Source organism: Thermobia domestica, chromosome 13 (genome assembly GCF_964235325.1).
Source record: "Thermobia domestica chromosome 13, izTheDome1.hap1.1, whole genome shotgun sequence".
NCBI lineage: Eukaryota > Metazoa > Arthropoda > Insecta > Zygentoma > Lepismatidae > Thermobia > Thermobia domestica.
In genome coordinates this window covers 27,725,839-27,797,927 of record NC_137466.1, presented here as the reverse complement: position 1 = coordinate 27,797,927, position 72,089 = coordinate 27,725,839, and positions in this window count along the sequence as shown.

Sequence of the window (72,089 nt, the reverse complement as noted above, 5' to 3'; positions counted from 1 at the left end):
CCCACCCCTGAATGCGTCCTTGTTTGTCAGTAACATTTCCTCATTTTGAAACCCTCAAAAACTTCGGATAGACTATATAAAGGAAAACGAGTTATTTTCGATAAAATATCACTTCAAGGAGACGCGACAGTTTTATTGCACATGGTGGTATCCAACGTTCACAAGGGCAAGAATTCCTTCCCTTTTATTCTTTTGCTATTGTGCTGTATCGAAAGGTCAGGTTTGTAACATATTACTCCTACGAACAAGCATGACTGGCAGATAGGAATACTGAACACAACTCCAGAGAAATGCATGCTGAACTTACGTCTTTACGCTTTGGTGATTTGCCCTCAAGGTCAATCGAGTGGTAATTCAGTTCCGTCTCTGTTCTTAAGCCATGTTCGTATTACTTCGAACAGTTTTGATAATGAAAAGCATGCCTCTTAATATAACAGACTTCTTTCGCGTAAGAAATCGAAACTCAGTTGGTCAGAGCAACTAGTCTGTAAGAATTAGGTTGTTAGTTAGTTAGGAGCCCAGTACGAGTAAGGGTTTTTATTACTATTGTTTTTATCTTTTTTATGTGAGGAAAAATCAAATTGTGACATCGCGATATCAAATGTATTTGGTTAGGTAGCTTTGTCTTAGCTAAACTTTAAACATCAGTAACCGTCGAAATTATTTCACTAACCGATCACTTACTGAACATTTCAAACACGTCAAACCAGTGGCATAACATGAAGGTTAACCTCTCCTCCGCAGTCCTTAGTTATGCGTCCGTACTTTCAAGGGCGGACTAAGGGCCGGGCGACTGCCCGGGGCGCCAGAGAAAGAGGGGCACCAAAACGAGCCTCAAAAAGTAAATTTTATAATGTGCTTTCTACTGACGTTTTTGGTTTATATTCTTGTAAAGTAGTGGCAATTATATGATCTTTTTCCATTTCACTATGGAAGAAGAGAGTTTCATAGTACTAAGAAGGCTGTATCGAAAAATTGAGAGATGGCATGTAGAATAAAGAGTGCCGGGAATTAAGTATTGTTTGTTTGTTTGCTTGAGTTTAGCGTTCCACGGTTATGCCTTAATGGGCAAGGGAGATGTGGATACTAATTATAGTGGAATCCGAACCACTTTTATCGTTCAACAGTAATCCACCGGGAATTGGACCCGGTACCACAGAAGGCAGGCGTGCTAGCCACTAGACCAGGGGGGGTGGAGTTGGTATTGTTTATAGCGGGCCATATTCTTTGTGAAGTTTTCCTAGGTAAGGATTTCTTTTTGAAAATGGGTTTAAAACAGGGGCGTCATTTAGGGAGGGCAGGGAGGGGCATTTGCCCCCCCCCTGAGTTTGAGATGTATATAGAGTTTATCATTAGAATAGTAGTAAATCAGTGAAAAACGCGAAATTTTACTTATATCAAGAGGTCTTGCCCCCCTCCAAAGCAAAATCTGAAATGACGCTCCTGGTTTAAACTATTAAAAACACTATGATAAAATGTAAAATATAGGCTACTACTAGGGGAAGGGCGCCAAAAAGTCACAGGAATAATAATAATAATAATAATAATGTTAATAATAATAATAATAATAATAATAATAATAATAATAATAATAATAATAATAATAATAATAATAATAATAATAATAAATATGAATGTCTTTGGAGAGCCGAAAGTATGTGACACGAATCATTATAGGTAGAGCTTTAAGATGAGTGGTCATAGGGGAGGAAAAACAGGATTTTTCTCTCTCTGACACTCTAACGTTAAGATTATGTGCTGAAGGTAAGAAGCATCATCATTCTACAATAGGTTGCTTTTACGTAGAATATCTGTTACTTGAGCTCTCTTCCTTCGGGCAACTTTGCTTATGTAGTAAATTCAAAACAATTTCAATTTAAGACAAATATTTATAGAGAAAATTAAACATTTAATAGGGAAATCTGTTATCAAAATATCCAAACATGTAGATAGAAGACTATGTAGTGAGGAATTCTGAAACTATAAAATTCTCCAAATTAGAATTAACATTTACTGGAAAACATTCGTTATGCATCAGTGAGCACAGGGGAAATAATTACGAATCTGTTTGCAAACAAAAATTAGAGACACTAATGCAAATGCGACGATATTTTCTCTTTTTTTTTTTTTTTGGTATCGTCATGAGTTTTACACATATGTTACAATTTGATTCTTTCCCAAATAAAAAATAAATAAAATAACCTTAGTGATAAAAATGACAACAGACCTTCACGGGATTCGAACCGTCTACCTTCGGTATACAAACTCGTTGCTTTATCTAACTGAGCTATTTGCTTTCTTACATAAGCTGAATCTGTTCTACAGTAAAGACGATTTTTCATTACGATTGGGCTAACAATTCGTCTTTTTCCATAGGTAATTTCCACTATTTGCACTATCTATACGTTAATACTTAGCATAGATTCATATATTTGGAGTTCGCTGATAATGCATATAATAAGACATACTAGAAATATTTCGTTAAAATTTTCGTTTGTAGATCTAATCCACGCTTCTCTCACTGACATAGATGTCGCTGCTTCGTGTTGAACTGCAGAATTCCCTCGCGTTCTTGAAAATTTCCCACTTTAGCAGAGTTGGTAATTCTCGAGATTTCTGTCGATTTAATGTTTTTTGCTTCTAATTTCTTTATTTTAAGCTAATATCTAACACAAATATTAAAAACGAGTTTGTTATTAACCTGTCCTGCTGGGGAAACCTTCCGAGATTTCGAACATATAAAGAAAACGGAGATATTTTCAAAAAACTTCAAAATAAAGAGACGCGTCATTTATTTTGCTCATGGTAGTACGTATGATAGACCAGAAAAGAGAGGATCAAAGTAATGAGTGTTGTACACCCATTTAGCTGGGTGACCAGCTGTCACTGCTGAGCAGTATATAAGTTTTGTATCCCATTAAGGAAGGTTTTTAGAAAATTCGATATGAAGGTGGAAAATCGGAATCGTAATTACTAGAGCAACCCACATTATGCTGTATTTTTTTTTAATTATGCTTTTTTTTTCAAATTACGCTTTATTACACTAGGCAACAAATTGAAACTTTTTTTCTGAAACTGGAATGAAAGTATCTGTTCTTTACTAATTTGAGGTCTGAATTCAATGGTGTATTTAGAAATTTTCTATCACGTCACATTTCTGAGTTACAGAATATGGTCAGTTTGCATATCCCATATAGGCTCACTATATACAGCGCATCATGTATTGGGATAGTAAAGTAATAAATCATTCTTTTCTGCACCAAGACTGCGAAGACACACTAGAGAAATTAGTTTTACGAGGCACTTACTTGTTACTGCTGGAAACAAACCCCTCATGATCCTTTATGTGATTTAGTGTCGGACTTCCTGCACAAAAACCAACAGTAGTCGCCCATCATTGAAGCATCCCACCTGCCTTGGTACCGGCGTTCTATTTGGGAAATTTCTTGGTGGAATCGCTCTCCGTGTTCGTCACTCACGTCACACAATTTTGGAGGGAAAAAGTGAGAATCAAGGAAATGTAGCTTCAATGACATGCGACAGCCTAGAACTTGATACGTTGCTATCAAATCATCGACCAACTGTACATAGTGAGGACTCCTTATTCCCCTAGGAAACCGTCACATAACGCAGCAAATGCATTTCATGCAGCGACTTCAAAATGGTTCATTTTATTTTAAAAACCTGGGTCATAAAATAATTTCCTTATCTGAATGCCAATAAATATCCCTGCTGCAACCTTTGCTTCACTTGAGTTGGGAAAGTTTTCCCCTAAGTACTTGAAAGTTACGCTCTCCTTGTCTAGAGCCTTCAAAAATGTGCTAATTAAACCAAGTTTAATGTGCAGTGGCGGAATTAAGATTTGGTTAGCATCAATCAGTGGAAAATGTTGTATATTTTGCTCACCAACTCTGTATTGCTCACGCTTAGGCCAAACCCTTTGAACATAGTGGTTTGCAGTGTCTCGGCTGTTCCACAAACACAAAAAAACTATACTTTGTGTATCCTCTTTGCAAACCCTGGAGGATGGCTACAACTTTTTAAGGTCACAACACACTTTCCACTTAAAAGAGTTGTATTTTATGGCAGACAGCAGTTCATCCATAGTTTGATACGACTCTTTCATGCCTACTGCATAGGCAATGGGTATGGACGGCCACTGATTGCCGTTATGCAGAAGCACTGCCTTTAAACTGAACTTAGAGGCATCAATAAACAGACGCCATTGCATTGGGTTATGTTCAATTCCACGTGTATGGAACAGTCCATTCACATTGGTACACACACACACATTTGATTCTCCATCCGATAGAACTGTGCGAATCCCTTCTCTCGATCCCTATACAGTGAAATAGACGTGCCTGGTGCTAAAAGATGCCACTGTTGTAGCCTACACTCAAATATCTGGGCCTCATTTTTTTTTGTCAAATTCAGGTCTCGCACTAAGTCATTAACTTCAGGTTGCTGAATGAAGTGAGGCAACTGGTCACTTTCAAATTCCCATTCTGATAAAAAAATCACTTTCTCTTTTGTTGCTACAATCTTCACTTGCAGTCACTGTGCTTGATGGTGCCGAGGGAATGATTGGCAAATCCGGCCCGTGCGGTACCGGTTTCATTGCTGATATCACGTCGGCATACAATAGAATGTTTATTTTTACTGGAATAACCGAAACACTAGTCAGACAAAAGTAACAATCAGTTGTGTGGTCCTTCGGTTCGCGCCAAATCATGGGCACTCCGAACTTCATTGCTCGATTCTTTCCTTTCATCCACTCAGTTAGTGTTGCCACACATGATACACTACACACATGAGATGCCCATGATTGATCTTAATTGCCAACGGGACAATCAAAGTATGCTTTGTACGCTGTCCGTATCAGTTGCGAAATTTGTTTCCTCTGTGATTTTGGTGTGAACTTACCACACACGTAACAGAAGCAGTTTGGATTTGTAACACAACTGAGTTTACGGTTCCGTGCTGAAGCCATTAAGTTCCAACTTGACTACATTTTTATGCAAACCACAGAAACAAAATATTATATTCACAACACGCTGTCCAATGCAACTACGTAAAGCGGATGAACTGCAGCAACTATACTTCCACCACGATAAGACAAATAACACAACAATCACGAGAACCTCCCACCCAGGGGCGTCATTTAGGGGGGGGGCAGGAGGGGGCAATTGCCCCCCCAAGAGTTTGAGGAATACATATACTTTAATAGATTGCCTACTAATATACTAGTACAAAACGTGAAAGTCTTATGTCGGTGGTGCTCTTGCCCCCCCCCCCCCCAAGCAAAGTCTGAAATGACGCTCCTGCTCCCACCGGTTTATTTATCATGGGTAAAGATCTAGCCGACTGATATACGCCACATGTTTTTCTATTTCTTTAGTTCAGCAGTGTTGCCAACAATATAAATAACTTTCTTCGGCCGCAACGTAGCACCAAAAGTGACGTCACGCGTAACTCGAAAATGGTACGTGCTGGAAAATTTTCCGTTACGAATTAGGATTAAGCGCATCGGAATTAGTAAAGAACACATATTGGCACCGCTGTTAAAAAATGGCTGTCACATAGTGTTATGGTTTATTGTTTTACATTATTACTGCATAACGTATAATATTTACTATACATTAAATATTCTAAATATCTTGATCTATTTATTAATATTTTACGCAACCAGTTTTTTTTTATATATTTAATGAACTTTCTACTTAATGCACTGTAAAGAGATATGCTTTACTCGAGTCACTTTCTTATTACTTGTGTGCGCTTTAGAGGTGTATATATACAGAAAAGGAAATTAAAAGATGCCACCAAAAAGTACAGAAAGTGCTCAAGTCCAAGAGGTACACATAACAATATAGTGTGAAGTTCTTCTATGCTATTCATTGTTGGCGGAAAGTTTTCTTCTTCTTTTCTGCACATCAAAGGATTACACCGAAAACTTTACAGGAATAAAAATAAGCTTTTCATTGTTGCATTATTATACTCTCAATGATTTTGCAATGTAAATATTGGTTTTAAGAAATATTAATACAGTATGTTAAACTTGCATTTAAACAGAATTTTCCAAGAATTGTGCTATATTTTAAATTATGCTTTATGCTTTATTTTCTAAAGTTATGCTTTATTATGCTACAAAATTTGTTTCTTCTGGATCCTTAGGCAACCACAACCATGTTCAAGGTACCAAACATGTGTTAATTGCTGTTATGCATTGCTGTTATGTTAAAACGGAAGAGGAAAGTAAACTATGCCCACAAGTGAAGGGTATATGCTAGTCAACGGATTTAAAAAGTTCGAATGGCGAAAGAAGCCTTTAAAATAAAGAAAAGTCTGTTTTGTGGGACCTTGAACAAAGAGTTGAGAAAAAGACTCGTAAAATGCTTCGTGTGGAGTGTTGTGCTGTATGGGGCGGAAACGTGGACATTGCGTAAGGGTGACGAAAATCGACTGGAAGCCTTCGAAATGTGGGTGTGGAGAAGAATGGAAAGAGTTAGTTGGGTCGAGCGGAAAACGAATGAGAGAGTGTTAGAAATGGTGGGTGAGAAAAGAACACTTTTAGATATTATTAGGAAGAGAAAGAGAAACTGGTTGGGACATTGCCTAAGAAGAGATTGTATCATGAGGGACGTCCTAGAGGGTATGGTGGCGGGAAAGAGAGGGAGGGGGCGAAGGAGACTACAATTAATGGATGATATTAAAACAGAAAGATCATACGCGAAAACGAAAAGGTTAGCGGAGGATCGTGGAGCATGGAATCTTCTCAGCTGCGGCAAGTGACCTGCCAATAAAGGCAGAATACCTATGATGATGATGATGATAAAGAGCCATATCTCGGGAACCGTAAATCATAGAGAGATAATATTTTACATTTTTTTTTGCGAGAAAGAGAAGAAGGTGCGAATAAAATGTTTACTTTTACATATAGGAACAATCACGGTTATCTTTCCTGCTCAATCTCTTCATTCTCTTTAAGTTCGTTCTGCAATGCAGTCGGAGCATTATCAACTTTTTTTAAACATAAAATTGCATGATACAACTCTACAAAAAATGTAAATTAGTTCTTTGGTAAAATTAGTAAAGCTGACGTAAAGCAAAGTATAAAGGAAGAAATTGATTACTCCTTCATTTACAACTACCGATATCAACCATAAGCAATAGATTGCTGCGGATGAAATGTATGCATCACATACATCATTTCCAAAGACCAAAAAAGAAAAACTAAATGAAAAGTACACTACACATTAATCAGCATAGCTGTTGCTTGCAATAACACAACCATTAATTGGGCTCCGAGGCGAAACAAGACCGTATTTGCGCCGCCCGATCATCAGTAAAAGTCTTCTTTCCTAAGACGTGATCGATATACCAGCAAAGGTAGTAATCAGTGAGAGAGAGACATCGGGAAAATACTATTTCTGAGGGAGGATTTCATACTACAACTTAAGAGACCTCACCATCTTTTGCGCGACAGAAGGGCGAGCATTATCGTGCAACGTAAGTACACCATGTCTGTTAATTATTACTCCATGCTCACGGACAAGTTTGTAGTGCATTTCATATACTTTAATACTATAATTATCTGTATTGATTGTTGGTTAAACATCCTCTCAGAAAGACATGAATGACTTCCACCATAGACACCAGACCAGCAACAACATCTTGTGTAAACCAACCTGGACGTTAATCGCAATCCGATCATTGCTTTGACGGTTTAGCAAGTCACAGAAAGTCTATTTTTCATCTGAAATGACCATCCGACAAAGGAAATCTTCGTCATACTCAGAGCACTGCACACCTACAGACGTCGATTCTTGTTTGTCAGTGCAAACTTACATAACAGTTTTTGAGCTTTCTGATTCGAGGGAGGCTCAGAATGACTGTATGCCTAACTTGTCTGGAATGTCACGAACACTTTTCCGAGGGTCAACTTCCATGGTGTCTGCGGTACGTCTGAATAATTTGTTTACTAAAAGACATAACTAACTGAAGCTCATCCGAATATAATGTTTGTCGGTGCCCACGGAGCTCACTTTGAAATGCTATGTCCCCAGATCGAAATTTTTCAAATCAATGGTGACAAATGCACTTACTGTGCTTCAGTGTGGGGATTATGGCCATTCGTGGATTTTGGGGTTTTGTCTATTAGTGTGGGTATTATGAGCTATGTGTACGTTTTGACATTTCTTGAGTGTGGGAGTTTTGGCTATGGAGGTTACGATTGTCCATGTATTTGGAGACTTTCTCCATTTCTATGCGGTTATAACCGATTGTGTGGATGTTTTGACATGTCTTGAATGTGGAGGCTTGGTTGTTCGTAGATTTAAGGTATTTGTAAATGTAATCGATTCGTTGTCTCTGTTCGGGTGGCATTTTCTACAATCGCCTGGTATCGGGTCGCTGTTCGGGTATCATTTATTTATATAACTGTTTTCCGGGGTCTGTCCTCCGTGGTCTTGCTAATGAGTATGTTCCGGATACCTGGACTTACCTGGGTAAGGTGTCGAAGGACATCTCCTAAAAGGGATTACAAAATTATCTCTAAATTGCCTGCCAGTCTTAATAATGAGATGGATATTAGGCACCGAGAGGTTCGGATGTCTCGTCTCGAAAACCTCACGGACGGTTTTTGTTGTGTCACGAAAACCTCACTTAGACCACAACGCACACAAACACTATTCATACACACAACAAAAACAGACTGGATTAAACAACACTATGCTTATTCATTAAAATACTATTTAAAGAAAAGAAAAATAACGGATTAGAATAATAATCAAAATACTCAACACTACATATGTATAATTATTTCCTTTAATAAAATCACACTTTACTTTCTCACTATACTTCAGCCCTTTGTCACTTTATATATTAGGATTGAAGATTAAGATAATGATTCCACTAGATATACTTTTCTCACACCACTAATGCACTTGAGGGATTAGCACTGGGGAAAAGTCGCCGGGATAATCCCACGAAGTAATATAGTTGCTGCTCCAAACAATCCTCAAATGTTCACGTTTATCCTCAGTAAAAATAGGTAGTCCCCAAAGTGGAATGATAATGTTGGAGGGCGCGTTTATAACTTTGACGCACAAGGTGTGCGAATCTGGGACTTACTGATTGGGGCTAGCCGTAAGAAAACGTCCTTCACCGCCTAATAGCTTGTGCCCCTTAATACAACATCATACTTGATTCCCGACGTGACGTGCATGGTTGCTGCCTCGAAACGTGGAGTAACACTCCTCGAACTTGAAGGTTCGAGATACGAGCTGCATTGATTGAAGAATCAATGTTGGAAGTTCATTCTCAAAAGCACTCAGGTTTAATCACCTATATGGAAAGATAAATAGAATATAAAAAAAGAGTTTACGTTAATTTTAGTCCACTGGTCACCACGCACAAGACATTGCAATAACTTGACTGTGGAAACATTCAGATAACGAACTGCTAAAGCGACGTGGCTGGTGCCATTCAGTCGTTTCTGTACCTGATGTGCTCTAGATCGCAGTATTTCCATAAATGATTGGAGAATACACTTAATTCAGTTTCAAATGACTATAGAACATAGTCTTTGCATATTGATAAGTCAGGGAGAAACACTGAGAAGCTTCGAAGCTTCGTTGCTCACTGAAATGTTCTCACCACAAAGCAACGTTTTATATATATATATATATATATATATATATATATATATATATGAATACACGATAAGGAGTACTTTGTTCAATTGCGTGGGGAAGAAGCAATTCCCACCCAAGAAAGAACTTATTTGCGTCGCAGAATAAAGTATAAATCGAAAAAATAATTACTATCTTTCCAAATATATAGAACGTCTACAAAATATACTTCTATAACCTGGTGAAGGTTATATAAATTTGTGTGAGGGTTGTGACTGTTAGTCTGGGAATACTGACCTACAACCATTTTTATAAAATATTCATCAAACTTATTTATCAATTATAACAGCAACTACCTCAGGTGACTGAAAAAACAAGAATGATAATTTAATATTATTTCTTACACTACTTAGGATATTGTAAAACTAGCAATTACACAAGGGAATCCATTTTCTACCACAACCACCTTTATTATAAAAGCACCTTATAAAACAGGCCATTGCAGTTTCACTAAATAAGTACAAAGTTCATTAATAATTAGGGTAAGTAAGTATCTCAGGGTATAATCAACCAAGGGAAGGATTGCTCACAAAGCTGAGTGAGATGGAGTAGAAGTCTCAGAGCACCTCTACGAGCAAAGTGAGTGAGGTTGAAATCTCGCGGAGTTCTTCTGCAAGTTAAGAGAGGGGTTGAGTTCTCAACTGAACTCAGTTGCAAGCTAGGGGATAAAGGAAATCACAGACCCAATGGAAGCCAAGATAGGGGTTGAGTTCTCAACTGAACTCAGTTGCAAGCTAAGGGATAAAGGAAATCTCAGACCCAATGGAAGCTAAGAGAGGGGTTAAGTTCTCAACTGAACTCAGTTGCAAGCTAAGGGATAAAGGAAACCTCAGACCCAATGGAAGCTAAGAGAGGGGTTAAGTTCTCAAGTGAACTCAGTTGCAAGCTAAGGGATAAAGGAAATCTCAGACCCAATGAAAGCTAAGAGAGGGGTTAAGTTCTCAACTGAACTCAGTTGCAAGCTAAGGGATAAAGGAAACCTCAGACCCAATGGAAGCTAAGAGAGGGGAGCTGACCAACCGAAACTGATATCGGTTGTGGTGATCCTCAGAATTGTATAGCTGATCTTATATAGCGCTGGCGCTAGTGTTGATTGGTGGTGGCTGTCGTCTGCTTCTTATAGTAACTTGTATTAAAAATGCAAGTGGTGTGGTTTATAAATAAATCACTTGTTGATTGTTTGAGTAGAACCACGTGCGGTATGTTACAATATAGAACAATGTTGAAAAACACAAGATACTGCGATCACTAGAGATTTTTCAAGCACAAATAAGCAGATAGCTTTGTTATTTTCTGTACAAAAGTAATTAAATCTGGACATTTTAAACGTTTGCTTATTAGACTTTCAATAACTTTGCAGAAAATAGAACGCCGGGGTTCGAGTCTTCAATAGAGCAGCATCCAGATTTCTGTTATGCACCCTTTCTCTTATCTACTGGTAGTAAGTAGAACTTTATTTTTATTTTTTCATGACATGGAAATGATAGGAGAAAAGAGGAGTATACTGGATGATATTTCCAAAAGAATATATAGGCAGATTGGCGTCATTGTGAGACATGGAGGAATCATCCTATTAATTATGTAGGGAATGACATAAGGAAACGTAACTAGAAGAAGGCTGAGTTTGAGACATACGGACCAAATAGTTCAAGACATAGAATAAAAAGTACATGGATATAAAGAGTGGCTCAGAGATTCCATATCAGAATGCCCCGGACAAAAGGACGAGGACAGAAAGGCCCTAGTTAATATGGCCCCGAGTCAAAAAGCGCCCATGAGGCCATACCCCATTCAATCTATATTTCACATCAATACCCACCTGCAACATTTCCTTTTCCTCCGTCAGCGTGTATCGTCATTACTGATTTGTCGTAACACTTTTGATTAAATTTGTATACAGACCCACACATCTGTTCCTCGTTCATAAATAAATCAGATACTGTCCACAGAATATGTTTAATCGTATAACCAATTTTATACGTTTCAGGCTTTTCGGGTTATATCTCAGGCTTATTTTTTTAACGTGCGACCCTTCTGACTCGGGCCTTTTCGACTCAGTCGTTTTGTCGCGGAGTCCTTTTGACTCGGATCTTTCTGTCCTTGTCGTTTTGTCCTAGCGTTTCTGACGTGACACCAGCTCAGGATAGGGAGGAGTAGAATGCTACGTCAAATTCAACGAAAGTTTGCTGACCTGAGAACATGTTATAAATAGTCATTATAATAAAGTGTAGAATAACTGTCGCCAGGCAATGAGTGTAGTGTTTCAGAAAATCATGAGATAATGTTTTAAGAAAAGGATTAATTTCAGTTTAGAAGCCAAGATATGTTTTGTGTGATTGCATAACTTCTGAAAGTAATATTTTTTGTTGTATGCAAATGAAAAGTGATACTACTCATCTAGGATCTCCAAAAGATAAATGAAATGATTTTTACACGTCATCTTCTCAAAATATGTCATTAGTACCTAATCAGTACTAGAAATTGTAATCTCATCTCCTCCCTCTTTGGCATCATAAAATCTGTTCCATAAGTACCACATGATTCTGAAATATGAATATTTAGATAGGGCGCATACTGGTTTCTCAATGTGATTCCTTAAACCGGCTACTGTAAATTGCATATTTAAAAAAAATACATATCTTTAAACTTTGTTTTCTGTCGTTTGCTCTTAGCTTAGAAGTTAAAAAGAATACATTCTCCGCACCCTATTTCATTTTTTGTTTCTTTTGAGGTTTCCTACATGATAGCTACTTCCGTTATTTTTAGCCCGCAAAATATATTCTTTCGTAAACAATACAGTGAGAGGTTACAATTAGTGTTGCCCGTAAGACGAAATTTGGAGATGTCTGCTCTTGAAAATGGTGAAAGTACTGTCTTGTCCTCTCAATGCAATATATATATTAGGTGTCTCTATTGGAAAAGTGCAGTCGTTCTCGTAATTTGTTAGGGAAACTCTGTTTCGTCTCATGGGTAACAGTAAGTACAAGACACGATACTGTTTGCAATTGATGTTTCCTGTTTAAGACTGCAGTTATATGTATCTTCTATCATCGAATAGGAAATAATAAATGTGTAGGAATGAAAACTGTCGTTAAATTATGCATTTTAACCTTTGTTATTTTCTTCTCTTTGAGATAATTAATTTTTACTCCTCTCTAAAAAAAATCAAAAAAACAACTATACTAATTATGTGATAACTTCCATGATGTGTTCTCTGAACCAACATAGCCTTGTTTCCTACCCCGTTTTAATCATTGTGTTTTCATGACCACTAATTATAGAATTTCCAAGGGAAACATGCAATCGCTATGATGCACCAACGCAAATATTCCAAATGTTTATTTTAAGACCTGTGCGTGTGCGTGTGTGTAGGTGAATCTATGCTTAAGAGAGAGGCAGAGAGATGGAAAGAAATGTCACGTGAATTTCAAGCAACAATTCTATAAGTTAGCAAAAAAGAAGAAAAGCATGCAGTATTTAATACAGTACAAACATATCATCCCACTTGCATAATTTACAAACAATAGTAGGAACGATGTAAATCCATAAATCTACAATGCTTCAACTAGTGGGAAAATGTTTAATTCAATACATATTAAACCGAGTAATTGTACACCTATTTTTTTAAAAAAATAGTTGACCCAATAAAAATACATATTTGGAATATGTATTTAAAAACGTTTCGAAGACAAATACATTAATAACGGAATGTTTGACTTTTGTTCATAATTTCTTTTAGAAAACAAGCAATAGGCCTAATCTGAATAACACAAAATGTCACTTTAAACTAGAGATGCAAAAAAGCCGGCTTTTTTGAATCGATGGTCTTTTGCACATAAAAAACCGGCTTTTTGGGAAAAAAACGAGAATTTTGGAAATTTTGGCTTTTTTCATTTTAATGATTTTTCTGTTTAAATAGCTTTCTTATAGTATACTCTAAAGTTAAATAAGATGTCATGACCTGAATGCCATATTTCGCTCTGGAATTCACCATCAGGATGGATGGAGCACATGGTTTATGAATTAAAAATAAAAATAAAGTACGTAGTATTTGAGGGTAATTTTAGAAGCTATTTAACTTGATTTTAACTTCTGAATTATCGACATTTTTTTCTTCTCTAGATCATTTCTTTTTAGTCATCCGTGTTTCACTTCTTAGAGCTTAGTACTCTAGCTTCTAGCACATAATTAAACTTATGTTTTTCAATATATCCATCAGAACGTGCGTTTTTCAATATAACTGTCAGAGCGTACTTCCACATTTCCGTTATACTGTAGCTGTGCAATGATTTAATAGTAATCTTCAACCTTGAATACCGTTTGAAAGAAATAATCAGTATCGGATTTAGAAAAATATTTGGGAGGTTTTTTCTGAATAATGTTTGTTTTTTCTAAAAATTTCTAACTTTTATTTAAGAGGAGCTTAAGTTTATGAGTACAGGCATAACAAATATTTTGTTTCGTTTGTATATTCAACTATAATCTTCCAGATACAACCTTGAAGACCATTTTATACTGATAATCAGTGGCGGATTTAGAAAAGTATTTTGGGAAGGTTTCTTATTAATGATTAGTTTTTCTAAAATTCCTAATTTTTTATTTGAGGACAGCTTAAAGTTTATGAGTAAAGGCAAAACAAATATTTAGTTTGTTTTAGAGATTCCGTAATTTCGGGGTAGAGGCTTCAATCCGAAAGACATCCCCACCCTAATCCTCTTCGCAAACCCATCATTGCTGGTAATTAATAATAACAAATATTTAAAAACGATTAGAAAGTAAGTCGGCCAGGACTCACAGTACACGCACTATCTCTACATTCACAGATGGAATTAAGAAAACCTTTTGTCAAAATGGTCGAATGCGGGATTGAATCCCGGACTTCACGAAAGATAACCACTCACTCATGTTTGTTGTGTACTTGTGCTTAACTTAAATGTATTCTCTCTCTCTCTTTCTTTCTCTATGGCCACAAAAGCTCTCCATTGACTTCTGTCCTTATCCAATTCAATCCAGTTTCTACTCTGTATTCCAATTTCTGCTAGGGCCTAGATTTTCCTAATGGACGTTTCCCGATTGGGTTTCCAGTTAAAACTTTGGAAGCGTTCCTACTTTCTTCCATTCTGGCTACATGACCTGCTCACCTGAGCCTCCTAGACTTGATGACTTTAACGATGTTTGGTAAATCGTATAAATTATGTAGTTCTTCCTTATGAAGTTTCCGCCATTCCCCAAAGTATGTTTCACAACCATAAAGCATAACAGGCATGATTATCATTTTATATATTTTAAGACTTAAATTCCTTGACAGAATTCGCGACGACAAAATATTTTGAACTGAATAATATGAAGAATTTCCTGATTTTAGTTGGCATTTAATTTCTTAGTGGGTATGATTTTGGTCTGGTAATACTGATCCAAGATATTTGAAAGTATCCATTGTGTCAAAAGTATTAATTGACATTTTAACGCTTTCATAATTTGCGTAACTTCCTTGTATGTAGATTTCTCTGCATTTACTCATGTCCCTGCAAACGTTTAATAAGGCCTCTGCATTTCTTTCGATCGTTCTATCAGATTTACATTATCAGCATACACCATAACCTGGTGAATACCATTCAACTCTAGGCCCTGGTCCCTATCTTTGATTTTTCTTATAGTGTACTCCGGAACAAAGCATAATAATAAGGGCGATAACGCATATCCTTGTTTCAGGCCAATCTCGACGTGGAAGCTCGCATTTTTCTACTCGGACTTTACTCTGGAATTCATTTAAACACTTAATAAATCTAGCTCTTTCGGTATTCCAAATTCTGTAAGAATGTTGTACAATGTTTCCCTCCTTACCGAGTTGGAAACCTTTCTAAAATCAATAAACAGTTAATTTACTGGGTAATATATGCCCATTTCTTTTCGAGTATTTGTCGAATGGTAAATATCTGGTCGATTTCGACTAAATTCACACTTATAATCTCCAATAATTTCATCTGCTTATGGGGTCAATCTTATTAATAGAATGTTAAGAGAAATACCTCGATAATTATTACAATCAATTTTGTCGTCTTTCTTGTGAATTGGAACAGAGATTGATTCTTCCACTCCTTTTAAATGTATTCCATATTTTTTCTTTTTTGTAAAAAAAAAATCGTAGGGGAAGGCGTTGTACCTATGAGCACTTTTAGAGTCTTCGAAATTTTGGTGCTAATATTCAGCACTTTTTCCCCAATTTTTGTCGTACATTTGAAGTGTCATCTGCTATCAGATAGGATGATTTTTAAACGTGTTACATAATTACAATAGCTTTTATAAGATAAAATAAGAACAAATCCGTTTTGTTCATAGGTACATTATGGTCATGTACCTTTGAACAGACCCTCTTGTATCTTTGAACAGTGATAATTACAATGTTTCTCTGGCAATAATATAAAAAGAAACCACAAATATTGACAGTTATAAATTGCAATAAAAGGTTTAGCCATAAAAAAGCTCCCAAGAGTTAAAATTTTATCAATTAAATTAAAAATTGAAGAGAAGTTTTAACAAAAACTTGTGAACAATAAATTTGAGCATATGCAAGTCTTTACATTATGTTATATAATAAGCGAATATAATAGAAACTACTTAAAATTATAATTAATAACTTTATATCCTAATCTAACCTATATAAAATATATCAATTGTTTTAACTACTTACATTGTGTAGCTTTAAACAGTATTATTTATCGTTCAAAGCTACACGATGCATTAATGTTCATAGGTACAAGGGGGTCACAATTACGAATAAAAGTTCTCCACTAGCTTAAATATTGAACAGAAGTTAAAACTAAAAATATTACTCTATTCACCAATGATTCTACCCCAAGTTTGGACAAATAAATATCACAAGTTGCGAAAACCGAAGAGCACAAAACTCAAAAGGTAACTACAAAAAATCTTCGTTTTGGGGCTGAAAAAATTAAAAGGAACATTACTCGACACAACACTCAGTAAACAACAGCCAAACGCGTTTGTAGTGCTTTTTTTATTTAATCTTTCAAATGACTTTTAATTATTGCACCTAGATAGCTCTGAATTCGAGAAAAGCACAGGTGTTCAAAGGTATATTGTTTCAAAGGTACAACGCCTTCCCCTAACTATATGTTGAATTTTCTTGTTAAAAATTTAGAAACCTTCAGCATTGGATAAACCGTGATGGTGGTTATATATTCTACAACCTAGGAAACCATATGCTCAGATGAATCGTCTATTACGTATATGATCCATGAACAGAAAATTCGATACTTTCCCGATTCTGAACAAGCTTAAGGAGCAGTCAGTGCATTACAGAATTTGGAGCTTTACCGATTTTGCAGATCCGAAGTAACTGATAGGTGGTAACAGATTATTACGTATGTGATCAATCAGTGAAAAATTTGTTCGAAATATTCATACATTGTATATGAAAGTTAAAACTTAACTGAAAAATTTCAAGAATGTGCAGAACCACAGAAAACGAAACTCTTAATGTACAGATTTATCTCATATTTTTCTTTATTTTGCTTCAAAAAGAGGGTGTGTGATATTTTGAAGTAAAAATACTACATACAATTTTGCTAGTTATTTTTGTATCATTTTCTAAAGTACTTATTGTATATAAGAGGTTAAAATATTATTATATGTATTGGCTAATCCCTTGGAGTCTGTAATGTAAATATGTTAAGAATTTTAAAAAAAAAAATCTTTTTGAAGTTTATTTTCGAGGTTTCATATTATTATCTGCATCAGCCACTATTTAAATGAGTTTTTCTGTTGTAGAGAAGCGAAACAAAGGCTGCTTTATCAGTTTAAAGCAAAATTTTCAAAAAAGCCCAAAATTTCCCAAGCAAAAAAGCGAAGCAGAAAAAACCGAGTTTTTTTTTTTCAAAAAAGCCGTTTTTTTTTCGAGCCCTTGCATCTCTACTTTAAACACAAAAGCTACATATGATGGTATCTAATATTTTCATACCTAATTCCCACATACGTTATAACGCTTGTTGTCATGTTGCATGATTTTATGCATTTTACTTTTTCTGAAGTAGTCATCTGTTTGAGATTCCAGCATCCAGTGGACTGGATAATTAAACAGCTCAATCATGATAAAATGTCATTTGTTCACGTACTGGCTTGGCTTTCGTATTTCTCAACAATAGGCTAAAGGTCAGCGCATAGTTTGAATTTCAAAATGGCGATGGCATGTCAATTACTTGTACAACAAAACACTACTGAAGGGAGTCAAATAAATGCACATATCTTTTACCATAGTTTTCTTCTATTTGATTACAAAATATCGAGAACTGAAATCATTTCAATAACCTAAAATAAAACATCTCATTATCTACATTACAGACATTATGACAAAATTTTGAAAATCGATTAGAGGACAATTTTAGTTTAACGTTCCAACGATATTCCATGTATGCTAAAAGAGACAGATCATAAACTGGACGAATAATTATAAAATAGTTGACAGAATGAGCAGAGCAGTAACTAGGGAAGGGGGACGAGCGGGGCGGTAGCCCCAGGCGTTGAAAGCAAGGGGGCGCCGAACGTGCACGAAGAAAGAAAAAGTGTTGGAAAAGAGTAAACGACGCTGCGTCCGGTAAAAGTATTGGCGCCCTATTAAATCAACATTGTTGTCGGTTTGTAAAGAAATAGATTTGTTAAAAATTTTCTTTCTCACTCCGCTCGCAATTCCAACGTTTCAACGAGAGCCACAACAATTTTTTACTTATTGCTTAAAAAACTTATTGCGTACGATTTGTTAATGGCGATGTGATGTACAGCGGGGGACACTTCTAAATGGTACAGCCATATGGAGATTTACGGCTAAGGTGTACCATTTAGAAGTGTCCCCCGCTGTACAAGGTACCGAGTAATCACTCATAGTGTTCGCACCAGCGTTTGTAAAATCGGAAACGGTCAAAGTCTGAAATATGTGTTCCCCGTTGAGATGGTGATGAGTTTGCTTAGTTAATCACACTTTTGTACCCAATCGGATTAATCATGATTGTAAGATATGAAAATGAGAGGAGTGAAGACACACGCAAGCTGTCCACATTAATACTCTCCACTAATTTCATCTGTGTATGGGATCAACTTGCTAATAGAATGTTTGAGAGTATTTTATGGGATGTTGTCTGAAGAGAAATGCCTCGATAATCTGCTTTGTCGCCTTTCTTGTGAATGATTCAATCTTTCCATTATTCTGGTAATTTCCTCCTTGTTATAAGTAGAATGAGTTTGTGTATCTTATTCCACAATTTTTTGCCTCCAGCTAAAATTAACTCAGTCGGAATTTTGCTTACACTCGGAAATTTATGTTTCTTTTATTTCCGTATAACGCCTTCTATTCGGTTAGGTTACGATTCTGGTACGTGCATTTCCTTTGTCGACGAAAATGAGTTTTTGGCTGCGTGTTAAACAAAAAGTAAAAGAAATCTTTTCATTTATTCAAGATGCTATCTGTATCAGTGAGAATTGTCCCGTCGTCTCTTTCTAATATATAAGGGCGAGGCTGATATCCTTTCTTAAATTCGTTTATGCCCTTATAGATATCTCGAATATTTTTTACCGTTATCTTCAAATTTATGAAATTTAGCTTTCAAAAAAGCGCATTTCTTTGTTCTAAACATTTTGGAAGCTTACCGTTTGGTGTCAACGAATTTTTGTGTAGTTATATTGTTCGGATTTTGTAGTCAACGCAGTGTCGCATGTTTTCCCTTCTCCGCTAGTTTGGTGCATTCCTGGACGAACCATGGTTTCTTCCTACGTATTTTCACTTGCCCCAATTCTTCTCTTGCTGAAATTTTAATACTATCCCTAATTTGAAGCCAAGTATCCTCAAAACTAGTGCTCTCAAAACCTTCTAAAACCGAGAATCTATTCTACACTTTAATCTGGTATTCCCCTCTCGTTGGTTCTCCTCTAACTCCTTTAAACTAAACTTCTACTTTTTCAGATGTTGAGTATTTCCTTCATTCAACGATAATCTCTCTCTTATTATCGCTACTACCAGATAGTGATCAGCGTGACAGTAAGACCCTCTGAACGACCGAATATCAATTATGCTAGAGTGTCTTCTTCTTTGTGCTAAAACGTGATCAATTTGATTGTGTGTACTTCCATCTGACGAGGTCTCTGTGTGTGAATGTCGCGAAGTGGGAATTTTGTTCTCTTCACGATAGGGTTTTGGATGTTGCAAGGTCCATGACTCTAACGCCGTTCTCATTACTTTCCTTATGCAGAATTCTATTCCCTGTAATTGGTTTGAAAATATCCATTCGTCCTACCTTTACATTGAAATCCCCTAATAGAATTTTCATATCGTTCGTGAGAGTTAGTCGAATACCCGTTATGCTACTTCTTCGTAAAAACTGTCTTTTATATCGTCATTCTTGTCTTTTGTTGGAGCATGTACATTTAAAACAATAATATTACGTCACAGACCCTCAAAAGTAGTAAAAGGAAATTTATCATTAACAAATTCAACCCGTGTAATGTGATATTAAAAGAATCGAAAATAAAACGCTATTTGTGTGGTCACATATAGAATAAAATTACAAAAGTTTACAATAATTATGAATGGGAATTAATGCTGTCATCTATTTCGAACTTCTTAAAGCACATACTTCCTAATGAATTGAAATTTCATTTTTAATCGATAGTATGAAATGCAAATAGCTGTAAATTTTCATAACTATTCTCAAAGTGGATTTGCATACAAGTTTTGTGAAGTTTAACAGAAATTTCAAAATAAGCCTCTTGAAAACAATTCTTATTTGTAAAAGAATATATAATGGTAGCCTTTGGCTGTTGCAATGGTCAGTCCAAGCAGTTTAATCAAAATTCAGCGTAGCTTAACAAGAAAAGCTGCTTCTCTTATCTGGGACTGAGTGGTAAACTATGTTAAGTCACTTTTTGGCCGAAATGAGTTATCATATTTTTCTTTGCTTACATTAGTACGAGGGAGACTAGAAACGTTTTGAGATGTGGACAACTGGAACGCAGGAAGTGAAGAATGTTTCCGTCAATAAACAATCGATGCAATTCAACAAAATATTGTCTTGCAAACACTTTTTCGCTTCTCCTCTGAAATTAATATTTTATGACCTATACTGGTTTACATCTCAGCTTCTGTTATATGCAATAAAAAGAAAAAATGCTTTGTGAGTGTAGAGGGCGCCGAATTCTTCTTCGCCTCGGGCGCCAAAATCTGTAGCTACGGCTCAGAAGGAGAAATATGTGAAGAATGAGGCCCCAAAAGACTATAACATAAAAAAAAGTTAGATGTTCTTGCATGTACAGAACTCGCCAAAAAGATCTACCGTATTTGAAGAGGGCGCTGTGTGATTCAAGTTCGGGTATCAAACTTTAGAACAGCAGGGTCCGCACTAAGAAAATAAATCGACTGACCGATCTCGGACACCGCGCCACGCCATTGTAACAACGCCGGTAAATGCGGCGCGTGTGAAAACGTCCATCCAGGAATCCAAAGCGTTTTCACCTTCCGAGATCGGGCAGGCGATTTTTTCTAAGTGTTGAACTTGTTGGTCTAAAATTTGATACCCGAACTTAAATACTTTTTCTATCTGGAACAGAATCATGTCGTCCAAGTCCGAATCGAATGCGAAATGCCCGCTGAGTAGTAATCATACAACCACCATTACGAATATACTAGCCCGATGACGTTCACCGCACCATGCTATTGCGACTACTGAAAATGGCACTTATACCGCTCGATACCGTGCAATCAATATCCCGTCTATGCCGTATCCCCACGTTAACTCAAACAGTGCCCACGTTAACTCAAACAGTACATTTTTGTAGAACTCTGTAATAATATACGAAAACAATTGTTTCCCCCAATAACTTAAATCGAATAATAAATTATTCGAATTTTATGAAGTTTCATCTACATTGATTCCATTGAATATTGATTGATTTGGTCTTATGTAATTTGGCAGCAACGAGGTTATATTCGAGGACGAGGAATCCAGTTTAAAATCGAATCTGAACAACTATACTGCGATCAAAGCGTTCCCACAGGAAGTCTAACCTGAGGTGTTGTGCTTCAAAGCAGTGCACGCTAGCCACTAGAACTAGATAAACAAGTAGGCCTCATAGCTTCGGGTTAGGTTTCTTAATAACTAAAAGAGTAAGTTTACCTGAAGTATGAAGTTTTCACACACACACACACACACACACACACACACACACATATATATATATATATATATATATATATATATATATATATATATATATATAATATGGACCTATGGCGAAAAGTGCATAGTGCATAGGCCTTATTCGGAATTCGGGAAACTGTGGATGGTAGACTTTATCAGCGTAAAGGAAGCCATACATACACAATCCAAAAGTGCACGTGTCATCAATTTTCAATAGGTGTACAGGGTATTTTCTACAGGTTGTAATTCTCAGATCGCGCCAAAGGATTTCGTGTTCATTGCTATCAACATTTACCTTTTTCCTACTTTGTACCAATAATAAAGTCAGAGCATATTACAAAATTCGATTGATGGCACGTCTGGGAATTTCACCCTGCAGGGAATACTGTGTACACCCTTGAACATTAATGAAATGTGCATTTTTGGACTGCGTATGCATGACTTCCTTTACGCTGATAAAGTCTACCATCCACAGTTTCCCGAATTCCGAATAAGGCCTCTTGTAATTTGGCTTTTTCGCGATTTTGGACAGCCCTAATTCTGAAATTATGAACTTTTCTCCACAGGTCCATATGAACTTTTCTCTTACTTCCATATGAGGAATCACCTCTTACAGTTTGTGGCTTCAGTTAATTACCTCTCTCTCTCTCTCTCTCTCTCTCTCTCTATATATATATATATATATATATATATATATATATATATATATATATATATATATATATATATGTGGCGTATTTACGATTTTCTTTCGGGGGGGGCTTTGCTAACTTTCGGGGAGGGTTTTGCCTGAAAATGTGAAAATTCTGCAAGATATTTCATATACTTTACTATAGTAAGTAAGATTTCGGGGGGGCTTAAGCCCGGAAGCCCCCCCTAAATACGCCACTGATATATATATATATATATATATATATATATCGGGTATCAACTTAAGAGGTGAGTCCTCTCTTCAAAATGAGCAGAATTATCACCAAATATGCGTCCTACAACGCGTTGTTTTAGAGATGTAAGCTGCTGAAAGTATGTCAAAATTAAATTCGGAGGCTTATATCTCAAACCCCATCCAACGTATTGGGGCTTAAAATTTTACTTACTCAGTCTTACCTACTCTATTTAAACATGTATGTTTTAAATCCCAGCAATGCGTTCACAAAAGATTCCCCAGAAGTATGGAGAGATTTTCACATAATCTGTCAAGAAAAAATTAGTCGAAGTGGGTATGAATGGACAAGTTTCCCCCACATGATAACAATAATTCCTTTGTATTAAGTTGATATCGCAAACAAATACAAAATGATCGACACTTTTATACCCTCTATGTGTGTTTGCATAATCATCAGGCACTGGTTGTAGTTAAGAGTCAAGTTGTGAATATGAAATGCAGTGAATATGCAACCGAAAATTGTGCAGTGATATCTGCAGTGTCTGCAGTGTATGTTAAGCACAACACATGAAACAAGATGTAACAAGATATTTAATACGTGCGGAAAGATATAATGAAAAACAAAACCAATTTGGAAACAAAAGCAATTGTCCTCACATATCAGATAGCAATAAGTGACAGGACTATAGTACTCGCGCCGAGTCGTAAAGTTTCGGCTCTAAACAATCATAGAAATGTTTTTCTTGAGCTCCGATACATCGGAAAATTTCGGTACATACAATTCTTGGAGCTGCTTCCCGTGCGCACACTTGGGGAAACGTCAAACAGCTGAAATTCACGAACAATGTTGCCAAACTTTGAAGACATAATAAACGAGTATTTTAAAAAAAATAATTAAAAATATCAATAATAACACTGCACAAAACTAACGGTGTAACAATTATTCTAAAATGGTGACCATAACAAGAATAGTAACAACGAACATATAACGTAACAAAACAACTTACAAAACGTGGCGCCAATCCGACAACACTGTACTCTCGGGAGATGTCTTCCTTGTAGCGCGAGAGACGATACTGTCAAAATTTGATGGGTGGGTTTTAACGACCGGAACACACCCTCGCGTTCCATTCAGTGATGAAATCCGTAGTTCTAGGTCAAGCTTCAAGACTCGGCGCGAATACTATAGTCGTTAAAGAGTGATTATCGAGAACTCTTCAGTCTTAAGTCAATGAAACTGGTAAAGGCAGGAAAACTGGAATATAATGATCATTGTATGTACAAAGTAACCCAAAACGTTCTTGCCGTTCTAGAGCTTTGATAAACAAAGAACAATACGTAGAATGGCATGCACCTTTTGGTATCGAAGTAATTTCCATCAACATTCAAAACCTTTTGCGAAAGTTCCTACAGCTGCACCATACCCTTTTGATAAAACATCTGATGTTTATGGAAATCCGTGAGTGCGTTCCGCAGTTGTGTCTCATTTGCGAAGGATCTCCCATGAAAGCGGTTGTTGAGGGTATGAGACAAGTAGTAATCCGTTGGCGTAAGGTCCGTCGAATATGGCACATAGTACAGTATCTCGTAGCCAAGTTTTTGAATGGCATCCTGGGTCCTCTTTACTACATGTGGCTTGGTATTATCGTGCAAGAATAGCACACCCTTGAAGTCCACGGAAAGCACGATGGTGCTGGATAACATATGTAAAATCAAAAATGAGGTGAGAACTGATGTCATTACAATATCAGCCATAAAATGCGCTTACCACTAGTGGAAAATGGCGGTCTTCAACATTATGTTGTATAACATTAAGGCACCCATAGGTGAAATGATACAAAGCATTGCGCAATGGAAAAGACGATGCAATACAGGAAATTAAACTCGTACTTAATTTACTGATGTATCTTACTCTTCACAAAATACTACCATTTTCTGTTGCAGACGAGGGATCGTCATGTCTTTCCCGAATTCTTGTAATCCCTTAATATCGCCGTAGAAGATTCATTTCGTTTTCAACTCGTGTTTCAATTATGGCTTCTGAGGGGAAAAAACTAATTTACCTGCTTAAAAACCATAGAATGTAAGGTGGCATGAATTGCAATTTGTGTTTCAATTGTGTCTTGAATATGATTCAAATTTACAAATGCTTCTTACATTTCCTGTAACCCAATTATCATTAAACAATCTTCTTCAAAACTTAAATACATAAAAACTAGCCTCCGTCCAAGACTTACTCATGAACATCTGGAATCTTTATATTTGTTAATTTTTTAGACATTTTAGTGAAAATCGACAACACTATCATTGACAAAATGTGTGAGAGGAGCACAGAATTCGGAAGACTTCGGCAGGCTTAAGTTATTTTGTAACTAGCTGAAAATGCCCATTCTTCGCATGGGGGCTGTATTTGGAAGTCTACGCCTATGGGAATAACTCCATTCATCTCAGCGACAGCGAAAACTATGGATTTGACACTAATATCGCTCATTTTAGATTATTTTTTTACATATCTTGGTACCCTTCCCCATAGGTGACCTCCGGCCCGCATACAATGGTATCTGAATTTGAAACTCATCGCTAATGGAAGTGTCACCATTGAACTCAGCGATCGCGGAAACTATGATTTGACACTAATATTGGTCATTTTTGATTATTTTTACATGTATCGTTATCTCCCCCGGTAATCCCCTGCACGCAAGCGAATGGGGCGTATTTGGAAGTTAATGCGATCGGAGTTTCACCATTGATTACAGCGACTTGCGAAAACTATGAATTTGGTACTAATATCAGTCAGTTTCCACTACTTATACATGTCCCGGCAAACGACCCCCTGGTTCGAATTATAAAAACAACGGTTCGTCTTAGTCTGGGGCCTGGACCAAGGTACCCCTGACCAAAATTTGGTAGCTCTCGGTCCAGTAATTTGATCCCCCAAGCCGCACAGACACACAAACAAACTCTTTATTTTATTTATGTAGGCTTTGCCTGTAAATATAAATAGAAAGAAGATCCATTTTTTCTAAGGTAAGGTTTCTTCTTGATATTAATGTACCTAGGTATATAAATATTAAAGAAAAAGCCAATTACACTATAGTTTGAGGTATCTTTATTGCAATATTCTCTCTTCTAGTTAAAACCACAATATGAGACCTTTCTACAAATTTTCATCACCAAATTTCATGGTACCAACTAATTGGAATGTCACTCTTTCAACATCTATGCCACTGCTCTTTTCATGGATCCAGTCCACCCTTGGCCTAGAACTTCGTGCACCCGTGTTAATCTATAATTTTAAATGTTTTTATGTGAGAATTAATTCCTCTAAGATTTTTGCTGTTATTTTCGAACACCCTGCACAGTAATGTCAATAGAATTCTATGTTAGAATACTAAAAAGGAAGTATTGCGTTGGTGATGCAAACAACGTCACCATTGGCGAGGGTATTTATTTTCTTAGTAAATGCGTATGCATTTGGTATTAATATTCGTTTCCAGCTTCATAGTTTTATTAATACCTTGTGTTTGTACATCCACAAGATTATATGTGGGAGTTTAATTACTTGCAAACTCAAGTAATAGACACATATTGATCATTCCTGTGCATGTAAAATATTATTTTATAATAAAATTTATTCGTGAAGTCGATTTTAGGGACATGTCAATTATTCATCTGAATACACATATATAAATAAAGTGACTATGTTTGTGAATTAATAACTCTTGAACCAGTCGACCGATCTCGATCAAATTTTCAACATAGATGAGGATCGGGTCTGGGATGGATTTTATCATTTCACTTTTTGGGTGCAACTTTGGGGAGAAAGAATGGATATATTTTAAAAAAAAAACAATCGAAAATCACCGATATTAGTGTCAAATCCATAGTTTTGGGGTCGCTGAGATGAACAGTGACACTTCCGATGCAGTTTAAATCCAAATTCAGCCCCATTAGTACTCCTAACGTGGGGGATGCTGGTATGTAAAAATAATTGAAAATGACTGATATTAAAGGCGAATTCATAGTTTTTGGGGTCCCTAAGTTGATTAGTGACAGTTTTGGTGCCCTTTATGCAGGGGTAAAAGTGGATCTGAAAAGGTAGGGGGACGCATGACGTTACGTCGTCCCACATTTCCTATCTTTGGCTATTGCATTTTTTTAGTTTGCGTAGATCATCTTTAGCGACATCCCTCGTTGCGTTGAGCATTGGAGACATCTCTACTCATATTAAAGGTTAAAAGGCACTATAAAATATTGCGTTGGCAAGCGACAAACAGTAAATGACCCACTCTACATACGTTTTACCAACGCTTAATTACTTACTTGGTTACGTTAAAGGAAATGACTGTTCCAGTAACATCCCTTTATTAAAAATAATTAGGCCACTCATTTAGATACCAAACCTTTAAATGGGGGCGCGGTGGCTCAGTGGTAAAGCATTCACCTCCGGTGCTTGGGGTCCCTGGTTCGGTCTAAGCTTGCGCCATGTGGACATTGTGGTGGACAAACACCGTGCTCGTGGGTTTTCTCGGGCTTCTCCCGTTTCCTCCCACTCTCTTCATCCCACCATTTCATTCATTTCTCATCATCACCGTCTCCTTTAGCCTAACCGGCATAACTGTGTGACGTAAAACTGAAAGATTTCATTTTCATTTTCAAACCTGTAAATTTCATATACTTTCAAATCAAGAAAAGCATGGCTATATTTAAAGAGTATTCTTGAATCCGACTGTTACTCTTAAAACAAGATGAAGTTTCTTCGGGGCAATATGATCAGTGTACACGACTTCTGCGCTCACTCGCAGGCGGAATCAGGCCCGTATCCAGGGGGGTCTAGGAGGGCCGCCCCCCTAAATTTTTGCTGCCCCCTAAAACTTTCATGGTAGATTTGCAAATGAACTATAATTTAGTGATGAACTATTATATGGTTGGATCAGGCCCCAATAACTTCAGCCGGGTCCCCTCTACATTTTTGGGCTGGCTACCGGCCTGGGTGGAATTTTATGTTAAGTTTAAGTCCATGTCTCATATCGTCGCATGAGAACCAGAGGAACGTAACTCCAAAAATGCGGTTTTCGGTTTGTTCATATTTGGAGATAATTTTGAAAGCCCCACTTGGTGTAAATGGAACGTAACGCCATCTGTTCTTCTTGTCGATTATCTGTTGTAATGTAGCTCAATTACCATCTTATTAAAAACACATCTTTCTAAGTAAATAATGTTTTTCTTCTCTCGCCTGTAAACCTACGAAAATGGAGTTATGTCCCTCTGGTTCTCATGCGGCGATATAGCCTCTGAGGTGAAAAGCACTGTAATCACCAATCCAACGAAAAAAGAGATTATGATATAAATGAAGTTGAATAGAATTTCTTGTCCTTATAAAACTAACCTTTGCAACAGACTGTTCTAGAAGGATACAACTGCCAACGTGTGGTTGCACCTATTTCGTTTGTTGATTTACACTTCAGCGCAGATGCTATATGAGACGTTGACCTGCAATTTAACATGATATTTAACTACTTAATCTTCCGCCGGGAATCAAACCTAGATTTCCAGTGTCAAAGATTCGTACACTAATCATATAGTCATGTAGAAACTTGGTTGCATGTCGCGTGACCAAACATACAGAAAAATAGTTTCGTAGTTCTTTTCCCAAACTTACCAAATTTACATAGATACTCAAGAAGGATATTTTTCTGAAAATTTGTCTGATTATTGACTTATTTGAGATTTAAGTTTCTGTGTGTGTGTGTGTGCAACACAATAAATTGAAACACTGCACATACATACTAGCAGTTACGGGAGCAAATATCCACGTCGCCAACACATCCAATCTTTCCCTCACTAAATCTACCATGCACAGACAGGTCAGAATGACCACATATCTATCTCATCATCATAACGACGTCCACCCATCAGCTACTTTCCAGACTCTCATCAACTACCTGCTAGTCCATCAGCGGTAGTCGGGATTGAGAGGGGAGGCGAGAATATGTAAATGAAAGGGTAACGTAATGAAGGGAACCGGTCAAAACCCCCACAGCCAAAACACCCACACTCAAGAAATGTCAAAACGCCCACACGATCGGTCATAACCCCCACACAAATGGACAAATCCCCCAAACACACGAACGGTCAAAACCCCCACAGCCAAAACCCCCACACTCAAGAAATGTCAAAACGCCCACACGATCGGTCATAACCCCCACATAAATGGACAAATCCCCCAAACGCACGAACGGTCAAAACCCCCACAGCCAAAACCCCCACACTCAAGAAATGTCAAAACGCCCACACGATCGGTCAAAACCCCCACACAAATGGACAAAACAGCCACACATAGCAACGGTCACAATCCCCACATAAATGGACAAAACCCCCACACAAATTGACAAAACTCCCACACAATCGGTCAAATCTCCCACACTCTGAAATGATCCTGGTTGTATGTCTTGCCCTTGTACTTTTTAATAACATTTTTTATTCCACTTAAACCGATGTTGCAACTATTCTTCTTGCACTGTTTTGTAATGACAGAAACACTAAGGTGGGCGTCGTAAAGAGCCGCAACAAAGACGTGCAATCACGGTATTTTCAGAGTGTGGGGGATTTGTCCATTTGTGTGGGGGTTTTGTCCATTTATGTGGAGATTGTGACCGTTGCTATGTGTGGGAGTTTTGTCCATTTGTGTGGGGGTTTTGACCGATCGTGTGGGCGTTTTGACATTTCTTGAGTGTGGGGGTTTTGGCTGTGGGGGTTTTGACCGTTCGTGCGTTTGGGGGATTTGTCCATTTGTGTGGGGGTTATGACCGATCGTGTGGGCGTTTTGACATTTCTTGAGTGTGGGGGTTTTGGCTGTGGGGGTTTTGACCGTTCGTGCGTTTGGGGGATTTGTCCATTTGTGTGGGGGTTATGACCGATCGTGTGGGCGTTTTGACATTTCTTGAGTGTGGGGGTTTTGGGTGTGGGGGTTTTGACCTAGACCCGTAATGAATGGTAAATGATTTACCCTCTGACCTTCACCCCTTTGGATGAAAGCGGAGTTTCCACTACTATGCCCCAGCTCGCGCCGTGTGGACTTTGTGGTGGACAAACATCGTGCTCGTGTGTTTTCTCGAGGTCCTCCCGTTTCCTCCCACTCTTCATTCCACCATTTCACTCATCTCTCATCATCACCGTCTCCTTTAGCCTAACCGGCATATGCGTGGGACGTAAAACTTAAAGATTTCATTTTATTTTTTCCACTAATATGTATACCAACAGGGATGGAGCTACTACTCAGTTCAATGATTTTAAATGTATGTTACCTTTTCAGCCGCTTGGTTCCTTATTGTAGGAAGTACACATGACTTGTTTTCTATTACAGTATGTTTTGGACCAAGTCTTCGAAGGAATTGTTGTTAAAATAAATAAATTGTTTTTCTTATATCCAATAAGGTTCGAAGCGAGTACTTGTTGTTACTAAATTAGATTGTATAATAACTGTGTTAATTGTGTTATGTTATATTTGTGCTACCAATTTGTAATAAATTACACCTCATAGCGTGCCTTAACCAACCTACATCAGAATTCTGTAACACAGTGCTATTCAACTCTTTTTTTTGTTCAAAAGATCCAATATATTTCAGGCAAAAATTTTCATGTAGGCCTTATATCTCGAGAACTACATATAGCGTAGCCAAACCAAAACTAATAATTCACTCAGTATGGTGTGCTTATTCCGCAAAAAATACAAAAACTCGATTTAGGGATAATTCCAAATGGTTGTGTCCCTTGATCCACAAAATTCAATATACTTCACAATCAAACTTTTTTTGTACGCCTTATATCTGGAGAACTACATATAGTGTAGCTAAACCAAAACTAACAATTTACTAGGCATGGTATGTTTATTCCGTAAAAAATGTGAAAACTTGATTTAGGGGCCTTTCAAAAATTTTGTGTCGCCTGATCCAAAAAATTCAATATATTTATTTCAATAAAAAATGTTCTTGTACTAGTGCTCTCAAACGGGTCGGGTTGTCGGGTCAGGCTAATCGGGTCGGGTTAGTCGGGTCAGTTCGGGTCGGGTTGTCGGGTCGGGTTATTCGGGTCGGGTTGTCGGGTCGGGTTATCGGGTCGGGTCACTCGGGTCGGGTTATCGGGTCAGTTCACTTTGGTCAACTGAGTTTAGGTTGAGTTTAAACTCGGCTGGAGTCGAAAGTTGCTGTTTTTCACTAGCTGCCTAATTAAAAATAGCAATGTTCAATTAATTTTATAGAAACCATAAATCTATTTTGAACACTTGCAGCTAGTGTTTTTATGATAAATGCTTATTTTTCTACTTGTGTTTACTTTAATTTTTAAATGTGGAAGATTGATTTTACCAATCGACTGCAAGATTAATATCTACGCCAATATGGAGTCTGAATTTAGAACAAAACTAGAAGTTGTTTAAGCAACGCCAAAAGAGAGATTGGATATGGACGACCAAGCCCAAGCAGGGCCGCGGTGGCTCAGTGGTAGAGAATTCATCTCTGGTGCATGGTGTCCAGTAGCGTAGCTAGAGTTTTTTTCAGGGGGGGGGGCAATGAAGGGCCCAAGAGGAATTTGAGGGGGACATCATGGGACATCAATATATATATATATAATGTGTGTGTGTGTGTGTGTATTCAAGGTGAATGTTTCCATCTTTATTGTTCATGATTTTACTCTTTGGAAAACAGTGAAAATATAAGAATTTAGTACCTCAAACAACTAGGATTCACTAACGCAATTGATTTCTAATATAAGAAAATAGTTATTTAATCATGGTGTTTAAAATATGTGTAGCTGGTTGACTTAAGTGGAAGTAAATACACTTTTACAGGTAAAGAAAATAACTTATAGGTTCATGCCTCTACTTGAAGAGGATCTTTCTATTCGTGTGGGCAGCAGCAAATATATCCACAACTTGTTAAAGATCTAACGATTTAGCAATTTTCTTCTCAATATAAAGTAACACTAAGTTTTTCAACCTATCATGAATCATTGACTTGCGTATACAAGTCTTTAATCTTTTCAAAGAAGAGAATGACCTTTCACATGTAGCACTAGAAACTGATATAATCACAGAGATGATACCTAGCTTGTAGGTTTCTAGAAATGCGTTTTTGTAGACACAAAGAAGATCAACGAAATTCGTTAAGGAATCAGGTTTTGTTTTCTTCTCGTCTTCATACAATTTAATTGTTAGAGCAACCCACATTATGCTTTATTTCTTGTTTAATTATGCTTTTTTTTAAATTATGCTTTATTGTTAATTTCAATGATTATTTTACATTAATCGTGTATAATGTATATTTATTATACATCAAATATTCTAAATATCTTGATCTATTTATTGATATTTTTTTTTTGCAACTAGTTTCTCTCATATTTAATGAACTTTCTACTTAATTCATTGTAAAGAGATGTGATTTGCTCGAATAATTTTTTTCTATCATTTGTGTGCGCCTTACAGGTACATACGTATATACAGAAAGGGAAAGTAAAAGATGCCACCAAAAAGTACAGAAAGTGCTTAAGTTCAAAAAGTAAACATAACAATACAGTCATGACGCCAGAGGGGGGCAATGGGGGCGAGCGCCCCCCTAGTAGCTACTTCTGCCCCCCTGACTGCCACCTAGACTGCCCCCAGACTCGTACAATCTTTAAACATTCTTCATGTAATATTATATATCAGTATCATAACCAATCTCATTGACAAATTGTAGTCTACTTTCCATGAATTTACTATGTGGCAGATTAATCCTCAAGCTTTCTTCTTTGAGCGTCTGGGTATGCACGCATATTTCTGTTTTCTAATTTAGCCCCTTTTGAGGTAAATTTTAGTTATACTTCTTTCTTATGATTTTTAATAATTGTGCCTAGCGAACAATAGTAGATTTGGTCGACTTGTTTTCTTCTCATTGGATCAACTTCGATTGGAAACAAAAGAAAGGTAAAACCAGTTACGTAACTTGTTTGTATTTGTCCAGGTTTGAAGTTTTCAGTTTCATATTTTGTTTTATTTAAAACTTCTTTTTTCTGAAACATTATTCTCGGCTTCCAATATTCAGAGGATGTGCTTATAACAGCTTAGTTTGCAACTACCAGGGCTTAATTTTTTGAAGGAGATAAAAAAAGTTGTGTTTTCCCTTCCTGCAAATGATAATAATAAAATTATGGAATGAAATTGATTCCCAATAAAATGTATTGTCAGAATGCTGATCTTTAGTTAGTAATTGGTTTATACTAGTGCTCCTTTACTTATTTTGTTTCAAAGTACTGACGTGACGTCTACCATGTTGACTAGGAACTGCTAAAAAATTCGTAGCCCAACCCAGAAGGAGTGCACGTGGATTGGTGAAGTTTTACTTCTTCTCTTCCCCCGAGAGTCAATATACTACCTTGTACAGTGCTCCAGCTTTTGCAGAAAAGTTAAAAATAATCTAGATTTCCTCGCACCACTGTTCGTAGCACTACCCCTATCAGATCTAAAATGGCGTCTTTCAAGTGTTATTTAAGTTTGGGAAATAAGTACACGTAATAGTTAGACGGAGCTAAATCTGCGGAATAAGAATGATGATCTAGACATTGAAATCCTAGATTATGCAATGTCAGTTATGTCCGCAGGGGCTTGATGGACAGGTGTATTCTCCTGAAGGAACAGAATTCCTTTCTTTTCATTTTCCGCAGCGTTGAACTTTGAATTTTTCTTTCAGTTTTGTAAGTAATGTAGAGATTCTAGATTAAATATCTGACAATTGAGGAGGTAGTCTACCACTCCATACTTATACCAGAAGAATGTTCCAAACAGTTTCTCAACCTACTTCTGTGTCTTGAACTTCTTGGGGCGATGGAGAAATGAGTGCTACTACTCCATTGACTGTTGTTCCGATTCAGGATCATAGTGGTACAACCATATTTCATCTATGGTTACTATTCGTCAGCGAAATTGATCAGCATTACGGTCAAATTGGAAGAATACTTCTCTTAATGCCGTTACCCTTTTATTCTCCTGACATATGTTTTGGGAACCCATTATGCCGAGAACTTGCGCATACCCAAGCCATTCTGAATTATGCTACCGACGAGTTTCAAAGAAATGCCCAGAATCTCTGACACAAGTTTTGCTGAGAAGTTAAAAACTGAGAAAGCGGGGTGCAGACCTCAGACTATAATAAATATAAATAGCTTAAATTATTTTTGTCACACAAAAACTGGGGTGGCCTAGTCCCTCCGGCCCCGGGCTATATCCACCACTAGCTGAAATGCTGCAATTTTCAAGAATAATGTCACAAATTGCATCCATGATTCCAGGAACAGTCATTGCTTTTAATCATCCTGGATGTAAAGCATAATTTGTTGAGAAATTGCTACGTTTATACTAAGCCACTTACTTCTTCACCACTATATATAACGGAGGAGAGTCCCGTGGTGTTTCACTGATTTCCTAATTAATTTACTTCGGTGACTTTCCTTGGTGGAACAAAAATGTTATAACAGTAAGGATCTGGATGTTCGTGAAATTATCTGTTTGGGCACACATAATCACTTCAGAGGCCTGAGAAACAATAAGAATTTCATTATTAATATGAAAATTTATATTTGTACATACAGAGATATGTTTTTCTAAACTACGGTTTCATTTTTCTATATATATATATATATAGAGAGAGAGAGATACGTAGCATATAGGCGAATGTGTTACTTGTAGCATATGCGAAAGTAATTCAATTTATGTTTAGGCTTCAAAAGTTTCATTGAAAAATATTTCATGTGCAGACGTTACTTATTTGTTAGTTACAAATTTTATTTGAAATAAGTTTAATTTATAATCATATAGATCTAACATAAAAACAACAACGAAATACACAATGTAATATAAAATAAGTCAAACGTAATAAATATGTCATTTTTGGTATGGCAAATAGCCGCCCCCCGAAAATGTATCTGCCCCTCCTTTGCCCCCCTAAGAACTTAAAGCTGGCGTCGTCACTGTAACAATATAGTATGGAGTTCTTGCATACTATTCATTGTTGGCGGAAAAATTTATTCTTTTACTTTCTTTTCTCCACATCAAAGGATTACACCGAAAAGTTTACAGAAATGAAAATAAGCTTTTCATTGTTGCATTGTTATGTTCTCAATGATTTTGCTTTGTAAATATTGGCTTTAAAAAAATATTAACACAGTATGTTAAACTTTCAGTTAAAGAGAATTTTCCAAGAATTGTGCTATATATTTTAAATTATGCTTTATGCTTTATTTTCTAAAATTATGCTTTTAAAACTAGTTTCCCAATGTGAGTGCATTTTGGCGTTCACCCAGTGTCGTGACCATAGTGCTCTCAAACGGGTCGGGTTGACTCGACCCGACCCGACCCGACTCGGATCGGGTCAGTTCGGGTCGGGTCAGTCGTGTCAGTTCGGGTCGGGTTGTCGGGTCAGGCTACTCGGGTCGGGTTGTCGGGTCAGGTCAGTCGGGTCAGCTCGGGTCGGGTTGTCGGGTTGGGTTATTCGGGTCGGGTTGTCGGGTCGGGTCAATCGGGTCAGCTCGGGTCGGGTTGTCGGGTCGGGTCAATCGGGTCAGCTCGGGTCGGGTTATTCGGGTCGGGTCAACCGGGTCAGCTCGGGTCGGGTGATCGGGTCAGGTCAATCAGATCGGATCACGGTTCGGGTCAGTAAATTCGGGTCACGGGTCGGGTCGGGTCGGTCTTCAACCCGACCCGACTCGATCCGTTGAGAGCACTATCTTGTACGCCCCATATCTTGAGAACTACAAATAGTGTAGCCAAACCAAAACTAATAATTTACTCAGTATGGTGTGCTTATTTCGTAAAAAAAAAAATATATATATAAAAATTGGATTTAAGGGCCGTTTAAAAATTTTGTGGCTACTGATCTAAAAAAAATCAATATATTTAATTCAGTCAAACATTGTGTAATCCTTGTATCTTGAGAACTACATATAGTGTAGGCAAACCGAAACTTTCACTTAACTCAGTATAATGTGCATATTCCGTAAAAAATTAAAAAAAAAAAAAAAAGATTTAGGAGCCGTTCCTAACGTTTGTGACTTCTGATCCAGAAACTAATTTTTTGGACTAGGTCGCAATCTTTTGATGCAATTTTTGGATCATTCCTTAAATTCTTTGCTAAGATAACAATCTTTTGATCCATTTTTTTGATCATTCCTAGAATTCTTGTTCTCACATACCCCTAGACAAAGTTCGCCATCCAATTGTTTACCCCTGAAGTTGTTTAAAAGAAATTAAATCGAAATGAATCTATGAAACTTAATACACATGTTCTGTTGATAAAAAAAGGTGACAAATAGAGACCCAACCACTGATTGAACAATCATTGTGCCAATCAAAAGACGATTTATAGGTGGATACATTGCACATCCGAAAAAACATAGCATGGGAAATTTCAAAAACATGAGGAAAACATCTATTCTACTGAAGGGGATTGATTATTTTTATGATTGATTTTCATGACTGACTAACATGACTGATTTTCTACTCATCCATCCTGATAGTTCGCACACTGAGGACAACGTTAACAATTCAAGAACTAAGAGTAATTTTAGAACTAACTTGTTAATGATACGACTGAGCCAGTGTTTGTAGGTTTCCTTATGAAAATTTCCCTCAGCTCACTCAAAAGTTTCCCTTTTCTTATCAATTTTTTTCTAGCTTGATGAGTGTTCAATTCCTATAACAGAAGTTATATGAAAAGATGAATTTAGATACATTAAAGGAAGTGCCAACCACATTTGTTTTGTTCATTTGCTTTTTGCTTGTATTTTTTTACTTTTTATTTCATTTTTTAAAAGAAGAATACACACAAATACACCCAGTCAGCAATGGTTGCAAATTATGCTACTTTGAACACAAACACAAACAAACATAACTATTGCCATTGTATTGATTTATTTCTGAAGAACCAAGAAAAATTTAACCATTTGTATTGGTTCATTACTCAGACCGAGAATTTCTCTGGATTTTCACGTTTTATCGAAAAATTTCCCTTTTCCTTTTTGCTAAATTAATCTACAAAATTTCCCTAGATTAGGGAAATTTCCCTGAAACTACGAACACTGAACTGACCTTCTTTCTGGGACGCCAACCCTCGATTCTTGGTCAAATCTTCGAGAGTAATTCTTACCTTGGAACAATAGTAAACGATGTCCCTTGAAGGATTTTGAAAGAAAATCCGAAACGATTTTTGAGTAAGATGATTGCATAGTTGACAGTGTTATTTCCCCAAATAGTATTTTTTATATAACATCACCGCTTTTACTGAAATATTTGATTTTCTCGAAGTGTACCTTATTATTATTAAGTTGATAAACCTTAGACTTATCTTTGGATAGTTATTAAATATTTTATTACAAAGTGAGCTAGATTTTTTGAATAAGATAATGATACTGATATGTTGTAATTGAAATTTGAAACATAAAAAAGTGATAGAAGTATTTGCACGTAATCTTGGAAATAAATGTGTTGTAAAAATAATTGGTAAGTTTCCACTATCATAAGGTGTGAAGTATGCCTGCCTTTCCACGTCAATATAAAAATGATTTTTAGCTAACGTTAAATCAGAGGCACTAATACTCGTAGACAAAATTCTAGTAGGACCACCATTATTTAGAAAAAAAAGGTTAATCTGCTAATGCTGTCAGAAAAAAAATTCAGACATATCAGTACAGTTTGATACCCAAAACATACCATGAACATTAAACAGAATGCATATATATATATATATATATATATATATATATATATATATATATATATATATATATATATATATATATGTGTGTGTGTGTGTGTGTGTGTGTTTGTGTGTGTTGTCTATGTTTACGCATAACTTCGACTAGAGTCCACTGATTTTGATAAATTTTGTTTTTTAAAGAGCATACTTTCTGGTAGTCCTATATATATTTCATGAGGATTTAATTATCGTCTTTCCAGCTAGACCATGATACACTTCAATGAATGTGGTGTGATAACTCTAACTAGCCAACTTTAATATATATATGCTAAGACAGAAATTCGACAAAGGTGCAGCGAGTTTGTTGATTATTCTTTCCTTTGAAAAAGTATTTTTTTTCTTGTTACACCGTGTAGACTTCTAGCAATAATCTTCAGAGCCAGACTATAAAAATCACCAATGACTGACAGTGTTAATATCGTTGTCTGCATACTCAGTCGTAATTTCAACTTAGATCAAATCGATTTTGATTATTTTATTTTACTTTCAAGGGGGAACCTTGCTCGTAGATTCCTAATAAATGTTATCATCAATTATTGAAAGGCTTTGAAATTAGACTATGACTTCTCAATAAATGATACTGTTAATACATTGTATATGTTGACATAAATTCTGTAGATATATGCCGGGACGTACGCAATGGTGGGTTATGAGCGTCTTAATGCGTCTTTGAAATCTATTTTGTCTGTAAATGTAACCTAGATTCAGGAGTGATTTTACAAATTTTAATATAATTTATCTTCAAATAGAATTCAGAGCATCCGAATCCAAAATAAAGTGTTCCGTACGTGCTTACACACACACACACACACACACACAGACACACACACACATATATATATATATATTCGGGCAATCCAGTTTATGGGAAGTTAATATCATTCTTTTAATTTAGGCATCTAATTAAATTATTGGGGTAAAGATAAATTGGCAAAATTAAAAGAAAAATAACCAACGTCAAGAAGTCACTAAGAAAGAAGAAAAGCGCCGAAAAGTAGAAAATAATAATACTACTAGTAATAATAAAGCCATTAAAAGCAGATAATCACTCATTACAATTATCTATGGAACTCTATTAACTCTATTGTCCCAAGCCAAATAAATTAGAACCTAATGTAAAATTAGTTTTTATGATAATTTTATGAGGTAGTAATTTGTTTGGCTTGACAAAAAATTACTTTTTTTTTATATAGATATTGCTTCTGACTTATTTTATCTTTCCAAGGGCTTAATTATTACTTTTTGCTTTTTGAGCATTTTATTATTTTTTACGTTTTAGGACTTCTATTGAAGTCAGTTGTTATTGTTTATTTTAAAGTTATTATTATTTTTACAAACACAGATTAAACAAGCCGAAGTTAACCAAATTTAGAAGCTCCCGGCTTACGAAACTGTGGGAAACAGCTCCTGTTGTCGTTCTGAGCCTATCTTAGGCCGAGATCGAAAACAAAATGTAAAAAGTTTTATATCTTAAACTATGGGCTACTTACCCACCAAATTACATTCAGATCCGGCCAGTAGTTATCGAGAAATAACGTACCACATAAAAATAGAGGCAAGCTAACCGAGTCTGTCTCTGGCCAAGCAATGTAGTCAAACACAACAATTGTTTATTCCTTAGATCATGGACTACTCACCCGAAAAATTTAGTTCAAATATTGCCCTAAGTTACTGAGAAATAAAGTATCACATAAAGGATGAACTGGATCTATCCCTCGACGAGCCCGGCCACCAAATATTACGATCTTCATTCCTTAGATAATAGGTTACTTCTCCATCGAATTACATTCCGATTCTATCAACAGTTACCAAGAAAGGCGAGTCGAGCCTGTCCATGGACAAACCTAGGCTACCCAAATAGAGCAATGTTCATTTCTTAGACCATCATCTTATGTACCCACTAAATTTGGTTCAGAACTTATCGTGAAACAAATTACCACATAAAAGCAGACGCGAGCCAAGCGTATACCTGACCGAAACGGCCAGAAAGTATTTCGATTTTTACTTCCTAGACAATAGGCTACTTCTCTACTTTATCAATAAATAAAGTAAAACATAGAATGTGAACCAAACTGAACCCGGCCACCAAACATAACAATTTTTATTCCTTAGATCATTGGCTTATTATCCACCAAATATGGTTCTCATATAGCCAATACTTATCAGTAGAGCAACCCAAAAGCATTAAAATCATAATAGCAATTTAGACATATGGTTGGTACCTGGAACATGGTCGTGGTTATTTAAGGGTCCAGAAGAAACATAATAAAAGAAATTTTAAAAGCATAATAAAGCATAATTTAAAATATGTAACACAATTCTTGGAAAATTTTGTTTAACTGCAAGTTTAACATATATACTATATTAATATTTTTTAAAACCAATGTTTACAAAGCAAAATCATCGAGAACATGCAACAATGAAAAGCTAATTTTTATTTCTGTAAACTTTTTGATGTAATCCTTTGATGTGGAGAAGAAAAGGAAATGAAGAAAAATTTTCCGCCAAAAATGAATAGTACACAAGAACTCCACTATATTGTTATGTGTACCTCTTGAACTGGAGCACTTCCTGTATTTTTTGGTGATATTTTTTACTTTCCCTTTCTGTATATATGCACCTCTAAGGTACACACAAGTGAAACAAATACTGACTCAAGTAAAGCATATCTCTTTACAATGCATTAAGTAGAAATTTCACTAAATATGAAAGAAACTGGTTGCATAAAATATTAATAAATAGATCAAGATATTTAGAATATTTAATGTATAGTAAATATTTTACATTATACACGATTAATATAAAACAACGACTGAAATTAACTTAAAGCATAATAAACCATAATTTGAAAAAAAAAGCATAATTACACAAAAAATAAAGCATAATGTGGGTTGCTCTACTTATCAGTACCACATACACAGAGTACACATACATACACCTGGAGTGAAACTACGTATAAAGTTCCGTATGTTTACGCGCGGAGTTCAAAACAGTATTATAACGCTTTTGTTTCTTAGGCCCTGTAATGATAAGTTGATGTTTTTAACGGAAATGTACTATACTTGTAGAGAATATATATATATATATATATATATATATATATATATATATATATATATATATATATATATATATATACAGGGTGACCGCGTGACTATGTTACAAAATTTAAGGTATGATTCCTGACACGGAAACAAGAAAAAAAAGTTCAAATAAACTTTTGTCCAGCGTACATAATTTCGGAGCTACAAGGTGCCGAAAGCGTGGGAAAATGACATTCAAAGCTCTATAGCTCGACTATGGTGAATGATAGAGCTAATGCGGCATGGTCACGTCAAAGACACCGAAGCTGCTGTATTCAAAAATGCTTAGGTCGAGATCGTGCTATTCGTGCACAAGGGATTCCCCAAAGGAGCGTAGGGATTCCCGGATAATCTGTCAAGAAAGATGGGTCGAAAAGGATACGGATGAATAGCTGTCCCAACTGCTAGCAATAATGCGCCTGTACTAAGTCGATATCTCGCACAAACACAAAATGGCGAACAGTTTTATACGTGCCATGTGTGGTTGCATAACGCGCACTAAAGAATAGTGGGAAAATAAAAAGGAAAACGTGAATAAATTGATACAAATTGTAAATACATGATAGTACACTGTCCTGTTCATTGTACGTATAGACGCGTTTAATAAAGGGAATAATCATGAAAAGTACTAAAATGTTGTAAAAGGATCACACTATTAAAGTCTTTCTTCCATGTATTGTTGTCATTGAAAACAAATAAACAAAACTGAGCGAAACAACCATAATGCAAAAGAGGTTGTTTCCTAAAAACAAAAGTCACAAGAATGGGAATAATGTCTTCAATCAACATTTTACAGCAGGATTGAATGCAGCCAAGAACACCATCAATTACCTGTAAATGAGACAAATCTCCCAATTATCCTACAATAGGTGATGGACATGGCGTCCCTCTACTTCAACACAGGCGTTACAGCGTCGCAGTAAGTTCTGACGCATCCGCTGTAACAACCCAGGAGCTGTTCTTATAGTATCACAGGCAGCGAGTATTCGTGCTAATAGTTCTTCTGCGTTGTCTATAGGCGTTTCATAGACAAGTGTTTTGACATGACCCCACAAGAAAAAAATCAAGTGGAGTCAAATCTGGGGAACGTGCAGGCCAATTACAAGGACCGCCTCTTCCAATCCATCTGTCACGAAACGTTTGATTTAAATACTCTCGAGCACTAGCCGAAAAGTGGGCTGGGCGCCATCATGTTGAAACCACATCCGTTGACGAACACCGAGAGGGACATCCTCTAATAACTCTGGAAGTATGTCTTGTAGGAATCTCGTATACACTGGTGCAGTTAATCGTGGTGGTAGTAAATATGGACCTATTATCTGATCACTGATAATACCCGCCCACATATTTATGGCGAATCGGTCTTGGTGACCCCTTTCCACAATTGCATAAGGATCTTCGTCTGCCCATACATGACTATTGTGACTATTAAATATCCCGTCTTTCGTAAAACAAGCTTCGTCGGTGAAAAGCACGTAGGAAGCAAACCGCGGATCAATTACAGAACGTTGGAGAAACCACTCACAAAACTGAACGCGAGGTTGAAAGTCAGTTGGACGTAAGGCCTGAACCCTCTGCGGATGATAGGGGTGTAACTGTTGCTCGTGTACTACTTTCCAAACAGTATCTTGTGCTACTCCCATTTCACGTGCTACTTTCCGGGTACTTACTGTTGGGTCTTGGGCGAAACGATCAAGCACTTGTTCTTCAAAGTCCGGAGTTCTTGTGGTTCTTCGTCTTCCTTGGTCGTAGTATTGAAGTTGTAAATTCCCCGTGTCTCGTAAGCGTTGAAAAAGTCTGGTAAACATAGTATGGGCTGGATGTCTTCTTTGTGGATACTTCAGTCGATATAACCTATCAGCTTCTCGACTGTTGCCATTTGCTTGACCGTATACAAATATCATGTCCGCAAGTTCTGCTATCGAATACTCCATTTGATCTCACATTCGAACAAGCAAAGCACAAACTACACTAAGGAATTCGTACGCTACGAACAAACCACATGAAGAATGACTTTCCACCTTCCACAACGCCTTCTAGTAGGGTTGTCTTATACTTTCCTTACCTTCGATTGTTTTCTACGACAGAAGGAAGAACAAATGTTTGTGATCGAACCTGAAAACTGTGGCGTAGTTCAGGTGATAACACCGTCTGTGAAAACAAAATATCTTCTAAACGATAACAATATGACGACATGTTAAGCATTCTAGACAAAATCTCGGAATCAGTCCTGCAAAACATCGGAAGCAGCGACTAAAACAAACGTCCTGATAAATTGTTTTTCCTTGTTCTTTTTCAATGTTCGGGTAACGCACATTACGGCTAATGATAATAAACGGATATTTTACTGTTGTTCTCTGGCAGTGGTCACATTAACATGGGATGGCGGAACAATCCCCCTCTCGTAAAAAGTATCCTCGGCTCGTATCATCAAATAAAATAAGATTTCTGCCTGGAAGAAAGCACCCATATCCCCCGGTTTTTCCCCTTAGTTTTACTTGCTTTCAATGACAAAACTACATGGAAGAAAACAATGTTAGTGTGATGTTTGTATAACATTTTAGTACTTTTCATGATTATTCCCTTTATTAAACGCGTCTATACGTACAATGAACAGGACAGTGTACTATCATGTATTTACAATTTGTATCAATTTATTCACGTTTTCCTTTTTATTTTCCCACTATTCTTTAGTGCGCGTTATGCAACCACACATGGCACGTATAAAACTGTTCGCCATTTTGTGTTTGTGCGAGATATCGACTTAGTACAGGCGCATTATTGCTAGCAGTTGGGACAGCTATTCATCCGTATCCTTTTCGACCCATCTTTCTTGACAGATTATCCGGGAATCCCTACGCTCCTTTGGGGAATCCCTTGTGCACGAATTGCACGATCTCGACCTAAGCATTTTTGAATACAGGAGCTTCGGTGTCTTTGACGTGACCATGCCGCATTAGCTCTATCATTCACCATAGTCGAGCTATAGAGCTTTGAATGTCATTTTCCCACGCTTTCGGCACCTTGTAGCTTCGAAATTATGTACGCTGGACAAAAGTTTATTTGAACTTTTTTTCTTGTTTCCGTGTCAGGAATCATACCTTAAATTTTGTAACATAGTCACGCGGTCACCCTGTATATATATATATCGGGCCGGATTTAGGGGGATGCAAAGGTGCACGTGCACCCCTCCCTTTGTTATAAATATACATTATCTAAAATGAGAAACTAGCAGTGAAAATAGCAACACATTCTGACACTTTCTGCCATCATGTTTCCGTTTGCAGCTTAAAAGAAAGCAAAGCTTTGCAAAAGCAATAGTTTAAGTTGATTTTCTAAAGGTTGAAGGAAAAGGATTCACGAAGCAAAACAATATAACATTTGTCAAGTAGGGAAGAAAACAGAATCCAGGAGGAGAGAAGAACATTTTTTCTTGCATATCACTTGCGACCCTCTTTAAAATACCCCCCCCCTTCGTTTTACGTTTCAGTGTTGTCAGGGATAATGAATATTGTCACATATCACTTTGAAGAGTTTCAGTATGATTGGTTATTTTGGTAGTTATTTGTGCGGTGTCACGTCAGAAGGGCCCGGACAAAAGGGCGAGGACAAAAAGGCCCGAGTCAAAACGGCCCCGCATCAAAAGGGCCCCGGTCATAAGGGCCCGAGTCAAAAGGGCCACGTCAAAAGGGCCCGGTTCAAAGGGCCCACGTCAAAAGGGCACGGGTCAAAAGGGCCCCGCGACAAAAGGGCCCGGATCATAAGGGCCCGAGTCAAAAGGGCCCCGCAACAAAAGGGCCCGAGTCAAAAGGGCCCCGGTCATAAGGGCCTGAGTCAAAAGGGCCCTGCGTCCATAGATGCCGGGTCAAAAGGGTCCCCGGCAAAAGGGCGCGAGTCAAAAAGGCCCTGAGCCAAAAGGGGCCCCGAGTCAAAAGGACCCCGCGATCAAAGGGCCTCACATCAAAAAAGCCTGAGATATAGCGTGAAAGGCATGAGAAATATAAAAATGCTTATTAGATTAAAAGTATTCAGTGGACACCACCTGCTTTGTGTTGAAAGAACGTACATGTGGATCTGTATACAGTGTTAGTCAAAGTTATTACGACAGCCCAGTTACGATTCATGTGAACAGAGAAAAGTGTTGCGGGTAGGTATTGATCAGTGCCGTGTCATGGTGCGGGTGAGCGGGGCAACGACCCTGGCTGCCGAAGTAAGGTGGCTCAAAATTCGGGAGTAAGAAATAAAAGGAAAGAAGGAAAGAAAGAGAAAGAGGAAAAATTACTTGGAATATTTTAGATCAATAGCAGATAGTGTTACTCGTGTTAGGAAAATCTATGTACACCCAACAACAAAAGTCTCTCCACCCTAAGTGCTCTAATTCCATAACTTGGGGTCCAGGTAATTTGCAGTTGTGAGAACGCCTGGACAGATGCAACCCAATTTACACGTAACTTTTCTCGACACTGACAACAGTTGGTAGCACTGAATCCAGTCTTTATGCAAGTAAAATTGTGAGTAGATGACGCACGAAACATTTCTCCATTCTGAGATGAACCTCTCTGGTTTAGAGCGTGTTGTCCAATGAACATCATATGTTAATCTCAATATTGTTGTGTATGTAATGTATTATTTCACTATATACTGTATATTCAAAGAAATAAAAGCACTGCTCACACATAAATCAGAAAATGCTTGAAAGTAGACGAAAATATCAAATCTAGAACAACTGCTGGAAATAAGTTAGTAAATGATTGCCTTCATTGAGAGACCTTCTCCAATTCTCCTCATTCCAATATTTTTTTCTTTCTGGAGGAGAGAAAATCTTGGTTGTCACACTGAGTATGTATTGAAATTGAAATTGAAGCATTTAAAAAGGTTAGAAAATGACCGGGATTTGAACGCGGGTCCGCCGAATATAAGTTCAATGCGCTAAAAACTTACTCACCTCGTCACTTCATCTTCCGCCTAAACTATTAGCTAGTTAAAAGCATTGCATGTAAGACTATACACAAAATACCCGTACTAATACTCGTATAAGGAGATGTTCCTTATGAGTGTCACAATGACTTTCTCGAGGTTTCCTTCTTTAACTCAAAAACAAGTGTTATAGACCTTCGTCAATGAGGAAAATATCGCGAAGCGTTCTCCAAGATGAGGCTACCTCATTGTTTTTAACTGGTCCCGATTTATATTACTGCAATTCTTCCTCACCGTGACTTCTGATTTCTAATGAAGAAAAGCCGGCAGACATTATTTTCGCATTCTTTGAATTGCATCAACACGTGTAGAAATAGTGTGTGCTATGTTTATGTAACATAGCTACTAGTTTATTTTCTTATCTTTGTATCAAGTGTGAAAGCAGAGAACTGCCATTTCAGTGACTCAGGTTCGAATCCCAGCGTGACAGTTATTTTTTCTTTATTCGAAGGTATTGTTTATGTAATTGATATTGTAATTCCGTTGTTATTATTATTATTATTATTTTGCGTATAACTGTATGAACTTCGATGGCAACTGTCGCCGAATATTAAAAAGTGAGTATGGTAGAACTATGAAATAAAGGAAAGAGGTGCGCGTAATTTTATCATAAAATTATGTGGCGCAACGAATTTTATCTTATCGTAAACGGTTATCGTCGAATATACACGGTTAAAGGAGCACTCTGTTGATCAAATTAATAGAAGTTCTAGACAAGTATTGACCACCGCCAGAAAAAAATACAGAGTAACTGCAAGTCGAGTACGTACTATTGCACAGGAGTATACTCAAAGACCTTTAGAGAACTATCTTCGTGGCTTGGTTCACAATTTTAATTTACAATCCACGCAAACAGTTTGAGACAAATGTCAATCGTATTTGGCATTTGAAAAGTTAAGCAAAATGATAATAAACTTATGTCCAATATAAGTTGGAAGAATTTCAAAACAGATTAAAGTAGCCAGAACTTTTCAATGTAAGTCCACATACTTTATATATCTGCGACTTGGGACTAAAAGGGCTAATGTCAACACGAAGTAGTTTGGAGTATATATACTATTCATATTAACATTTGCTTTTCTTGCAAAAGAAAATATCCATTTATAGGCGTTAAAATTTGACGAACATCTCATTTTTTTGCCAAAAAGTGACACTGGCCCTTTTAGACCTAATTTAATCGACAAGATATGAAGATTTTTCTTTCTAAGGATTCATGTTAAGTAAGTACTTTTCAAATATAATAAATGTAATATGTTTATCTCAAAAATAGTTTTTGTTAGTAATGTCTTTTTTCACTCTTTTTATCTTACTGTAAGGCTTTACGCAAGATTGGTACTTCTAAAATATAATGATCATAGTGTAATGTTAATCAAAGTCAAGTTGTTCAAAAAATATACTGTAATGTAAAATAATTATATACGTATAAAATCTGATCAGATGCAACAGAAAATACAAACAAATGCTATTTGTTTGTAATGTTTGTCATTTGTCTTTCAGCTGTTTTTAAATCCTTATTATAAGGCTTTGTGTTAGGTTAGCACCGTTAATATATAATAAGAATAATGTAACGAAGTCAAGTTGTTAATATTATATATATCTATATATATATAATTTGATGAGATTTAGTGGAGAAAATATATATAATAGTTTTCAGTAAGGATTTTTTGTTTATAATATACTTCTTGTTTCATTATTTTTTATTTGATTCCATGTCAGTAAGGCCTAGACAAAGAACGACGTGTACAGAAGGGGTCGTCCTCAATGCAATATCGTGTATCCTCTAGCAAGACTTCTGAATACCTTTGTAGTCCAATATTATTATTTACCACCTGTATTCCTAATTAAACCACAGTTCGTATTCAAAAAATATTTTGCATTCCTACTTTTAATTTAACATATCTCTTATATCATTCGTAATATTTCTAATTAAGAATGTAGTTTATTTCTGTCAGCAACTTCTGCACTTCTGTTCTTCGAAATAACATCCCATCAATGTGGGTTTTCATCGCTCCAATAGTGATAATTTTTTCGGTTCACCAGATCATATAAGGTAAATATCACTTCATCAAAGAATACCGGAGGGAGGGGCACGGTGGTTCAGTGGTAGAACGCTTAGCTCTGGTGTGCAGGACTACTGGTTCGATTCCCGGCCAAGTAAGGTTGTGGTGGACAATATTGTATAGGTGGGTTTTCCCGGGGTATCCTCGTTTCCTTTTGATTTCACCCGTTCTTTCATCATCATTCACTTGCTTTAATAATCGTCATCCTAAAGGGCATAATGTGGGACGTTAAACTGACAGTCTGAAAGGTACCAGAGAATACCATGTCATTTACGACAATATTGCTGTCATCGATATTTCATATCATTACTTCGCAAAACTCAATGCGGTGATCAAAGTCGTCTTCCGTTATTTCATGCACTAAACGCATTCTCCTAGGGTTTCAACTTATACCGCCTTATGCAGAGTCGTTTTGACGTATGATTAGCGTCATACTAAAGGTTTGACTACTGCAATTAGCATATGTTAATCGAACTCTTTAGTATGGTACTAATCATACTTCAGAATGACTTTACATATAGAGCATAGTGTACAAAAATTCATTGCGCTGAACTCTGGGAAACACCTAGCTTGTTAGCAACTCTGGTTATCAATGAATGCGGAATTTCCACAAAAGTTTGTAAATTAAAAGAAACTGCCAAATTGCTACATTGTTTCGGCCTTCCTGATTGCATGCGGTACCTTTCTGCAAAACATTCAATGGTCTCTTAGGCAGTTGACTTCGAAATTGGGTTATGGTCGGAAAATGTAGCATTAAATAACTGTTGTACCTCTGTATATGATCTCTTCCTATCCTATAACCGGTGTCACGTCAGAAGAGCCCGAACAAAAGGACGAGGACAGAAAGGCCTTAGTCAAAAGGGCTCCAGTCATAAGGGCCTGAGTCAAAAGGACCCTGATCAGAAGGGCCCCGGTCAAAAGGGCCCCCTAACAAAAAGGCCCCATGTCAAGAAATCTGAGATATAGCCTGCAAAACTTCAGAAGTATAAAAATACTTATTAGATGAAAAATATTACGTGGACATACCTGTTTATTTGTGTTGAAAGAACATACATGTGGAAAAAATATAGGGTTAGTAAAAATGTTACGACAGACCAGTAATAACGATACGCGTGGACGGAGGTAAAGTAAATATTGCAGATGGTGGATTCTGCGATATTTGATATCACACAATATCTTTTGAATGGAAAGAGGTGGGTTTGACACATCAATTTAGGCTAGAATTTTCCCACAGATGAGAAGAACTCATTTTTTAAAATCTATCTTCATTCGTTTGCGAGATAGGGTGCTACGTTTGACATTTGTATCTAGTAGACCAAAGTATCTGGACAGGCAAAGAGACACGTAGACGTAGGAAAGTAAAAGGTTGCAGGTTGATGCGAAAACTACACTGAGTGAGGGCGTGGACATAATGACAGCCATCCTAGATTCGCCATATTGGATATCACATAATATTTTTAAATGGAAAGGAGTATGTTTAGCACATCAATTTAGGATTGAATTTTCCTACAAACGAGAATATGATTCATTCTTTACCAATTTTCATTCTTTTACGAGGAAAGTGTGCCATGTTTGACATTAGTGTGTAGTAGACAAAAGTATCAGGACAATAAAATAATAATATGGCGGAGGAAAAGCAAATGTTGCAAGTGTGTGTTGTTGCAAAAACTACATTGAATGGGGATGTGGACACTGTTGATCACATAAATATTAAGATATTATTAAAAACTACTATGAAATGTCCTCCAAGTTAATACAGTTAGTATTTAATAGCAAACACACAATGATTTATAACTTTCTTTAAGCATTTCGGCATCGTTGTTACAATTTTCCTGGTGTAGTGTGGGGAAATATTGTTCCAATCTGTATGTAATGCTTTTCTCAAACCTTCTTTCACCGTAACTCGTATATATTGACCTTACGTTGCAATTCGCTTCAAAGATTCTCAATGGGATTAAAGCCGGTACTGTGTGGTGGGGTTTAGCGAACTTTTGGGCAGTTTTAAAGCAATCTTTTCTTTACAACATATACTTTGTTTGGGATCAATATCTTGATAAAATTAGAAGTCCTTCTAAGAACGTTAAGATATATTTCTTCTGTATTTTAAAGCAGGCTGGAAGTTCTTGACATTTATTTCTGTATTTACTTGTCGAAACACTATTATTCTACCATCATATTCATGCAGGTTTAACTTAAATTCGTCGATAAAAACATTCCCACCAGTTTTTGGGTTTATTTTCGAAAGCTCTAGAAAATTTAAGTATCTTATATTTCTTAATTTGGGTAATACATGGTTTCTTTCTAGCAATTCTACCATTATATCCTTCCCGTATTAACTCTACATGGTACAATACACTGACCAGAAGAAACATCGTTATCACCCACTACTATTTGAACGACGTTGTTGAGCTCTACCAAATATTCGGAACTGCACTTTAAAGCATTCTATTGCTTTATAGTCGTAAAGTAACAATTGATCACAAATATACTTACTATTAAAATACGTTATACATACGTGGTAACTTCTCAATGTTTTACAAACGTAAGCAAACGAACAGAAACGTTAAGAACACAATGAAGTACTATTTATTAGTTACCTGTCTAAATACTTTCTTCTACTAGAAACAAATGTCAAACTTAGCACACACTATCGCGTAAATGAATAGAGATCGGTAAAAAGTCGACTCAGTAAGGTATGCGCACGAGACGAGTCGAGACAGAATTTTCCTGAGAATATCCGAGTCGATACAGCTATTCCAATAGAAAAATGCACATTCTTCGAGTCGAGACATCACATTTACAGTACATTTTTGAGACGAGACAGCCTCAAATCTTGTCTCGTGCGCATCCCTAATTCAGATTATGGTTTGTAGCAAGATTCTAGCCTAAATTTATGTGACACAAGTACCTTTGTCTATTTGAAAATATTTTTTGGTATATAATATGCGGAATTCAAGTTGGGTGCCATGATCATTTAACGCAGTTTTAACACCAATACCAACCTGTTACATTTACTTTTCCTTTGTCCATTTATTTCTTTGTTACTGCCCTGTCATGATACTTTTTTTCTATTAGATACATATGCCAAACACCCTGTCTCATAAACAAATGGTAATGTGTCAAAAATGAGTTCACCTTCACATTTGTGGAAATATAAAGCCTAAACTGAAGTGTAAGATCATAGCCTTTTCCATTAAAAAATGTACGATCCGCAATATAGTGTAATTCAAAATGGCTTCCACGGTGACCAGACTCCAAGCCAATGCAGTTTTTGCAATAACACTAATTGCAACATTTGATTTTCCCCCGTCCACGCGTGTCGTTATTATTGTTCTGTCCCAATACTTTTGACTAACCCTGTATGGAGATCCACATGTATGTTCTTACACCAAAATTAAAGAAACGTTTTCAAGATAATATTATTCATATAATACGTATTTTTCTACTTTGATTCAGGGGCAGAAATTGAATTTTAGAACTAAGGGAACAGTCATTAATAGATAGTCTGATTGGGCTAGGTCTCGAGAATACAAACTTAGAGATATGATTTTCACTTTAGCATCCCTTTCAGCAGCGAGGCTGTATGAGATGTGGACCTACTGATTAACGTGGAATTCGAACCACATGAGATCCCGCCGGGAATCGAACCCGGGTCTTCCACGTCTACAAACTCAGAGAGACGCGGTTGAAAGCAAACTTTCATCGACAAACGACTTAAGCGATAGGGATTGTTGCAGAACAAACAGCAACCAAACAAAATTAAGATCACCATTCAAGTTTCCTTTTTGTCTCTAATAACCACTGATATTCTTCCTTCTATTAGACAATCACTTCTACTTACTAAGGTGGCACTATCCACTCGTGCATCTTTGATTTCCACTTCTGTTTTGATTTCAGGCTTTCTGGCCGTGGGACTATTTCTACCCGGGCTCTTTCCACTCAAGCCCTTTTTCGCGGGACCCTTTTGACATGAAGCTCTTTTGACTCGGGCCCTTTTCTCGAGGGGCCGTTTTGAGGGAGAGGCCCTTTAGACTCAGGTCCTTTTGTTGCGGTGCCCTTTTGACCCGGGCCCTTTTTTCGAAGGGCCCTTTTGACCGGGGCTCTTTTGACGCGGGGCCCTTTTGACCCGGGCCCTTTTGACGCAAGACCCTTTTGACGCGGGCCCCTTTTGACCCGGGCACTTTTGACGCAAGGCCCTTTTGACGCGGGGCCCTTTTGATCCGGGCTCTTTTGACCGGGGCCCTTTTGACCCGGGCCCTTTTGACCGGGGCCCTTTTGACGCAGGGCCCTTTTGACCCAGGGCCCTTTTGATCCGGGCCCTTTTGACGCGGGGCCGTTTTGACCGGGGCCCTTTTGACGCGGGGCCGTTTTGACTCGGGCCTTTCTGTCCTCGCCCTTTTGTCCGGGCCCTTCTGAAATGGAATCTATTTGTGCACCCTCCCTCAGACAATCCTGGATCCGGCCCTTGATATATATATATATATATATATATATAGAGAGAGAGAGAGAGAGAGAGAGAGATTTACAAAATAAAATGTTATGAAATTTAAAAGTACTCTTTCTATAAAATTCCTTTGGATAACCAAAAGTAGAGTGAGTCCTATCCAACAATATATATCGCGAAAATACTCTATTTTCTTAGGTAGATAATGTAGACAATATAGAATCAGAAAGTTTGTGCCCTAACGTATGTATAATGATAATCCTGTATACCAGTGATTCTTAAGCTTTTTGAGCCTGTGCCCCTTTCGGGGAATGTGATTGTCGTAAGCGCCACCATATGATCTTAATTCAATCCACCTACGTATGTACGAAACTGAACATAAGACAATTTGGAAACAGTCCAAAACAAGAACTAATTAAATTCTTCAATTCTTAAAATCAGCCTTGAAAAATCTGTATTATTATTATTTCTAAATAGATCTAAACATTGATAATTTGTAAAATGCAGAATGCCTTTCGTTCAATAACAAGAAAAAAAAAATAATAATAATATGTCATGAAATCTCAAACAGTCTCCAAATAGTCTATGGCTGTCTCCAATTGCTCGTGTTTATTTCAGCACCACCTTTGGAAACGAGAATGTCCTCTGAAGGCTTTAACGCTCATATTGAGAACCATTGCTCTATAGCAATCAGCAGTGTCTTTTAAAATATCCCTATACACACTGATTGCAATAATTTTGATGGGTCTGCAATGTGGGAGTCCAATGCTCATGTTCTGTTAAAAATTTATGATAACATGTGATACTGCTTAGAATATTTCGTTCATATAGAGGAAAAAGTAGTATTATTCGTAGGTATTGCTATAACTTTACATACATTGCGCTCCATAAAATAACTATCAAACTTTCTATTGATCTAAATAAAGGTATTTTGTTGGGTAGTTGTTATTCACTATTCCTTTTCAACATAAGCTGTACGAGCAGTGGCTCTACAGCTTAATATGGACTCTGAACAATGCAATACGTTCAAATTTCACGAGAATGTCATCGGATATCGAAGCCGGAACCAAAGGCAAACGCGCCAGACCACTAAACAAGTCGGGAGGGCTTAAAAAGGGTTGTAACTTGTAAGCTGGTAAGACATAGGAATGGGAAGATATATTGCTTACAAATATCTAAAAACTTTACTAGACACCTTTTCTTAAATTTGCTTTATGAATATCCATTAAACCTAATATTCCTGCATCGAATAAGATAAGAATAGAAAATTAAAAATGTGTTATTTATGAAACGTAGAGCAAGAGCAGGGATGCACCCACGTGGGTCCATCGGGTCTGAACTTCCCAAAAATCTTTATAACTGAACATTCTGCTTTTTGCTGACGATTGTAAGTTATACAGAGAAATATCGTGTCTCCATGACACAACTGCTCTACAGGAAGACATAAATTACCTTACAGGCTGGTGTGAAATGTGGCACTTGAAACTCAACAGTAAGAAATGTGACAGTATTACTATTACTTTGAAAAAGTCTCCTGTTCCCTCCACATACCATATCAACGATTCCCCTATCACACATTCTGCTAGTCATAATGATCTTGGTGTCATCTTTGATTCAAAACTCACATTCTCTGACCACATCTCCTCAATACTAAAGAATTCAATGCGCATGTTTGGACTTCTTTATCGATTCACCGAACTACGCACTGTTTCTTCATTAGCAACTTTTTATAAGACATTAATAGCGCCCAAGATCGAATACTGCTCTCCCATATGGGCCATGGCAGCACCTACACATCTCTCCAGACTTGATACTGTTCTCAATTTCTTCATCGCTATAGTCCGTTTTCGTGTTCCTGCACTTCGAATATTATCTAAGAAGGAACTCTTGCGACATCTTAATATTCAGACTCCTGAAGTACGCAGAACTATCTCTGACCTGAAATATCTACATAAAATAGATAATGGAAACTTAAGATCGGAAATATTACTTCAGGAACTATCCTTACGTGTCCCTTCCCGCATCACCCGGAATACCCACCTATTCCATCTTGCCCGTCCTAGGTTGGCTGTTATACAGAGGTCTCTTTTTTATAGAATACCAAACTGTTATAATCAAGTAACAACTGATGTGGACATATTTTCGAGCTACCCAGTGTTTGAAAGAGCAATTAAGCGAGCTTTGACGGAATAGTTTTACTCTTACACTCTTTTTCTATGTTGTTGTTATTGTTATCTTGTTTCTTTTCTTTTGTTAGCATGTCCCTGTGTAAAATGGCAAAGTTATGCTGTATCTGGGAATTTGTTCAATAAATAAATAAATAGATTTGAACACTTTCTCAATAAAACTATTCGTGTTTAACAGGGAAATGATTAATGTAGCATGAAAATTTGATCTTACGCTTCATGTGTTTCTTTCTCTTATAAAAACAATCTTGTTCTATCAGTTTTGTGTGAATGGAAGTATTTTACAATTACTTATCGTCTTTTCGGGTGAAGAATAATAGCCGTTTAATCTCTGTAGATGTAATGGCTTGTAGTGTTAGATCCTCCCAAAGCTTGGCTCCTGTCACCAACAATTTCTGGATGCGGGTCTGAGCAGGAGTAATACGTAGTTCCGTAAAATATTTCCAGTAATACAAAGTGATTCTCAGGAAAAATAAAGAAAGTCAGAACACCATTTCAAACCCTCAATTGGACACAGAATAACATTATGTTTTAAGTGAATTGTATTTTTCTTTTTTAGGAATTCTCATTTTATGATGGTACACTTTTGCTACCTTAGTCATCCGGATGAACTTTTTAAAGAAACATAAAAAGTATAATAAAAGTGATACATTGTTAGTTTGTGTTTTTTTGTGCTTTCACCCTTGTGTTTGTGTTTTCCGTATTACCAACCGATTATTTCGAGTTTGGATTTTGTATCACTTTTTTATGCTACATATCTGCTGAAGAGAAAACCGAAGTCTAATACAATCAAAAATGCACAATTAACATATAACCAAAGGAAAAAATACAATTCCCTACTGTTCCTCTGCATTAAAACATCAGTCTCTAATGAAGCAGCAATTGTTATTATATTTTTTCGCAGGCTTAGAAATTACCTTAGTTATGCACAGGCATAGGATGAAACAATACGAGAGTTTCGAAAATCTATTACCTTCGGATGTTAATATGTGCACATATTTTACTTGTCTGAATAGTACTATTAAATAGTATTGTACGAATAGTTGATGCTTCAAATTTACAAAAATAAAAACTACAATACCTGCAAATCAAAGGGTCGCGGTGGCTCAGTGTTAGAGCGCTTATTTGTAAGTTAGTGTTGGATAACATAATGTCCGTGGGTATTCTCGGGGTACTCCTGTTTCTTCCCACATTATCATTCCACCATTTATTCTATTATCATTCACTTTGCTATACTTATCGTCTCCCTTAGCCTCAAGAATGAAACGAAAGTATAGCAAAGTGATTTAGCCTCAAAGGAAAATCAAAATACTATACATTCTTCCTATCATTCAACGATTAAAGACTGGCGTCTGCGATCCCTCGATCATCGAAGAAACCATCAACCGCTTGGTCATCAGCAAATATCTCCCCGTGGGAGTGATCGAGATCTCAAATAAGCTCATGGTCAATTGGAAAGGTATAAGAGGAATTCAGTCGGTTAGGAAGGGTTTCATACTAGAATTCATAGTCGAAAAAGTGTTAACGCTTTTTCAGGTCAGCCCCCCTGAATGAGGTTTTTCTGGGTTTTCCTCATTAAGCCACGCAAATCTAGGGGTGGTCCCTAACTTATAGGTCCAAGGCCGCTTCCTTCCTTTCCCAATCATTTCTTCCTTCCCTTTCCCCGGATTGTATGCTCGCCGAGGGACGCCATTCCTCAGAAACGTGAAGGTCTAAATGGCCTAGATGCCGAAAGCCCAGAAATCTAAATCCTAAATCGTAAATCCCTGCAATTCATAGAGAGCCTGTGTCCTTTGCACGCAATAGCTGAGCAAGTATTATCGTCCAAAATAAAGATGCCATGTAATAGTAAATATTTTTTAGAAGGTGCTTCATATCCGAAGTTTATTATCCGAGAATCAATTTTGAACTGTTCCTGATGAGACACATGTTCCTTCATACGACTCTGACCTGGATCCAGGTAACTGCACAAGTTGATGTTACCCTGACCCAGCACAGATGATGATAAGTACTAATTTAATCCTTTACTTGTTGTTTCTGGGCACTAAACAACTTTAATCCAGTAACTGATTTTACATGGTGAAGGTCGAACACGCGTTTGAGCTAGCCAAGGAAAAAAAATGTCAAATAATATACATATTTTCCACAAATCGGAGTTCTTGAAATTTTGAAGAAACTGTCATTATCTTCAGCTTGTCCCGTTGTTTCGGCTTGTCTCTCAGAGCGGATTTGGATTAATTTGGGATTAGTTACCTTCATGACCTGGGTCATGAACTGGATATGCACAAGTTATAGTAACACACATACATAATAAATGTTATTATTTTATATTAACTTGAGAAGTTACCACTTTAAACTAGAGTTCTTTAACATTTATTACACATATTAAGAGTAAAACACAAGGAAAGATATTAGTTATATGCAAATACATATACATATTGGTATATCAGTGTACATAGAATGTTAAATTATGTCACTCTAAATTCAAAGTTGGAAAGAAAAAAAGAATATATATATATATATATATATATATATATATATATATATATATATATATATATAATATTAACATTCGTAATATTAAATTGAATCTCGCATATTAAAAGCTTTTTTAAAAAAGAGAAAATGTCAAACGAGTCCTTTTCTCGTCGTTAGAGATAATATTTCGTTTCACTTGTCTATATTTCACCTATTTGGCGTCCATGCACGTAGTTCATCTTTGAGTATACACATGACGCGATACTTATTATTTGCGACTAACACATATTGAGTCTATATAATTATTTATATATCTATATCCGTTCGTAAATTAAAGAAAGAACTTAAACTTCTGTCATTAGATTCAATTCGACTAAATCACTCATCTCATTATTTAGTTTGTTATTTTGTCAAATGGATATCACTTAAACTTCACATTGCAGTCACATTTATAGAATTTAGGGGAAAAAATCACAAATTCGTAGAGGTTTGTTATAATAGTTGAAGGATACTTGGTATGGTATTACAGACATTACTAATCACTTTCCCACTAAGATCACATCCACTGAGATGGAACACTATTTTAATTTTGAAGATTTGCACATGACAAGGGAATTGAGGTACGAGTATATGGTAAAGTTCGAGGTTCACGGGGGTGCTTGGGGTCCCGGGTTCGATTCCAGCCCCCGCCAAGTGAACTTTGTGGTGGACAAACACCGTGTGCGTGGGTTTTCTCGGGGCTCTCCCGTTTCCTCCCACTTTCTTCATTCCACCATTTCATTCATTTCTCATAATCACCGTCTCCTTTAGCCTAACCGGCATAACCGTGGGACGTTAAACTTAAAGATTTCATTTCATTTTTTCGAGGTTCACGGGATTAAGGATATACTTGATGGTAGTTTATTTATTTATTTATTTACTGTAACAATACAACAGGCGTTCTGCCCATTTACAGTGTTTGGTATACGGTGAAATGTCATTATTTTTACAGAAGAAAAACATACAGAAATTTTTATTGCTTCATTAATTAACTCAGCTTATCATACTACAAATTGTATTCCTAAACACTTTTTCAGACATACTGAATGTGTCTATCATTTTACACTTTTCTTCAATATTATTGTTGTAAGAGTTCATTCTCCATAAAGAGGACTTATATAGGATGTCAGTACGTGCTTTCTTACAGTACATAGCAGAGATGGGCACCCTCAATCATTTTTGCCCTCAAGAGGGCCGCTCTCACCCTCACTCACCCTCATTTCAGTAGATGAGGGTGAGGGTGAAAGAGTCAATTGAGGGTGAGGGTGGCTGAGGGTGAGGGTGGCTGAGGGTGAGGGTGAAAGTGTCGATTTAGGGTGAGGGTGGCTGAGGGTGAGGGTGAATGAGGGTAAGGGTGAGGGAATTGATTGAGAGTGAGGGTGAGTGAGGGTTAACAAAAATGCCCATCGCCAATCCAATTTCTTAGATCTTTCTCCACGTTGAGTGAGTCAAGTGAAAAAAGCAATGCTGTACACGAGTTGAGTTTCCGAAAGTTGCTTTCACAGTCTGCATTTCCGCTATCTCGAAATTCATAACCACAGTTACAGGGTCGGGATATTCACTAAATTCACTGCACTGATGCACCACCGCACGAAACAGTTCTTCATATGAATTTTGTGTCTTGCTCTGCATTAGGACATACACCTAGTAAAGGAAGTCTCACCTCAAATAACATATAGGGCCTACATGATTTTTTAAAGGAGCCATTGAAAAGTTTCCGTCCACCATCCATGTTTCACTTCTCAATAGTTCCATAAGGCTATATTTAAAGGAAACGGTTAGAAATATTTATATGTTTTCCTCCCTTTATATAAATTTGTTTTCTTCACATATATATCCAATAACAATTCGCCAATATTTAATCAGAGTTGAAATATAACATTCTTCTTTCAATAGCTTCTAAAAAAGATCACTCTTTTCACATGACTCAGTTAACGTGGAGGAAGGTGCAAGAGTTTGGGCTCGGAGAACGGTACAAGAACGATGCAAATTTTCGTCTAGTTTGCGGGAAAATGAACGGATTGGCATATCTTCTCATATTTGTTTGCAAGTTTCTGTTCTGAAATTTTGATATTGGCGAAACCTAATATTTGTAAATAGTGATATATAAACCCCCCATTAGTTCCCCACGTTGCCTTTGCTTTTAACATTTGCTGAAGCTGGCACTATTTTCTTGCACTGGTGCTTGCTCCTGCGTCGAGTACCCGAAACTTAAATTTTGCAGAGTTCAACATCAACCGAATTGTTTTCCAAGTTTGATTAAAATAACGCAAGCTGTTTAGGTCGTTTACTTTGCCTCTACTTAGTTCAAGAAAGGTAAAAAAATAACCGTGACAAAATTTCCTATATGATATGTATTTCTGTGATAGAATTACTGGAAATTTTATCTCTTATCTTAAATACGATATCTAAAATATGTAACTATTTAATAATAATAATAATAATAATAATAATAATAATAATAATAATAATAATAATAATAATAATAATAATAATAATAATAATAATAATTATTATTATTATTATTATTATTATTATTATTATTATTATTATTATTATTATTATTATTATTATTATATATTTCCACTTGCTTCAGTTGAAAATTAAAGAAAGCAATTTCAAAAGCTTTTTCGATTCATTCATTGTACTTGTATTGCGTTCTAAAAGACACTGGTGATGTAATTATCGTGACAAAATTTTTGGTGACGAAATTACCTATATGGTAATATTTTGGTAACAAAATTACCGGTGACGAAATTACCATGACGAACTTTCTGGTGACGAAGTTTCCGGTGACAAAATTACCACCGCCCGTCGGACATAAGCTCACCGGCAAAAACCTCACCGGGCATAAGCTCATCGGTAGTCTTATATTACAGGGGCGATAAAAGCTCACCGATAGCAAACATAAGCTCATTTGAGGGATTTTTAATAAAATTCACCGAATATTGAAATTTAGGCGTTGGCTACTTCCTAAGCGGAAAATGGAGCTACTGTCTTATATCACTTATCAGGTGTAAAAAAATGAGAACGTTGGGGAGTTGCGTTGTATTTAGGGATGCGCACGAGACAAGATTTGAGGCTGTCTCGTCTTGAAAATGTGCTGTAAAAGTGATGTCTCGACTCGAAAAACGTATATTTTTCTATTGGAACAGCTGTGTCTCGACTCGAATTTTCTCAGGAAAATTCTGTCTCGACTCGACTCGTGCGCATCCGTAGTTGTATTAAACTAGAACAGACCTCGAGGAACTTGTAATAAAATACCCTGGATCTTAAAATCTAGACATTGACTACAATTACAAATAGGCCTAAGAATTCAGTAGAAAGCAGAGCTACTAATGTTGTATAGCAGTTATCAGATATATTAATAAAATAGGGATGTTGCAAGTTTAATGTGTTAAGCATGGCGACAGTAGGCGCAATTTTTGCCCTGGAAGTTTTGGAACCAATTTTTTCTTATAGGTCGGACAATCCAATCAATTTCGCTGCATTAAAATATTTTCATGATTAGGCATGCATACATACAAAATAGAATTTGGTTACTTAACGGGATTCGTGATTCTGGTTTGTGACTTTTTTTTAACGAATTCATCATACTCAGATGTATTTAGGCCTTGCTTCTTAGTGCTGTCATCGTGTTTGCAGCCTAAAACTCAAAGAAATCTCTTTCTTATTTACTAACACAAAGGTTTTACTTTTGGTTCATAAGCTGTTGTTTTGCTTTTAATAATTAAAATAAGAAAGAGGTTCACTTGATGAGTATTGGTCTGGAAGTACAGGGTGCGGCACGTAAAACCGGCCCGTCGTAATATTCTGGTATATTGTGTTTTGGGCAACACTTAAATAATCTTCCTTCCTACCAAGAGATGGCGCGACGAGGTCGGGTCGACTTACGTGACCTGCAACAGTCACGTGCAGCCGCAGCCAGTGAAACTTGTCGAAACCAGTTGAGAAAAAGGTCTCGTTGTGTTAAGCCGGGGTAGTGTCAGTGTGTGATAATGCCGCATTCGATGCCCGAGCGTGTTGCCATTGTTGAAGGGTTCATTCTCACTGGATCTTTTGTGAAAACAAAGAATTTGTTATGGGGACTGTTAAAGAGTATACGAAACAAATCCACACACAATTGAAGAACTCAAGACCAGGATCCAGGATGTCACCAGTAGCATTACAACACAAGAACTGACAAGGGTATATATGAATCTCCTCAATCGTGCTCACATGTGTGTTGAAGTGGGCGGAGGACACTTTCAGCACCTCCTGTGAAGGCTGCTGTGAAGGTGAGTAATCATATTCAATACGTTACATTTCATTTCTGTGTTGTAGTTAATCATATTCAATACATTACATTTCATTTTATGTGTTCACTTTAAGGGCCGGTTTTACGTGCCGCACCCTGTATAATAACAGCCTTAAGACTTGAACTTTGCAACATTCTAAATATTTTATTCTGATGTCTGATAACTCCTATATGACGTTAGTCACATAGCCTACTTTCTATTGAGAAGGTAAGCCTACTAGTAGTCGAAGCCCAGATTTAAATATCTGGAGCATTTTATTACAAGTTCCTCAAAGTCAACCCACGTTTAACACATTAAACCCTGCAACATCCTTATTATTTTTTTCTGATATCTGAGAACTGATATAAAGCATTAGTAGCTCTATTTTCTACTGAATTAGGTCTACTACAAGTCAAAGTCTAGATTTTAATACCTCTTCATACCCATCATACGTTTTTCTAAAGGAGGAGAGCGGTAGCTTAGTGGTAGAGCCTTCAACTCTGGTGCTTCGGTCCCGGGTTCCATCCTAGTCCCCGCCAAGTAAACCTTGTGAAGGACAACTACCTTGTGCGTTGGTATCCTCGGGGTTCTCCAACTTTCTTCATTCCACCATTTCATTCATTATTCATCCGTCTTCTTTAGCCTAACCGGCATAATCGTGGGGCGTAAATCTTAAAAGATTTCATTTCATTTTTTTCTAAAGGAAAATGAAATATTTTTGAGTTGATTTCAGCCATAGTAAAAAAAAAGAAAAAAAGAACATAACAAGGAAACACCCTTTCACCAAAATTTAGTTTACCAATATTTCTGTGCTGCAAAATTTCCTGCACCGAAAGTTTCAGCATAGAGGAGAGAGTTGGATTACTTTCTTCAGTAAAAGGAAGTAGTACTCTTTTGTTTGTCCAAATCCGTTTTCAATTTATATTTTTATATTCAAAGTGTACTTCATATTAACATACAAAATATGGTTTTCATTTTGTCATATTTTCTGTTTGCCATTTTTCAGTTGCTTCTTTTATTTTATTCAGGTTTATTTTCCTTTGCAATTAAATTAGTTAACCTATTAATGTATTTAGTTATCATTATTGTATTCTTTATTGCAGTAATTATAATATAATTATATTATTAATGGTGAGCTTATGTCCGGGGAGCTTTTGTCCGCTTTTGCATTAACAAAGGTGAGCTTATTCCCGGTGAGCTTATTGCAGGTAAGCTTGTGTCCAGCGAGCTTATGTCCGCGACCCTTTGATATTCTTTCTTCTCTTGGTGAACCCGAGCGTGAGCGATGCTAGTGCAAATGGTCATCTCTTATATATATATATATATATATATATATATATATATATACAAGTATATAAAACATATTTTTACAATCATATATTGCTGTAAATTACTGTTTGATGCAAATGTATAATATTTAATATATATATATATATATATATATATATATATATATATATATATATATATATATATATATATATATATATATATATATATATATATACTTAGTGAAATAAAAAAAGTATATAAAATATAAATAATATTATACCGTAGATATAATGTATATTACAATATATAAATTTCAATCACTTGAATGAGAATCATATTAACCCTTACTTTTTTTTATTTAGTACATGAAATAAACTATGAGTGTGAGGGAGTTGATAGAGGGTGGCTAAGGGCGAGGAAATCGATTCAGGGTGAGGATGGCTGAGGGTGAGGGTGAGGAAGTCGATTGAGGGCGAAGGTGTCTGATGGTGAGGTGTCGATTGAGGGTGACGGTGAGTGAGGGTGAGGGTGAAGGAGTCGAGTGAGAGTGAGGGTGGCTGAGGGTGAGGGTGAAGGTGTCGATTGAGGGAGAGGTTGAGTGAGGGTGACGGTGAAGGAGTCGAGTGAGAGTGAGGGTGGCTGATGGTGAAGGTGAAGGAGTCGACTGAGGGTGAGGGTGAAGGTGTCGATTGAAGGTGAGGGTGAAGTTGTCGACTGAGGGTGAGGGTGGCTGAGGGTGAGGGTAGGGGAGTCGACTGAGGGTGAGGGTGGCTGAGATGGCTGTGAGGGAGTCAACTGAGGGTGAGGGTTGCTGAGGGTGAGGGAGTCAATTGAGGGTGGGGGTGAGTGAGGGTTAGCAAAAATACCCATCTCTGGTACATAGTACTACTATTGCTCAACTTCGTTCTAGACTTCGGAGTATGCAGAAATATATTAGAACTTAGTTCTATGCAATCAAGATTATTATTTATTATTTTATGTAGAAAAACTAAATTATTAACATACCTACGTTGCTCTAATGTCAGTATATTGAAATTGTTTGTTAGTCCTGGGTACGATATGTATGCAGAGTACAGTCCAGTTTTTTTATACATTAGTAATCTCAAAAATTTGCACTGTATTCTTTCAATTATTTGGATATATTTTCCATTATGAGTAGTCCAAATAACAGAATCGTATTCCAGTAGGGGTCTGATATGCGAATAATATAGTTTCAAAATTGTCATGTGGCTACGGAAGTCTCTACGTACATAACAAACAAATCCAAGACTCTTATAAGTATTGTTTCAAATAGTGTCGATGTGATTTGCGAAAGTCAGTTTTGGGTCGAAGGTAACATCAAGGTCCTTACAGTTTCCGGCCTACAAAAATTTACACCTTCAATAGTATAATCATAATTTATGAATTTTCCTTTTCTAGTAAAAGTAATAGCTTTACATTTAGTTACGTTTAGACTAAATTTATTCACGTGGCACCGGTGCACCGGTGTTTTACATTTTCCAAGTCTTCCTTTAAGTTTTAACAGTCTTCAAGTGATTTAATTTGAGCATATAATTTTAAGTCATCTGCAAAGAGTAAAGTATGGGATTTCTTGATGTGCTTAGTTATGTCATTGAGAGTGATGAGAAATAATAAAGGTCCAATGTGTGATCCTTGCGGCAATTCCGATGGTGCATTAAAATTGTAGAAGATATGACATTTGTAAGCTACAAATCGTTTACGATCACGTAAGTATGATGTAAAAAGTATTAATGCTTGGTTAGAAAAATTCATAAGAGCTAGTTTTTCAAGTAAAATGTTGTGGTTAACTAAGTCGAACGCCTTCTGAAAGTCTGTATAGATTACATCCACCTGCTTTCGTTTGTCTAGTTCTGAAGCTATAAAGTTTGTTATAATCGCCATTTAGTTGAAGTGAATCTATTCTTGAGAAATCCGTGTTGGTATACAGAGATGCTGTATCTAACATGATTAAGTAAGCGATTGTGTACTATATATATACATATACATACATATATATATATATATATATATATATATATATATATATATATATATATATATATATATATATATATATATATATATATATATATATATATATATATATATATATATATATATATATATATATATATATACATATTTGCAAATGGAGATAGAATTGCAATTGGTCTAAAGATTTCTATATTTTTAGCATTGCTAGTTTTTGAAATAGGACATATCACGCTTTCTTTCCATCGGTCTGGAAAAACCTGGACTCTTGTAATATGTTCTAATATGAGCCAGATCGGGAATTTTTCTAATATGAGTCTGACATGTTTAAAAGAATATGTATTGGATATTAGTAGTAGAAAAGTTCCCGATCTGGCTCTTATTAGAATATATTAGAAGAATCCAGGTCCCGCCTGAACCGAAGTACTCAATATTCCACTATCGCATGACTCCTGATGACCCGCGTATCGCCCAGCTATGGAAAATCGAACACCTCGAAGACTCGTTCTCTTTTACGACCCCTTTTAAGAGGTGTATTCGTTCCCTTTTATGACTCGTATTTTAACATAGCAGATTACGTAACATAGCAGAGGTAATAAAGACATATTTTCCAACCTCTATGTAACATAGCAGAAATTACGTAAGACTACGAACACACAACTATGCAACATAGCAGAAAAATTACTAACATAATAGAGGTGTACACGTTCTCTTTTTCAAACCCTGTATAGCATAGTAGAGATTGTCATTCTTTTACGAACGTTTAAACGGTGAAACGTATTGAGGGCGTGTTTCCAGGGTGTTTGAACATACTAATTACGAATATGATATATATTTCTTCCTAGATCTGATAGTTTATATGGGATACGCCCTTTTATGCCTATTTTGGGCGATTTGCATGAAACTTGGTATACAGGTGTTTTCGAACATGCTGATTAGGAATACAATATTTATTTTGACCTAGATTTTATAGTTTGTGTTTATTGTATTTTCAGAGGTATTGAAGAGTATTTACAAAATCTGTGGCAAGAAGCTAAAACAAATGTAAAAAAAAATAAAACTCAAAGTAAATTAAATCAAATATTGGTACGATCGGGAAGAAAAAGAAAAGTTCATTTTGCATCAACAGGTTGTGATTTGAAGCCGATAAAAAAAATCCAGAGATATTTTTGATTAGATTAATTATGGATCAATGTTTTTATCTCACATTTCCTAGCAACAGTTTTATGGGATATTTTCCTCAAATACTCTTGCTTGTTATACTACTAAATTATTCCATTCTATTGTACTGGACAAGGGAGTGTGGGAAACAGCAGTTGTTGAAGTACATTATACAAGTTCATTTCAGAATGTTTCCAAATACACTAATAATATTTATCACGTATCATGAATACAGAAAGCTGGAACATGACTAAAATCTTACCTGGACACTATTATCATATTGACGATATTCTATCTCAAATTAATCATAAAAGTGATACATTAAATTTACAATTAAAAGTTAAATCATCGGTAAAACGAATTGAGGTGAGTAGAGTAAGAAAAGACCGGGAGAGGCATATAGAAGTACGTCTATCCCCCGAATTAGCCAGAATACTAGATTTTGATAATATAAAGCAAGAAGAAAAAATGAAATGAAATATTTTAATTTTACGTCCTACGATTATGCCGGTTAGGCTAAAGGAGACGGTGATGATGAGAAATTAATGAAATGGTGGAATGAATAATGTGGGAGGAAACCTGAGAACCCCGAGGAAAGCCACAACCACAGTGTTTGTCCACCACAAAGTCCGCACGGCGTGAGCTAGGATCGAACCAGGGACCCCAAGCACCGGAAGTGAACGCTCTACCACTGAGTTATCGCGCCCCCTTATACAGCAAGAAGATTGCATTTGTGCATCATATTCGTTATCCACCAGATTTACAAAAATCGCTACCCACACTTATGTATATTTATAGTGATATTGTAGGTGATACCATTGTTACGTATTATAAATACAAATATTAAAGTGTATGGTATTAATAATGTAAATATTTTTGAAAATCCTCATTTCGTCCCCGTGCAACGTAAACAGTTTGATCAAATTATTATTGATTTAAGGGATAGTACAGATAATCAACTTCGTTTCCAATATGGTAGTGTATGTATAAAATTACATTTTCGCAGACGTAATACGTATTGTGAATTTATTTGTGTATTAATCGTAAGAAGAATGCAGTGTGAGTGTATGAAATCAGACTTAGACTTATTTGCGGGTTTACCCACTCAAACAAGTATTATATGTAATAAAATAGTTCCATATAAGCCTGTGGCTTCAATATCTGATAATGCACTAATAGAATTTGTAGTCCCTGGTCATGGGGACGACTATACTGATTTACCGCATACAATGTTACATAATAAAGGTAAAATTACTAAAACAGATGGTTCTAATTTAACTTCTGCCGATAAGAAAATTGCTCCTGTAAATAATTTTCTCAATGCAATGTTCAGTGGGGTGCAAATATATTTGAATAATCAACTTATTTCCTACTTCTCACATACATATTCGTATATTGAAAAACTACTAAATTATAATGCTAATGCTAAATCAACACATCTTGAAACGTCAATGTGGTTTAAAGATATGGCAGGTGATATGGACAGTGTGGCCTATAGTAATTTAGGATTTAAACAACGTTTTGTTCTCACTCCTTTAAGTCAGTCATTTGAATTATTGGATTATATTCATGCTGATATTTCCAATCAGGAAAAATTTCTACTGAATGGTGTACAACTGCGTATTAAACTAACTCCAGCTAAACTTGCATTTTGTCTAATGGGTAAAGCTGATGCTGATGGAAAAGTTTTAATTACAGATGCAACTTTGCTTGAGAAAAAAGTTGATGTATCAGCCGCGGTTAAAATAGCACAAAATAAAGTATTACAAAATCCTAAATATAGTATAGAATAGAATATCCTATAACAAAAGTGTAGGTGAAGACAGAAACTTTACCACAAGGGATTATAAATAGTACACTTCCACATCTATTTTCTGGCATAGTGCCTAAACGTATTATTATTGGGTTTGTTACTAATACTGCTTTCAATGGTACTTATCAGACAAATCCTTTTAATTTTAAGCATTTTATTATGCCACTTTTTACATCGTATGTTGATGGAACGCCTGTACCATCCAAACTATTACAACCAGATTTTGATAATAAGCTAGATATACAAGCATATTCTTCGTTATTTATAGGTTCTGATATTTATTATTCTAATCAAGGTAATGATATTTCACTTGTCGAATATTCTTATGTTTATACTCTACTCGTTTGATTTAACTTCCGATTCTAGTGCTAGTGCTGTATTTCATACTAGTCCGCAACGTCTGTGCAATTAGAGGTTCATTTTAAAGAAGCACTGCCATCTACTGTAACAGCAATTATTTATGGTGAATTCTCCTCAGAAGTAGAAATTGATTTCCAGAGAAAAATATATATCAATTAATTAAATGTTAAATTCCCTTGAGCTTTATGGTGCACTACAACACAATTTACCTAAAAATCATTTTGTAGGTGTATATGCTGCAGATGAGCTACCCCTGTTTATTCACACATTTCCAGCAGGCGTAATTATAAATACTCGTTTTAGTAATAAGCCTGGTGAACATTGGGTTGCAATTTTGTACATCTAATATGCTTGTTGGTGAGTATTTCGGTAGCTACGGTATACCCCCCTACATACAATATCATATAAGTTGTTTTTTTAAACGAAACTGTTTGTATTATACATGGAATGATAGACATATTCAAGGTAACGTATCTCAATTTTGTGGACATTACTGTTTTCTATATCTAGCATGTCGTGCGTCTGGTTATTTACTACGTGATTTCTTAAAGAAATTCTCACCCACCACTACTGATGCTAATGACATTATGCTTTATTCGTTTATGAGAATGTGATGGTCACCGGAGCGGAATTAAGTTCTCCGTAAACCATGTGTATGATGGTCACTGGCGTGAGATTAAGTGTGTGTGTGTGTGTGTGTGCGTGATATTTTTTAATATCTGCGATAGTCTATGTTTTTAACTTTGCCATTGCCGGTCCCAAGTCCTGGATGCGAAAGGAGGAGGGTTGGGGGTAACTACCCCCGTTACCCCCGTAAAAGAATAATCATCTCTGCTATGATACATGGGTTGTAATCTAAAAATGCTATGTTAAAAATGCTTGGAGCCCTTTTGCTATGTTACATAGTGTGAGTTCATAGTCTTATGTAATTTTGCTATATTAAAAAGTGCTCATAAAAGGGAACGAATACACCCCTTTGTTCAGAATCTCATTTATTCTCTTCTGTATTAAATAGGGGTTGTAACCTGTGCTATGTTAAAAATGCTTGTAGTATTTCTGCTATGTTAAAATAGGGGTTGAAAAAGTGCTCATAAAAGTGAACGAACACACCCTTAAAACGGGGTCGTAAAAGAGAACGAGTTTTCGGGGTGTTCGAGTTTCCATAGCTGGGCGATACGTGTGGCATCTCGTGTCATGCGACAGTAGAATATTGAGTACTTCGGTTCAAGCGGGACCTGGATTGGGCAAGTGTGAGCCAGATGGATCATTTTTCTACTACTGATGTTTTATGATACCAATAGTTCCCTTTATTATGTAGGGTGGGATACCATCGGTGCCACATGTTGTCCTTGATTTCAAACTTTTGTAGGCATTTTCTGTTTCTGATATTGTTATTTCAGTGATTTGGAAAATATCAAGTCGTGTCATATAGAGCATCAGTGTTATAGCTCACAGGTTCATGATTGTAAATAGACTTAAAATAATGTGCAAATGCCTCCGCGATATCCCTGTTACACTATAGACTTTCACCATTATACATAAGGGGAGCATTAGTCAAATGCCTTGTTTTATTTTTGATAAAATTCCAGAAGATTGTTGGATCATATGTTATCCAATTCTCGGAGTTAACTACAAATTCTTCTTTGTATGCCTTCGCAATTTTTTACTTTTCCTTCCTCCTTAAATTTTAGAATTTATCACGGTAATATGTATTATTGTCTATTGTGTTCTTCCACTTTTTGTGATAGTACGATTTTTGTTTGATTTTTCGAATTATTTCTGAATTAAACCAAACAGGAAAGATTTTATCACTTGATTCTTTTTAGTTGGAATACATTGTTTAAATACGTCATCAATTAATTGATAAAAAAAATTACAGCTTCATTTACGTCACTTAAATATGAAAGGTAATTCCAATTAACTTTTGAAAGTTATAAATACTATTTATGAGAATCGGCTTTTCAGAAATTAAAACCCGATCTATTGTTTACTTTTTGTTTCGGAAAACTTTTAACTGAAAGCGAGATTATTAAGAGGGGATGGTGATTGCCTATAAGTACCAATGATGAATTAGCACGGTTTACTTCAATTTCGCATGCATTTGAGTGTACTAGATCTAGTATAAGATTATTAGTATTTTGTATATTATTTTGCATAGTTAAATTATAGAGTGACATGAAATTGAGGAGGCTTTTACATTTAGTTCAGCAATGAGTGAAGTCAAACATACAATTGTTAATTTCCGGTACGTTGAAGTCCCCAGTACAGAGGTTAGAGCTACTCACTGGGCAATTACTTTCAATAAATTGATAGAAGTTTTCGTAAGTGATTATTTTTGAGTCAGGCCCTATATAGAAAGCACAAATATACACAACTAATAATTAGTTTATAAGTTCAATTAGAATACAATCAAATCATGCATCGTGTGAATTAACAAACTGAACACTGAGGTCTGAATGTATTGCTATAGTTACAGCCTCTCCCTAATAGTTTCAAGTTAATGTCCTGACGAAATGCCGTGTATCTGTCATCAAAATATTCAGAATTATAGTAAACCTCACACAACCAACTTTCAACACCTATAATAATATCGTAGTTAGAGGAAAAAATAGTATAAAATATTTCACTTTCGTGTTTAATTTAAAAAAATAGTATAGTGGTTAATGCTAATTGGTATGTGTATGAAAGAAAAGAATTCAATGTATGTGTTTATTACAAGGATATCTAAATCATTATTACAAATGTACAGACGTAATATTATCAAACATTAAGTATTAAAAATGAGCTCAAAAGGTCTGCAAAACATTGCAATAGTATTCATTAATAAATGATGAATTCTTAGCTTTAAGAGCTGTTATACTTGAGGCCATAGCAGGAGACTGCCTGAAGAAATTACTTCTTCAAAGAGACTTGAATTATTCAAAAGGTAAAGAACTTACTTTTAACGTTAGGAGGTCTCTCTCTCAGCTCGATGTTGACCATCATCGTCGAAGCTTCAAAGTCCAATTGTAAGTCGCAAGATGACGGAGTAGCGAAGACAAAGTATGATGAAGATTGAAAGGTAAAATGTTTCTAAAATTTTAAGCTTTTATACTAGTCTGAGAGAGTGAGTATGTGACAAACAACTTGTACGTAAGCAGTCCTTGTAACTTATTTTCGTTGTGGGTTTTTTTTTAAAAGTTGTTTGTCTTATGACGTCTAACGTTATTTTTTTTTTCGTATAACACTGATGAAATGTTCTTAATTGTACACTCATATACAAAAGTTTCGTTTTTTAACATTTCAATAATTAATTAAACATAACATAGCCTCTTCTACTAAAATTGTTCTCTTATTTGAATGCAGAGTCATCAAATTTTAAAAGAGAGCAATGAAATTTTTTTTTTAATATTTCAATAAATAGTACGAAGTAGCGAGTGTTCACTGTATATAGTTATTGTAACTTGAAACAGAGACACTGATTTTGGGTGGAGTTAGTATCACTTTCACTTTTGTGAATCACTACACAAGTGTTTGTAAACATAGTAGCGTGGTGGTTTACTGTGTCATGAAACCAAGTTCATTGTCATAGAGAAAGTTAACCTTGACAGTGTAGATACAGCAAGTGGGTCAAAGGAGAAGGAACGTCTTCCTAGGATGATGAACTGCGATGAGCGATGACTTGAGAAGATGGAGCATCTTATGAGACGAAACCATTGGACAGGAGCGTGCTGATTCTCATGGTCGCGTCTCCATAGAATCACGCTGACTGCGTATCAGGCAGGGGCGACGTAACAGGGAGCATCTTTGTTGAGAGGCCAGCTCTTCGTGGGATGACTGCACTGAACATCATGTCGGATGACGGAAACCCTGGCTGCGAACTGATGTCGGAAGATGTCAATACTGCCGCTGGTCATCTAGTGATGCTGGAGAGCGAAGATGAATACAAGATGTAACACAAACGATAGTCAAAGACGATAGTTTGTGGCTTCTTGTAACGAAAACACATGGGGTGGGGTGGGAATTGAACTGGGGTCCATCAGGTGGGACTGGATCACTGGAGGTGACTGGTTCGTGTCCATGCTGAGTCCACTTCGATGAGGCATCTGCTGGAGAACCACTGGAAACACCTGCTGGAAACTGGAACGTTGACTGCATGGGATGCTGCTGATGACAATTGAAGAATCAGGAATGCTGTGTTGACTGCTGTCTGCGGTTAAACTTGACTGAATGGCCATGTGATGAAGACATCTGTGATCTCTGGAGACGAGATCATCCAGGAGGCTGAAGTCAGCTGAATGCCGCTGGTGACGACATGATGGCGTGGTGCCGTGTAGGATGAGGAGAGATGAGAGAGAGATTAACATCTGATATCAAATTATATATATACGGGAAGGAAATGGT